General features: G+C 43.2%; 2 protein-coding genes and 3 long non-coding RNA genes across 6 annotated transcripts; 4 read left to right on the forward strand and 1 right to left on the reverse strand.

Annotated features, from left to right (window-relative positions):
• Positions 1-5,325: 5,325 nt before the first annotated feature.
• LOC146682236 (ADP-ribosylation factor-like protein 6-interacting protein 6) lies at positions 5,326-8,694 on the reverse strand. The gene is made up of 5 exons (XM_085449416.1): positions 8,539-8,694; positions 8,278-8,425; positions 7,591-7,644; positions 6,945-7,077; positions 5,326-5,851 (listed from the first exon to the last, which is right to left on the reverse strand). The coding sequence occupies exons 1-5, from the start codon at positions 8,545-8,547 to the stop codon at positions 5,758-5,760; spliced, it is 438 nt and encodes a 145-aa protein (XP_085305542.1). The 5' UTR covers positions 8,548-8,694; the 3' UTR covers positions 5,326-5,757.
• A 1,451-nt stretch (positions 8,695-10,145) lies between these two features.
• Positions 10,146-25,339, forward strand: arhgap1 (Rho GTPase activating protein 1). 2 transcript variants are annotated; one of them, XM_085448084.1, is made up of 13 exons: positions 10,146-10,261; positions 16,821-17,024; positions 17,212-17,304; positions 17,406-17,493; positions 18,370-18,501; positions 19,447-19,533; positions 21,280-21,378; positions 22,151-22,258; positions 22,367-22,443; positions 22,673-22,750; positions 22,997-23,125; positions 23,251-23,354; positions 23,439-25,339. In XM_085448084.1, exons 2-13 carry the CDS (start codon positions 16,901-16,903, stop codon positions 23,604-23,606), a joined length of 1,287 nt encoding a protein of 428 aa, XP_085304210.1. In that variant the 5' UTR covers positions 10,146-10,261; positions 16,821-16,900; the 3' UTR covers positions 23,607-25,339. The 2 variants fall into 2 exon arrangements, with proteins under 2 accessions (XP_085304210.1, XP_085304209.1); XM_085448083.1 differs by having other exon boundaries at positions 10,147-10,261; positions 17,206-17,304.
• Positions 25,340-29,364: 4,025 nt separating this feature from the next.
• On the forward strand, positions 29,365-30,733 carry LOC146682238 (uncharacterized). Its single transcript, XR_014918203.1, has 4 exons — positions 29,365-29,478; positions 29,822-29,900; positions 30,219-30,335; positions 30,494-30,733. It is a non-coding gene; the product is annotated as an uncharacterized LOC146682238 (long non-coding RNA).
• A 3,801-nt stretch (positions 30,734-34,534) lies between these two features.
• Positions 34,535-36,282, forward strand: LOC146682239 (uncharacterized). Its single transcript, XR_014918028.1, has 4 exons — positions 34,535-34,783; positions 35,130-35,181; positions 35,524-35,640; positions 35,691-36,282. It is a non-coding gene; the product is annotated as an uncharacterized LOC146682239 (long non-coding RNA).
• Positions 36,283-49,064: 12,782 nt separating this feature from the next.
• Positions 49,065-57,732, forward strand: LOC146682240 (uncharacterized). Its single transcript, XR_014918222.1, has 4 exons — positions 49,065-49,164; positions 53,917-53,973; positions 54,119-54,238; positions 57,321-57,732. It is a non-coding gene; the product is annotated as an uncharacterized LOC146682240 (long non-coding RNA).
• Positions 57,733-71,882: the final 14,150 nt, after the last annotated feature.

A 71,882-nucleotide genomic window follows, 5' to 3' on the forward strand; every position in this document is an offset into this window, starting at 1 on the left:
GACCAGCTCGACGGCAGAGAGACAAGCTAGCTGCCATCAGGACAGTGTGGGATAAGTGTGTGCACCACCTCCCCCTGTTTTTTACCCTGGGCCTAATGTTACCATTGATGAGCAGCTGATCCCATTTAGTTGTGAAACATATTGCTTCACGCGTAAATGTGTTGTGTCTTTCCACTCACTCCACTTGATTATAACTGATTCATTTTTTTATAACATTTTATAAAAAATAAAAAAAAAACGAGAAGCACATTAATTCATAAATATGATCTAACAAAGGTAAAGGGAAAAAATTAACCATGTTTGCTGTTCATATGGTTTGTAACTGGGATGAAGTAAACATCTGTTGAGTAATTTAACATAATGTTGTTTGATAGTGTTAATTTGGAAAGCCAAAACTCTAGCGGGTCCACCAGACCCATGAACACTGGCTGAGTAACAAAAATATGAACACCACACAAGGGTTAAAGTCGCTACACTGGCTACCAATCAGATCTAGGTAACATTTTAACATTGAGGATATACATGTATATACATACACACATATATATATATATATATATATATATATATACGTGTATATATATATATATATACGTGTATATATATATATATATACACGTATATATATATATATATACATATACACGTATATATATATATATATATATATACACGTATATATATATATATATATATATATATATATATATATATATATATATATATATATATATATATATATATATATATATATATATATATATATATATATACGTGTATATATATATATATATATATATATATATATATATATACACGTATATATATATATATATATATATATATACGTGTATATATATATATATATACACGTATATATATATATATATATATATATACGTGTATATGTATATATATATATATATACGTGTATATATATATATATATATATATATATATATATATATATATATATATATATATATATATATATATATACGTGTATATGTATATATATATATATATACGTGTATATATATATATATATACACGTATATATATATATATATATACGTATATATATATGTATATATACGTGTGTATATATATGTTATTAAATCTCAGTTCTTTGTATTCCCTACGGCAAAGAAAGACACGGCTCAACGTGGTCTAACTTAAAAAATGATCTTTCATGTTACATATTGTGGGATTATTATATTATAATTAAATTATATCTTATGCTATGTTAGACCCCTAATTAAAGCTTGTGAATTATTATGTAGTTTTAGTTTGTATTATTCTCCTGAATTAGAAGAAGGTGGTAACTATTACATTTGTTAAATTGATTTGTATTAGATCAGACTGCTGATTCATTGTGAATGAATGATATTGTTTTATGATGCATTATACTGCTGAGTCATAAGAAATACTGTTTTCAGAGAGTCAGGACCTTGCTTGTCTGATTAGAAGAGAACAGAACAGACTGCACAGGAAGCCAAGGTCATGACTCAGGCTCACTGAGAGAGAGAAAGAATGTGGATGTTTGGGTTTTTACGATAGCCTCTGTTGGCCCCCACCAGAGGTTGAGTCTCAAGATGGTGCAGGGTTGAGTCAGCCTGCACCATCTTGAGATTTGCTGTGACCCTCTGCATGCATGTCTCCCCATCCGGATGGTTTATGCTCAAAAGTGTTGAATTGTATGGAATAAAGCACTGTTGAAGGAGCATTTATACACCGAGTAGTGTCCTTCCTTCAGCCCAAAGATCGAAAGAATTGGGAGGATTTAACAATATTCCGGAATATGGAGACCCGAACACAAGCTCAGGTCTGACGCGTTATTCATATAGACGTCACACACACTTTAAGTTTCGATCAAACACTCTGCTTAGTTTCCCTTTCTGCCTGCAGTTACCATGCTCTGCAAAAACATGCCGTTTCCTGGCCCTCTCTTATACATAATACAATGTAATCAGCAAAATAAGCATTAATATATATATTTAAATCCCAACAATGTATGCGCCCTTCTCTTAGCCTGAGGTCATCAAATCTAAACCTAGTGGTCTGCCATCACTGCTGGTGGCATCAGCGTCCTTTAAAGTTTTAAACTCAAGTACAGACTTCTCGTCTTCACATACCAGGATCATCCTCTGCCACATCCAAGGTTTTATCTGTTTAGACATCATAAGACGAATCATCTGGTTATTACCAGGTTCTAATATGAAGTAAATACAACCTCAGGTGAACAGCATGACCTCTCAGACTCTGCTATTGTTTAGTTCACAGTAACTCGTCCAAAATGCAGAAGCAGTGTGTCAAAATGTAACCCCTCCCCACCCCCACTATGCAACAGTGTGTAGAACCACCTTTGGCAACAGTAACTTATCAGCTTCAACTCACAGAAATTCAGACTCACTTTTCTGTACAAAGTTGAATGTCACCAAACGTGGTGCACACAGTTTTTGTTAAATAATTACACAATGTGAGGATTGTGCCTTCAAGCAGCTTCTTTTGTGTGTATTGTTGTACTTTATAATATAAAGCACCCTGAGGCGACTGTTGTGATTTGGCGCTGTGCAAATCAAATTGAATCTTGATGAGATGCAGTGGGAATAGGAAGAAAAGCGTGAAAGGTGCATGAAAACGTTTCACAAGAACACCAGCTGTGGCACGAGTCTGTAATGCAGCGGATGTTTGGACTTGTAAAGAGCAGCTGAGAACGTCTGTTTTCAGCCACCTTTCCTGCATTATTTCCACACTGTCTTGCAGCACATTTAGGACCTTCTAGCTGATATCCCAGCATTACTGAACTTTTAGTGGATTTCCAGTGACACAAGCAGCAGACTCACTGAGAGAACGACACCTGTGCTTTCTGGTTTCTGTGATTAATAATCTGGGAGACTAAGACTGAGGTTTGTGCTGGAAAGGAGATGGACATCCTAAAAAGATTAGGCCCTGCAGTGTTCCCACTGTTATTCTGGTTTTAAACACATAAAAACTGATTTTTGTTCTATATGAATAATTTTCAAAATAAAAGTCTTTATACTGGCAGGAAGCATATGGCAGAGGTGAGGACTAGACTTGTGATTGAAAACATGACTGGGTGGAACTGGGGATGTTTTTCACATAGTGTCCACTTCACTGTTCCTGCTTATTGCACAAGTGTTAAAGAAAGCTTCTGTTTCTTTACTGTACAGAAAAACGTGCTGAATTGAATTTGGTTCAGCAAGGCCACGCACAGCCAACAGGAACCTGATATCTGAGTCTCCTTTGGCACAAACCAGTCAGCAGGTGTCGCAATTTTATAAGGAATGTTCTGTGGTCAGCCGTCAATTCAGATTGATGGGTACTCTTAATATCAATATAAATCCCATACAGTTTATTCTGGTTCATGACTGACCTCTAACAACGTAGCAGTGACAGAGAGGATAAGGCCGGGTGGCGTTTTTCAGATCCAGAGGGAAACGGCTCGCAGAAGGAGACATTTGTTCTGCAATATTTCAAAGGATTTCCTTGAAACGATAATTAATAAGACTCCCATTAATAGTTCATCACAGTTCTTTTCCTATTTGGCCTGTTTTTTTTTTTCAAAAACCGTATTCCTCATCTAACATTTCTTTGAGAAATTCCAAGACAATATCAGGAATTCAAAGCCTGCCTGAGGGAACTCGGGTAAAAGATGACAAATGACCAGGCAATGATGAATTAGAAGGAGAGTGTGGATGTAGAGAGACTTGTCATTTTACAGCTCTGCTTCTGCCTGCTGTGTTTCAGGGATTACACGATAATGGGGAACAAGGATCAATTATATCTGGATCACTGGAGGCCAATTCATTTATTAAACAATGATGCAAAAAGTTTTTTCTCTCATCTTTGCAAAGACAATAAAAACTGGTGCGTGTTCCAAAACAACAACAACACACTGCATCAGAAGCACCGTGTGGAGGCGTGATAGCCTCACAATGAAGCAGTGCACGTTGTAGAGCTGCTCTTCATACTGTTGGCCACCAGATGTCTCCAGATGTCTTTAAGGTTTTAAATATGACTTTAGTGACTGGAAAGTGAAAGCGCCAAAAGTATTCACTCACCCGTCCAAATCAGCGAGTTCAGGTGTCACTTCTATGGCCACAGGTGTGCAAACTCAAGCACCTGTGCAGCCTGCTTCTGCAAACATTTGTGGAAGAGAGCGTTGCTCTCAGGAGCTCCGTGAATTCCAGCGTTTTACGGCGATGGGATGCACCTTCTGCAATAAGGTGAGTTTTGACATTCCCTCGTTACTAAAGACTCCACAGAGAGCTGTGAGTGGAAGCGAACAACAAAGTGGGAGCGATGGGGAAGGACAGCAACTCAGCCACCAAGCGGTAAGCAACGTAAAACACAGATGCTGAAGTACCTAGTGGCCAACTTTCAGTACAGACCTCCAAACTTCATGTGGCCTTCAGATGAAACTGGTGCTTCATCCCAGCCTTACATCACCAAGCCCAATGCAAAGCATCAGATGTAGCGGTGTAAAGCACGCCGCCACTAGACTCCAGAGCAGTGAAGGCGTGTTCTCCCTCTGGGAATCTGATGGATGAATCATCTGTTGTGACTACATCAACCTCACACACTCACTCAGGCTCTTTCAAACATCTGAGTTTCTGCGCCCCAGTGGCCGGCCTCAGCACCAGTGCATCGGACTGCTTCTGCCCTCGACATCCCATCTGACGCTTGGAGAGCCCACAGGAAGCTGGGCCCATGTTGTTTGTTCAGGCTGCACCAGGTCATCAGGCACCCTCCCTAGACTCAGTGCTGGAGCTCTGAGTGACAAATCTGTCACAGGGGCCATCTAAATGGCTCTTTGGATCAGGTGGTGGTCAGATGATCAGATCATCGTCCCATACCATGAAAATGTAAATAATATGAAAGCATTCATAAGCTCCCTTTATTAACACACTTCAGCTAGAACATAAAAACCACATATAAAGTTCTATAGGTCCCTGTCATGAAGCGGCTCTGACCCACTGGAGGGAAAACGTGAAAACTTACACTTTCTTCACAAGCTGATCATTATTAACATGTCCCAAAACCTTTAATCTAGCAAAGCATTTACAAGTGGAAAGGCCACTGAGTTTAATCTGATAAAATGAGAGTTTGGCATTTAAACCACAAATCTTATTACATATTAAAACTGCAGAATGCACGTTGCTATAAATTGTTAATGCAATTAAAACTCTTTAAAGCTTTTTAAAGACATTGAAGAATTGTTCTGTCTTTTTAACAACTTTCAAAGCTTTGTTCAGCCTTCAGGTGAAGCGAGCCGACCCGGAGAAATAAAGACGAAAACAATTCATCAGCACTAAGAAGTTTAATTCTTTTGTTTTTTCAAATTTGACCAAAGCTGCCATGTTAGACCTGAGCATGTAACATTCCTGTTTGGGTGGTTAATCAACTGTTCACAGTCTCATCTGAAGACATGCAGTGTGTCAGAGTTTGAACTGCTTACAGCCCCACATACAGAGCTTTAATCCAAGGCTGCAGCCTGGAAGCTGCTGTGTCCATCCACCTGCAGGTAAACACAGGCTGTGTGTGAAAGCTGCAGCTTCATCACCAGTGTTACAGAAGGTGTCTTCAGTTAGTGCACAGCTGTGTGATCACGCTTTAGCAGCAATAACAGCACATTAAAACTACTGTGGTTATTTCCCTGGGCTTGGATGAGTGTGTGTGTGTGTGTGTGTGTGTGTGTGTGTGTGTGTGTGTGTGTGTGTGTGTGTGTGTGTGTCAGCAGAGACTCCAGATGATGGTGAGCATGGCCATGATACCATTAAGAACAGCAACTCCATATCCCACGTGGAAGCCACGGTCAGAAGCGTCTCTAGAAGAAGAGAGATATTATTGATTAGTGTTATTTTAATATCAAGAAATTAAATGTACAGTACTGTAAAACTGTCTTACAGTACTGTACATTTAACTCATTCACTGCCATTGACGTCTATAGACGTCAATTACGTTTCCAATGGGAGGGGCTAGAATACAACCTCGGGCAGCTTGTCAGTGAACATCAGACTGCTTGAAATGTATTTTTCACAAAAAGCTCGTTTTCTCCCTTTTTGTGGTCAAAACAGGCATTTTTGGTGGAACCCACCTCTCTTCTACAGCTGATTACTAAAGAATGGAAAATGGTAGAAACAAGCTTTTTTTTTTGGATGGAAGAAGAGAGTCTGTTCTTCATTTTGGTAGGTTCAGCGTTTATATGATCATAACACACAGTTTTCTGTGGCTCTTCAAAAATGAGTAAAAATGCTCAAAAACCCTGGCAGTGAATGAGTTAAGTATAATATAGGGTATAAAAGTATTTCCCTTTTTTTCACATTTGTTAGACTTAAATGTTTCTTAAATAACCAATCGAATAAATACAAATGCAGGTTTTAAATCATTATTTCATTCATTAAGGGGACGAAAGAACACAAAGGCTCGCTGCTTCGGGAACAGCGGATGTCTGTAACTCAGGAGGTTGGTGGTTTGATTCCTCACTGTTTAGATCTACGTGTGAAATATCTCGGGCGAAATACTGAACCCCAGGTTCCTCTCTAATGCATCTGTTGGAGTGTGAAGTCTCCAAAAACAGCAGCAAGTCCACCTCTGAATGGCTCAATAACTAAATGAAGGTTTGGCAGTGACCCAGTCAAAGTCCAGACTGAAACCAGATTGAGACTGTTTGGCCTTAAACAGGCTGTTCATGCTGGAACAAGGGCCAGTTACTTTAGAAGAGTTCAGGGACCAGGTAGATTAGGATAGATTGTCTTAATAAATGAAAACTACACTTGGTATTCACTCAGGTTTTCTTTGTGTAATATTCAAATTTGTTTGATGTGAAGAACAGAAGAGAAAAAACGTGTAAGAAATCAGCATTATAAGGGAGAATTCCTGATTCTTCTGCTCATACAAAGCGTATCCCAGCGTGTTACCTGACGTGGGCCACTGTCCGCAGTGTCGGGAAATCCATACCAGGCTGGAACGAGTCAAGGTAGGTGAGCATCCACGAGAAGACGCAGCAGATGCATCCTACTAATACTGACAGGACCAGGAGACTCCAGAAGCCTGATTACACACAGTGCAGGATCAGGGTTTACAGTTTCTACAGCCTGGATCTCTTCCCTTGTTTTACACAATAAGGGAGAAACCACTGTTGGAGCAACAGCATCGTCCTTGTCACACTGAGTTTGACTGCTTCCACTCCGTACTGATAAAACATGTTTTTGTTTTGGTGTTACAATAAAAACAATATATACAGAAACACAGAACTTTTGGACAGCAGGTGACCCACAGTCTAAATAAACATGTCTATGGCAAAGTTGTTGTTATGTGCATCTCTTTTGTTACTTTAGTAAAGATTAGCTGCTAAGATTTTGCAGAATAATAAGTAATGAAAGCTGCAGCCCTCAGATATTTACACCAGTTACTTTGTACAGTACTTTTCAGAAATGTTGAAACATGGTATTAGAGCTTTCTCTAAGTATATGTGCTGCACATGGAACCAAAGACAGTGTAAACCGAGCATGATGGTGAACACAAGTATCTGGACGGAGCAGTAAATACAGAGCTTATACTTACCGAGCATCTTCTCCTCAGTGCCATCCTCTCCTGTCACCCTCTCTGCCCGCAGCTCTGAAACAATCACAACTTATGCTGACCAACACTTGTTAAAAAGCCAGATCCCATCTGGTCCTGTGCCAGACGAGCACTTTAACAGAGCTCGGAAATAAAGTTATATATACAAGTTATACATACATACATACATATATATATATATATATATATATATATATATATACATACATACATACATACATACATACATACATACATACATACATACATACATACATACATACATATATATATATATATATATATATATATATATATATATATATATATATATATATTATAATGATATAATAAATATTTGACATGTCAGCAGTTTTCTAAGTAAATATATTTCTTAACATGTTATAGGGTGTTACTGACATGAGATTCTCACCAGCTGTCGGCAACAACCCATCCAGTGCACACATGCAAAGAAATCATCCACAGATGTGCATTTATTCATTATTATGTGCAATAATGAAACATCATTGAACAAATGTATTTAATACTTAAAGCATTTGCTGGTGATGACTGTATTATAAACATGCCTTTGGACTGACCGATCATCCTACAGTAAAAACTGTTTTTTCCTTTTCTGATCCCACTGATCTGATCCTGATTTGCGCGTGCGGTACAGGGCCGCGCGCTTACCTTTGAGTATGGGGTAGATGAGGGCGCAGAGAAACCCGACCGCGGCCACTGCTCCGGCCGAGCCCAGCACCGACAGCGCGACCACGGGCCATGGTTTGGGGCCGTTCCGCCTCGCGCTCCTGGCGGGCTCCTGTCCGAACATGTAACGCTGCTCACGCAAACGAACAAATGAAAACGTCTGCAAATCAAACCTTTTCACAGCCGCGCTCAGCAGAACGAAGCGTTCTTATACACACAGGGACAGTTTGTGAATATACAGACCGATGACATGCTCACAGTGACGACCCGACTGCTTTTAACTTGTACCAGGAACTGCTGATTACATGTTTGAACTTTTCGCTTCCGCACACAAAACTGTCCCCGCGGGGGTTCCGTTGGTGTAGTTTAAACTGCCACAGTTAAATATGTGGAAACAAGCTTAGCTAGGCCACTTACAGTCCTTTAAATATTTTTTTTATATATGTTTCTTTTAAATTCAGTTATGGTAAAGTATCAGGCAGAAAGAGCAGTTTACCGTGTTTCACTCTTCACAAAGATTTTGAGTGAGCCTCTCCTAAGACAGCTGGGATAGGCCCCAGCCCACCGGCGAACCTGAACTGGATAAGCGGAAGAGAATGGATGGAAATTTGTATGATTGATTGGCTGATATTAATCTGCACCAGTGACTGTAGAAAGCTCCGACAGTCATTGATCTGCACTGATTGTATGTTGATACGTGTTGGCCTGTTTTATCTGCTGAATTGCTCCAACAATCAACATTTTAATATTTTTATTCTAAACCGAATGCTTTCTCTTTTATTTAATAGAGTTTCCTCAAACAAATGTCCCAAAGATTATAAAGCTCCTCATACATCATAAGCAGTATATTTTGAAGTAGCCGCACAGTTGTATCCGTGAGTCCACAGTAACACCGTTAATCATTTTCATAATGGTCTGAAAGGTACTCTATTATAATATTAATAACAGTAATGATTGGATGCTCTTGTTTCAAGTTGCTTTCAAAAATAAAAAAGAACTGTTGAATTAGTTGTCTTTAAATAAGTACTTAATTAAAACAGTAATATTTTTTAAATTAATTTAAAAAAAATCATAAAAAGGTGTACTCTAACCCTCTTCTGTCTCCTCCCACAATTATGTTTTCTCACGCGCTCTGAATAAATGATTTAATTGGCTGAGCGGCATCGCAGGGATTAGTTACAGTTCACGCCATTGGTCGGTGTGGAAAATAGAATATCAGAATCAGAATCAGAATACTTTATTGATCCCTGGGGGAAATTATTTTTTGTTACAGTGCTCCATTTTAAACCAACATTAAGACAAGACAGACAATACGCTAACTAAGAATAGTACAATATATACATATATATACATACATACATACATAAGTCACTTATAAATAAATATTTGGAAAAGAAACATGTGTAGCTGTAGCAGCAAACAGTGTGTTAAGTGGATGCGTTGTACAGGGAGATGGCCACAGGCAGGAATGATTTCCTGTGTCGTTCAGTGGTGCTTTTCGGTAATCTCAGTCTCTCACTGAACGAGCTCCTGTGACTGACCAACATGTCATGTCTCCTCCCACAATTATGTTTTCTCACGCGCTCTGAATAAATGATTTAATTGGCTGAGCGGCATCGCAGGGATTAGTTACAGTTCACGCCATTGGTCGGTGTGGAAAATAGAATATTATCATTAGAATAATAGATATAGATAGACACAATAGAATCAGCTTGTCATACTTTAGTAAAAGGCCTGAGTCCGCCTGTGGAGACTCAGGCCTTTTACTAAAACACCACGGGGACGCTTTCTTTTTTTAGCACTTTTATTTTGACAGGTATAGTAAACAAACACTGAATTGATAGCTTTATTTTGAAAACAACAAACCGGAAGAGGTGCTGACGCAGGGTTGTTGCTGACAACGGTCTACGTTGACTTCAGACGCCACAAAGTGAATCGGTTGTAAGAGAGCGGCTGGATTATTACGGTAAAACAAATTTCATGATGCCGTGTTTGGTAGAAACTGAACATGTTAGAAGCACGCGGGGCTCACGCGCTGTGATGCTCGTGCGTTGTTAGTCGGGTGTTGTGGGGCTAATTTGTTGTGATGAGGTCATTTGTTAACACTGCGGTGTTCTGGTTTAGCCCAGCTAAGCGTCGTTTCAGTTACTGAAGCCTCACAGCGTATGAAACGCCATAAAATGTGCATCCGTGTGCCGAATATGGTGAATGCAGCCGAGCCAGCTTGCTAGGCGGTTTGCTAATGCGTTTCGCTGTGTGATAATGACCAGCGAGTGTGGCTGCGTTAGCCTGTTCAGCTTTTCTGAATCCGCAGCTACTGACACTGAAATGTTTCTCCCGCTGAGCCGTTTGGTAAAAGTAAAAGAGGTCAGCTGCTCACTTGTTGCTTTTATCGCTGGACTGCCAGCAGTGAAGGTGTCTGCTCAGCCCGCCAAACTCCGTTCGGGTTTAATGCTCTTCTCTCCTTCCCCCAAAATCATTCGTAGCATTTCCCCAAAGATGACGTCTCACTTCAAAAATGTGCATATATCACACATTATCATGTTATGGTAGTGCATCAGTGTGTTCATAGCTTGCAGTGATGTCCCTTCCACTTACACACTACACTGTATTTTGTAGTTGATCGGTTATGATTGGATTTTACTGGAAAACTTTACATTAGACATTGAAAAATGAGACAGCCTCTGGGTGTAGTTTCATACTGACGCAGAGGTTACAGAATCAGGCTGATGGTGTCTGTGAGCTACACCCTCTGCATAAACTGCCCTGGTGGCAGGCGGAGGTTCTGAATGGCAAACAAAATGCGAAACTATTCTGTTTAAAATAGAGGTGATCAAAAAATGACGCGTTCTGCTGTCTTGTGACAGGATAAGCCAACAGTCCTTTTATGGTTGTGCCTTTCTTTCCTCCGGTTGAGCTAATTATTAGGATTGGATCATCTCTGGGCTTTAGAAAGGATTTTAGAAATATTAAAAGTAACCTCAGTACAACCCGGGACACCAGTCACTGACTGCGTGCTTCATATCTGAAAAGCATCGAGGTGATTTTCCTTAAAACTCTGGAGTGCACTGCTCCTATGCTGGACCTGATCACACTGATTGGTCTGGTACTTGTGTGCAGTCACATTAACAGACAGACACATACAGTTTTACAACGTTCAGCCACAGAATGTTTTTAAGTATAGTTGTGGCCTCAGTTATGTTATTATTACTAGCTGCAAAGTTCAGCCTCCTGTGATATTTACCAAACCTGGATGTAAAAGTGACCCTTGCCTGAATTGCCCAGTGTCATCATTTTGACTTCAAGCAGCCAGCAGTGTTAGGTGATCATGCCTGAAAAGGCCTCTAGAGTATAAACATCTTAAAATACATTTTATAAATAAATGTAACCCACCAAGAAGACTGGGGCGAAAGCTGCGTTGACATGAAAGCTGTAGCAGTGATTTCAAACATCAGTGAGTTGCATGCAGGAGATGAAATGAGCTGTTCCTTACACATATGTCATGTCAGAAACAGTGGTTGCTTTTTTGTGGGATTTTTGGTTCCCATTGTTCAGGTTCTTCTTCTTTTTGTGGCGTCCCTCAGGTAAAAAAACGTAAAATGAACTTCCCCAGCTAGAGGTGATTGGAGTTTAAGCTCAGTGTCAGTCTCTGGTCGGCATTAGAAACTGTGGAGTGTGTTGTGGTGCAGAAATGTTACTGCAGGTGTGTGTGTGTGTGTGTGTGTGTGTGTGTGTGTGTGTGTGTGTGTGTGTGTGAGCGAGAGAAATGGAGAGAGGGAATGTTGCTGCTGCTTGCATGTACATGCCAGTATTGTCTTTTTTTTTCTTTTGCATATTTGATGGTGCATGCTGCTGTTAGGGATGAACCCTTTGGTAGTATTTAGACTACTGAAGCTGAAATGCCATAAAAGCATAAAATAAGTAGAGCAGTGTTTCACATGCAGAAATGCTCAGTAATAATACTGTGTCACTCCATGGCTTTTTTCTGCACTAGAGCTTTGCTAGGAATCATTTCCTGAGCCCCTGGAGCAGGCTTTGACTAAACTGCCCTCCTCAGCTGCTCTGCAGTGCTGAGAGAGAAGAGGAATAGAGGGGGCAGGGTGCTGTGCTCGCTGGATGCTTCTGTTAGATGCTCATATGTACACAAAGTGGCTTTTTCTGTGTGTGTGTGTATATATATGTGTGTGTGTGTGTGCGCGCATGCACACATGTGGGTAGTGCAGCACGATCCACAAACAATGCCTCATGCATACATGGTGTTGTGGCTGGATGCACTGCATGGGCAAAGATACACAAGATTCAGCATTGTCATCATTTGTAACATGTGTAACAGAGATCCAAGGTTACAGAGTCACCGTACGTTCTATAGCTAGTAGTTCTTGCTAATGACCTACTAATTCTTTCTCAGTTGTGGTGCAGCAGTGGCATATTAAAACGTTTCAGGGAACCAGCCCTCTAGGACTTGAGTTTGACACCCATGCCCTATCAGATCCAATCCTGAACTAACCTTGTCGACACTAAGGATGCAACTATCTGGTTAAAAAAACCAAGCAAACACAAAGAAAGCTACTTTAAACTGAGCAGAGAGGTGGAAATCAGCTTTCAAGGCTAACCCTTATACCCTGCTCACAAACCGTAGTCCTTGCAGTCCTCCCGGTTGTCTCCCAGTGAAACTCTGCATGCTTTGCGTTCTGGTTCCTCTTCTCCTGACCTCTGACTATTTACACTTGGGCGTCTCCTCCACCATCAGGGTGATGATCCTGAAACTTTAGCATTACATCTTTTCAGTGCTTCTCAGCTTAAAAAGCCAAATAGGCTCAATAAATTAGGCAAATAGCAACAGATCATCCAGTGCAGACAATAGGACTGAATGCCACGAAAGTAAACATTTTGAATCCAGAGCTGTCAGACCTGAAGTGCCTGGAGCGAGCTTACCTGTTTCAGTATGAATGTAACGTGTGAAACTTTGTCATAGAAATAAACTCACAGTCAGGTTTTGTGCCCCTGACCCACTGCTGTGACCTCCACTGGTCTGTTCAGTTTAGGAACTGAATGAAGAGAAAGGAAATGAGGAACCTGTTACTGTTCACATCATCATAAATGTTAACCAACATCCTCCCCGACAGCTGCATGGTTACTGACTGACATGCAGATAGTGTGCAAACAGTTGCTTTTCACTCAGTTTGTCTGTGTGTGTGTTTGGCTGCAGCAATTGGCCGACTGTGTCTGCTGGTTAGTAGTGATATTTATTTAAAGCTACATGCTGTCAGCTAGCATAACATCACAGCTGTGTGTGTACGTGTGTGGGCATGAGAGTAAGAGTGGAGTAAATAGGTGGGGGATGGTAGATAAAAAGGAAGCATGTAGAAAATATGGGCAGTTAATAAGAGAGGAGAGGAGTGATGCAGTCATTAAACTGAGGAAGTGGCTCATGCTGTGTTTGAACCTTATTGTTGGAGCTCCATTTGAAAGTCATCAGACTGATGAATCCTTTCTTCAGATATATCAGATATAAAGCTTTTTTTCTGTTTGCTGAAGCTAAAAAAACAAAAAGCAGGACCAAACTGTGGTGGCACTCTGAGACTAACCAGTCTCTCTGCTGCTGCACGTCTCAGGCCACTGTTCAGCGTTTCTGGTTTGTCACCAGTGAAACTGCCTGCTGGGTTAACCCTAGCCACACTAAGAAACTCTCTCAGAAGTAGAGCTGGGCGATGTGAGATTTTTTCATATCACGATATGTTTTTTTCATTTCAGGCGATAACGATATCTATCACGATATAAGCCAAATAACTATATTTGTAAGATTTAAATGTGCCGTTGCTCACAAGTAAAATGTGAAATAATCAGCAGCTTGTTTTTAAATATTTATTTCCCATAATAAGTTCAACAGGGTAGATGTACTTAAGGAACATGAGACTTTTTCAGATAAATAAAGGCAAATATTGCAAACTACACAAAAGGCAGCCGCTAAAGCGTTTAAGTTTCAAAATAGAACAAACGAAACAGACTAAACTGTCAATTCCACTTAGAAACAAAATATTAATTCTAAAAATAAATCTTAGTTTGTTTTACAGAAGAACAGACAAAACTGACTAACTTTTGTCAGTATCAAATAAACTGAGAACTAAAAGGAAATTCTCAATCTCTCCTTGTTGTATAGCTTAGCTTTTCAAACAGTTTTAACAGTTACTTTAGTCTGACAAAAGCCGAATGACGAATTAGCGCTTCCAGTCAGAGACTGAGGCTACGTCCACACGTACACGGGTATTTTTGAAAACGGAGATTTTCCGTTTTCGTTTTAAAAAATAATCCCGTCCACACATAAAGGCAGAAATGAAGGAAAACGCTGCTATGAACATGCCAAAGCAGCAGGTGGCGCTAGATTCCTAACCGTGCGGAAATGTTGGCCAATCAGAAGTCTAGAAGCCTCGGTGGGAAAAAGTAAACAAAGCTGGGGCATAGAAGCAGAACCGAGTCGTATGTGTGGACGGACAGTAACTGTGTGTATATGTAAGCATTTAAACACTGCAGAGAGTAGAATTAACAGTATTGTAGAAATTCATTTCACCGAAACAATAACGTGGCGCAGTGTGACGCATGCACCAGTTTATTGTATTTCCAGACTTGCGTTCGGCACATTTACAGTGCACGCTACTCTGTTTTTTGTCAGACTTGAAATAGCCGAAATACCTTCACACTACGGAACTTCTATGGCTCTTCCGTTCGACAATCTCTCCGGCGTTGGAACCATCATCTGTTTTCTCTTCGGTCACGCTCGGTTGATTTTTCTAGTCGGCACACTCATTTCCTCCATTACCCGCTGGCTGCTTCCCAAACAAACACACGTGCGGCTTGGCACTTGTGCTGTACGTAACAAGCCACGCGACGTGACGCTGCGGCTGTGATTGGTTCGGCTCTGCGCTACTTAATTTGGATTGGCTGACCTTTTTTTTTTTTTCTTTGAGGACAAGAGCGGCGAGGTCTATCGCGATAGCTTAATTTCTCTATCGAGTAAAAGTTATATCGCGATACATATCGTTATCGTTCTATCGCCCAGCTCTACTCAGAAGAGAATCTCAGCTTCTAGAGTTTTACTTCCTGGTGAAATGAAGGTTAGAAAAAGAAATCAAACAGATTTTTAAAAATCTCAAAAAATGTGTCCCTGATACTGTTCTTGTACACAGATCCATAGCTCCAGAAACAGAAAGCATGCAGGAACTGATGGTAAGTCACCACCTGGAGCATGGCCAAAGCTCCTGAGGGGGAAAAGGTGGCTTCATTTTTCTTGAACTAAAACTACTCAGAGTAACAAAAATCCACTGAGGGTTGGCACACCAGTGACAATAAAATCCCACAGGCTCTTTGTATCACGTACCTGTGGTGAGTGGTCTATTTTTCTCATTAACATCTCCTTCAGCTGTGGGAGCTGTCACTGGGAGAGGTTTGTGCATCAGTCAATATGCCAGCGGATGTTTTATTTATATGAATAAAACATCTGGAGCCCACCTCAGTTACCATGGCGAGAGAATCGGGGTACACCCTGGACAGCTCGCCAGCTAAACTCAGTGCACCTCCTGGAAGTAAAAAAGTACCAAAGCTTTACACAAAATGAAATCACATCAGCGCTGCTTTCGTCTTTACACTCTGCCACAGCTACCTGTAACTTCATCTTTGCAGACAAACAAGTTGTTTTTTCACCTTGTATTTATTTATCAAGATGCAAAATCTAAAGTACTTCATTCATTGGTTACGTGAGGTGAAACTCACATAGTTGTGAGATCTCCTGATATAATGCAAGTGTTGGTGAGTTTAGTGTCTTCCTGCACAGGATGCTGTACATTCTTGTCCATCGTCAGCTCAGACGAGTTGATCAAGTTGATGTTGGGCGATTCATGTCAGCACACATTATGTCGTTTTTCTTGTCTTTCATGCATTCGTCATGCTGCAGTTTGTGGTATGTTTCTATAGGGCTGAAGAAGTTAGTTGTTACTCTGCAGTGCAGATCTATAGTAGTCTTTGCTTGTGGTTTGTCCTTGGTTAACGTCACTTGGCTGAAGCAGATCTAATAAGCCAAAGGAAACTGTACGACCACCTCAGCATCGCTAAGATGTTCTGTGTAACTGTGTACACTCTTTATTTCTGGAGGTGTGATCGGAATAATTAGAGGCTGTGAGAAAGGGATCGCGCAGCATTAGCCTGAAGATTACTGCTGTTGTCTGATGTTATTTAGATGGTGCTGATGCAGCATGTCACCCACTGCAGCAGCATCAATCACTAATGGATTTCATTCTTTCATCTTTTAAACTCAGTCGAGTTGGGTAACAGTGAGTGTGATAAAGGGACAGCGTATTCCGTGGAAGTTCAAATGTCTCGTGTTTCTTAGAAACTTCACGGATGTGACTTCATGTTGCTTCAGTTGTGCAGAAATGTTTGATTTGATCTGGGTCTGATATAATGTCACAGCATCAGGTTCAAACACAGTTTGGCTGAGATGTGCTGACCTGAAGCGTTTTTGTCTCTTGCAGCTTGTGCGTGTATGTTTGAGTGAGCTGAAGAAAGACATCGCTGTGCCGTCTGTGTCTATGTGAGAGCGCACGTGTGTGCGATGTCTTCAGAACTGCTGGTAGATGTGGGCGACGACTCTGCAACGGCGCAGCTAGGACAGCTGAAGCTGACTACCATAGAGGACCAGCAGTGGCCCGCTGACGAGTCTTACCTCAGCAAGTCAGGTGAGAGGGATGTCTGTCCACACCTGCTGATGATGCCATGTTTCAAACGAAGGATTGTAAGAGCTCTGAGCGGCTGGGGTTAATCTTAAAATGTTACATACAAACACATTTACATATGAAGGACTTCATGGTGATGTAATGCTGTGATTGTAGTCTTGTATTAACTGTGTGTGTGTTTCAGAGACAGATGTTTCCCAGCAGTTTGACGCCAGCTCTCCACACCTGCCCTGGGACCACCCTTTCTATGACATTGCCAGACATCAGATCATCGAAGTGGCCGGTCGGTTCTTCAGTCACAGCTGACCTTTCAGTCTGGAAATATGTTTTTGAAAAGTAAAATCTTGTAGTGGAAGTAACGCGAGTCCATGTCTGCGTCCGTAGGTGATGACAACTTTGGCAGGAAGGTGATCGTGTTTAATGCCTGCAGGATGCCGCCGCAGCACCAGCTGGACCATCATAAGCTGCTGATGTAAGTAGTGACCGCAAACCTTTAGGCTTTGCCAGCGTTTTTGTCATGTGACACGATGTAAGGAGAAGTGGTGGTCTTTGGTCATCACGCTGTATCTAAAGACAGGAAGTGTAGCTGCCTCCACCTGTGTGTGAATGTGAGAGTGAATGAATAGTGGCATTGTACAGCGCTTTGAGGTTCTTGAAAAGCGCTGTATAAATGCGATCCACTAATGTTAAGAACAAGATTTGCATCAGTGACACTGAGAGAAGATTAGTCCCAAAGACCGACAGCTGCTGCTGAAGGATCCGCAGAGCAAGCATTCGAGCCGTGGCTGAGCAGTCAGGTGTCAGTGGTGCTGGAAGTGTTGGTCGGTGGTCACCATTGTTCTACCTGTAGCTTCCACTGTGGGGCCTCTGAGGTGTACGAGTGTCTGACCTGGTCTGCCCCGCCCACTCTCGCCTTCCTGCTGACAGACTGGTTGCTTTTACAAAGAGCAGACTGTGATGGAGGTGATTGTGGTCTTGAAAAAATACGTTTTAAAGGTTATTTTAAAGACTGCCTGATGTTTCCACAGTCGGGGAGTAATCATGTTATGAAATGGTGTATTCACCACTGCCCCAGATAATCATGATTGGAATGAATGGAGAAGGCATGGCTGTGTCTATCTTTGCTGTGTTTGGGTGTAACGAGTGATGCGGTGAACGTAAGGCTGCAGTTTTTAGAAAATGTTCTGAAGGCTCCTTCCTGTAGGGACAGCGTGAAGAGATTCACTCTTTCATCTGGTATGGAAATAGTTGATGCGAAGCCCTCAGGTGCAGTAGTTACTAACCAACAAAGTTATTTGAGCAGGTAAAGATATTTCTGCGTTTACAAAGACTTGCTCATGTTTTTCAGGTATCTCAAAGGAACCCTGGATCAGTATGTGGAGAGTGACTACACTCTGATCTACTTTCACCACGGGCTGACCAGTGAAAACAAACCTTCCCTCAGCTGGGTGCGGGATGCATACAGGGAGTTTGACAGAAAGTAATCTCCAACACATCACTGCACATCTCACTTATCATATTATACCTGTTTACAGCTGGTCCTACTGCTGCTCTTTGCATTTATTAACCGGATCAATGGCTTCTGCAGACTAACCTCTGCCTGTACCGGATGCATCAAAATTCCACACCAGGGTAAACTTATCCCAAAGCCTTCAGGCTGGCACCGTCCACTTCCAACACTGGATGTTTTAAACATCATGACTTTGCATAAATACCTTTATTTTCTTTTTAAATGTTACTAAGGTTAGACTTGTGCCAGCGTTCTCCTCTTTGAACAGAACAAATGAAGAAAAACAGGGAGTCGTTTTTTGTAAGAAAGTAATTTCTCTGTACTTCCTGTGAGCACCATAGTCCACAGAGGAAGTACAGACAGGACGAGTCGAGGAGAAAGGAGCCGTGCTGCACACGTGAGAAGCTCTGACTGTTTGTTTTCCCCTCACTTCTGTATTTAAGCAGAGGTGCACAGTGTGCATCCACTGATATGGTACTGGTTTTTCTCTTGAATGCAGTGGAAACAAATACTGTGTGCAGTGTTTCATAAACTGCACAGTTACAGTAACATGTGCGGATGGCTTCAGCCATGTTCCCACTATTCAAAATAGCGAAGGAGCTGAGCCCTGCTTTTGTCTTTAATCACTTTCACCCAGTTAATTTGCACTTTGCACAGCAGCGGGCGAGCACACCCACACAGCCATTCAGTTTGGCTGATAAAGATAAAAGCAGGTCTCCAGTTACATGTCCTCGCATTATTTTCACCAGCTCATCGCTGACAGCACAGGATTCAGCCCCTCAGCAGTGCTGGTTGCCTGTGTAACCTGTGGACAGCAGATTCCACAGATGCTGTCACGTTTCTGTGTATGCTCTTGTAATCGTTGTATCAAACGTGTGTTAGCACACCTTGTGAGAACATGTGATGTGTTTGCAGGTACAAGAAGAACATCAAGGCCCTGTACATCGTCCATCCCACCATGTTCATCAAGACTCTGCTGATCCTCTTCAAACCAATTATAAGGTTAGTTTCTGGTTTCAGGGATTTTTAAAGGACCATTATGCGCAGCCCCCGTGCACATACACACAGTTTTGTGCTGATTTTGTTACAAAGCGAGGCGACTGTTGGGATTTGGTGCTGTATAAATAAAACTGAATAAGGGGGTGGGTGGGGCCTGCATCACTCTGTGATCCACTTCCTGTTGATATAGGGAGAAATCTGACGACTGATCGTTGCAGCTGTGGCGTCCTGTTACAGTACGGCCCACTCTTTGACGGATGCACGGTTATAACACGTGGTTACGGCTCGATTTTATGCAAAGGTTCAGAGAGGGTGACCCAGTACGTGAACTTATTATCCTTGCTATGATGGAAAAGCCGTCTGTACTTGGAGCAACCAGTTTTAAAGTGCAACTTGATGTCAGTCAGATTTTTAATCCCTCATTGATTTTATGACATTTTCTAGGATTTTTTTATATGCTTGATGTCGGGTCAGGTGCTGCTAATATAATCTGCCTAACGGGCAGCCATGGGTACCACACGGCATTATGTACTCCAGCATTACTCCTGTGGATTGTGGGTAAACACAGACTCCACTAATGCTAAATGCTGATGAGCATGTTCCCTCAGTAAGCACAGTACAGTACAGTACAGTAGTGTCACATCAGTGTGCTTATGTGAGCTGATATCATTACACGAGTCCTTCCTGCGGTTTTCAAGAGACGTGTTCATTTAAAAAGGAAGCACATGATTAATGAATGTGAATTTTGGGCCATTGTAACTAACATTGACAGAGCTTGAGCAGCATCTAGTGGCAGCAGTAGAAAACTGCAGCCATAAATGTGTCTGAAGTTCCTGCTTCAGGTTTGGTTCTTACTGGATACCAGTTTTATTTAAATGGCAACAAATCCCAACAACAGTCGAGGTGCTTTATACTGTACACATCATCTTGTAGCTATGCCAACAGAGAGTGTCACAGTGCTGCAGCTGGAAGCAAGAACCACTCGCTTAACTTTGTAAGCTTTGTTCTCTCCATCCAACAGGAACATTTTTATGTAAGTCGCTGATGAAACAGTGTGACACTGAGCCTACCGCTAACCTTTAGACCGCCTCTGTTCAAGAAACAGAAAAAATAGCCGGTCATTTTGGGGGAATTATGATTACATAATTCCCCGTAGACGGACTCGTCGGTGAGTCGCTTGTTGCTGTTTTCCTTGGCGTATGAAGCGTTCCAGGAAGTGCACAAACGTCTTTAAATACTCTGACCAAACCAGAGGTTTTCTGTTGTATTAATCACATATTTAATCATTTCACATTAGTAATAGTAATGTCACTGTCTCACTGCATGTTCACTGCAGAGTATGCTCTACACACACAGTGAGGCCATTGTAACGGGAGACGCTAAGCAGATAGTGGGACTCCTTCCCCTTATCAGGGATGTAAATATTCAGGTGACGGGAGGAGCCCCTGTGAGAGGGGCCAGCATGTGAGAGTTGTGGCTTGTTCTTTGTTTGTATAAGAGTTCAGGGAGGTGTCCGTCCTCAGAACACTGTTGTTTGATCTGAACGTTTTCTCCACATTGCAACGTGTTAACTAAACCACTTCAAAACGAGCTCGCTGGGTTGTTGTTAAAATGTCCATAACAAGGTGCGCACATCATGTGCTACTTGCTACTTTCACTTTGTTACATTTCTGTTTTCATGGTTATAAAAAGTCTGAACCATCATCATTGCTGCTCACAGATCAACCACTCGAGTTTTCTCTCTCTCAGCTTTAAGTTTGGCAGGAAGATCAACTATGTGAGCTATCTGAGTGAGCTGGAGGATGTGGTCAAGTGTGATCAGCTGGTCATTCCTTCCCGCGTCAGAGAGTAAGTGTTCCTGCCAAACTTCAGATGTGTGCCTTTCATTCAGTCTTCTCATTGCGTGATGCCAGCAGCACGTTTCACTGAGGGTTAAATGCCGCCTCCGTCTTATTATCCGTGTGCATGAGAAGTGAGTGTTGAAAGTGTTTGACCTCCTTGAGAGTGGCGTGTTGGAGCAAACACAGGAAGTGGGATGGTATTATCTTACTGAAAGTGGCTTCATCACAATCCAAATAACCGTGCAGTGCACCCTGATGTAGCCACACTGGCACAGCTGCTGGTTTCCCAGCTGTGTGCCGACTCCTTGTGCTCCACGCTAAACGAGCTGGAGGTGAGAGAGTGCAATTTGTGAGTCGTGTGCTGGTTTACAGCCCGCTCTCTTGGGTTTTTCTTACCAGCAGAGTTTTTACATTCAAACATTTTCCCTCTCCATCTTGGCTTTCTGAATCTAAAGTCAGCATGCATTTGTTTTTTTCAGGAAACAATGACAAATCTCAGTTTCCACATATTATTGTCACTTTAAGCATCATCATTGCATCCTGTTCCATGTGCGTCTTCTTTGGAAATGCCCTCTGCACTGAGTACTGTCAATCTTTTCATTTGATTTGGGAATGCTTCCTGTGGTTGTTCTGCTCATGCACAATGCATCTTAAAAGGTGCCACTGATGGAGTTTATTCACTGCTGTGCTGCTTCCATTCTGTGGTTTAGGCAAACATTCAGGCACAAATAGTGAAGCCCTGTGTTACTTTTTAAAATCTCCCGTTGTCTCTGTGCCAGGTATGACAACAAATTAAGAGCATCTCTGAAACCCACCACACAGCCCCCCATGTCTCCTCCTCACAGCCCTCCTCTCCCGAGCCAGGTGTTTGGTGTGCCACTAACGCTGTAAGTGCTGATTCTGTAGTTGGAGAGAGACACGGCCCTGTGAGAGAAGCTTCCAGATAAAGGAAAAAACCTTTGAATCTGCTTGTTGTTTTAATGTGTGCGTGTCAGGCTCAGACAGAGGGATCCAGATGGCGATCCAGTTCCTGTGGTGATGAGAGACACCGTTGGCTTCCTGTCAGAGCAAGGTAACAAACAGAACACCTGAGCGAACTCCTCCCTGAGCTGTGCCTGCATGGAGCACACACGGCTGCCTCACCTGTGCTTTTACTGGCTCACATCACTGTAATTAAAGCCTGCTGCACACACACAGGTGACTTTATACCTGTGCTGTGCTCTGATGCAGACTCAGGCTGTGCCTCGTTATGTCTGAAAGAAACACTTTTCTTTCTTTTTCACTGTGTGTGTGTGCGTCAGGCTTGGAGATTGAGGGCATCTTCAGACGATCTGCCAACGTGACTCTGGTGAAGGAGGTCCAGCTCAGGTACAACTCAGGTATGAGCTCTGACCGCCCTGTGATGCTGAAATTCCCTGCTGTAGACTCATGATGGAGGAGTCCCCTCCACCTGCTGTGTGACGTCAGTTATGATCCTCTGTGTTATGGATGGTTCTGTAAACACCAGTTAGGCTGCAGGTGTTTATGTGCAGAGGGCCTGGTTTCTTCCACGTTAGAGCAGGGTTGGGACGCTCGTCTCTTCTCTCGGGTTTTCTTCTGTTCTCATTGAACTCGTGTGTTTGCAGGTGCGACAGTGAACCTCAGAGAGATGGAAGATGTGCACCTGGCTGCTGTCATCCTGAAAACATTCCTGAGGGAACTCCCCGAGCCTCTGCTCACCTATCAGCTCTACAATGACATTGTCAACTTTGCCTGTAAGTACGGTTAGAGGAGTCTCAGCTTGTACCTGTGTGACTGTGTGAAGCCCACACCCCCACCTGCCCTACACCAGATGAACAGTCTGCCTCAGCAGTTCACCTGATGACTGTGTTTGTTCCAGCTGTGTCCAGTGAGATTCAGGTGACAGTAATGAAGACGCTGGTAGAGTCACTGCCGGAGGAAAACTACGCATCGCTGCGATACCTCATCACATTTCTGGCACAGGTACAGCTGATGGTCTGCACATCCCGCTGATCACAAAATATCATCTCTGTCTGTTACAACAGCATCCTGTGTGTGTGTGTTTAGGTATCGGCCAACAGTGAGGTGAATAAGATGACCAACAGTAACCTGGCTGTGGTCTTTGGTCCCAATCTGCTCTGGGGGCGGGACAACGCCATGTCGCTCAGCGCCATTGGACCAATCAATAACTTCACGAGAACCCTGCTGGACCAGCAGCATCTGGTGTTTGCCTAATGTCCAGCCCTCTGCTCTGAGCTCTTTCTGCCAATGTGAAACGCCGCCGAGACCCTCCTTCCCTGCAGCATTTAGCCTTTAGCTTACCTTAGGAGCATCATCAAAGTACTCAGACAGGCCTGACTGTCTCTTACATGCCGCGCACATTTAAAAAGATTCAGTGGACCAAGTTATTTGTGTGTCTCCGGTCGTTCTGAGCGTCCTGTTATTATGTCTGGCAACTTCTGGCATTTCTATTTGACTCCAAGCATGAAAACAAGTGGAAACAGCACACGTGTTAGAGCTCAGGCAAGTAAAAATAATGTGAGCAAAAAATAACAGAAAACACTACAAAATGCAACCGATGGTAAACAAGAAAGATCCAGATCCCCAGTTTTGTTACAGCGTTAAATTAGAGGCTGTTCACGTATCACAGCATGAAACGCTGCGGCCCTGATACCACCTGCGTGAGTGGTGCTCCACTGTGAGCCGTGATAACTCTCGACATCACTTTGCATCATGAAATCCCACAAACACGTCACGAGTACAGATACAGACGTGCACGTTTCCCTTCCTTTAAGTCAGTGTAGTGCTTCCAGCAGTCTCCACGAGCACAACAAGAATCTGAACGATGACGTGAAGTCGTTTCATGCGGGTCTCAGGCCGGCACACTATAAAGAGCTGCAACACTGTGGGAGGGGGACATAAAAGCTCTCATAAATCTGAAATCACTACATGTGTGTGAATGCAGGGCTAGTCATTTGCTGCCATGTGCTTCTCTACCACCCCGAACTGCTCCGTCCACGCCTCCGTCACTCCTACCTGCACGTGTTCATATCTATATTCAGCCCTGTATCGCTGCCCTGCTTCAACAGCGGCTGGTTTGCATCTTTTATCTCTGTCAGTAGCAGCTGGTCGTGTTGTTTTCTATGTAGTGCCAAAAAGGTGTTTCACCTGTGTTACCAAATGTTCTTTAGATTCTGATTCTGCGCTAAAGAGAGGGCTGATGAGGAGAGTGGAGGCGTGACTCGGGTTTACGTCAGAATGGTGAACTCGGTACCGAACTTTGTGGACAATCTATGAAATGCTGTACTTGGAGTGGCAGAAACCAGCCACAGCTGTGCACGTGGAGTCTTTCTCTTCCTTTATATGAACTTTACTAATAGCAGTGTCATTTGGACCTGTAGCTGGTGTCCCGGGTAAACGGCACACTACAAAAGTGTGCTGAGTGACGGCTTCACACTCGGCACTCTGCGGGTTTGGTGACAAAGTGTAGATGTGACTGCGCTCCCTGGAGTGACGCCGTTGTTGTTTAAATTACAGGGAGACGGTCGGTACGTCGGGCATGTGGTGGACTCCCACGGGCCAGCGTCTCTGCTGCCCTCTGTGTGACTGATTGTGCGAGCAGACGTGATGTGTGCTCATACAATCAGTAATAATATAAGTTGTAATGGATTCATGTTTTCATTTGTAGCAGCATCACTTCAGTGTACATAATGAATGATTTTGGGTGTCTGATTTCCTGTGATTGTCCCAAATTTAATTAAGTAGAAGTACCTGATACTGAGTCTTACTCTGTGTACCGTTTCAGGCTTTGAACTACAGGAGTCTGTCCAAGTTATGTGCTGGTTTTTGGCTCGGTGTTTGTGGCGCAGTGCCGTGGTGTGCTGCACATAATCCACACTGAGCAGTGCAGTTAACAGACCCCACACGCCTCAGAGGGCACCGGGGCTCCAGGCCAGCTGTTCATCCATTTGTTGAGTATTAATGTAGGATATAGACGCATTAGATCAGAGCTGTCTAGGATGAAACACACCCTTTGGCCAATCACAAGCCAGTATTCCTTTTAGCTCTTGTGTTTTCTTTTAGTCACCACAGGTCTTTAGGAGCAGGCGTATGAGGAGCATGCAGCAGGAGTGTAACCCGTCAGAATCGGCTTGTACTCTCTTCTCTGTAGTGAGAGAGGAAAGTGTGAACCCTTTGAAATGATTTAGTTCTTCCTAAACCCAAAGATGAATCAGTCCCTTATAGAGTGCAGCCAACACGAGCGGTGGTTGCTCGGTGTGATTGTTTGAGCAGCTCACAGCCTCCTGTTAGGTGAGCAGCAGCCCCCGTCCTCGGCTTTTTGAGCGCAGGCACTGGATGCACACAGGTGACTGTGGGCTCTCGCAGAGGTTCCCGGGTGCAACTGTATGGCCTCCCAAAAGCTGCATTGTGTTCTCATTTATCTCACGGTTCAGCAGTGATGCACAGACGCTGTGGGGAGTTGGTTGGGATGTCTTTGCTGTTGAGGGTTTCACTGTTATCGCTGCTTTCACAGCCTCCAGCACAGCTACGACTTTCCTTAATGAGGGTTTTAATTTCTGTGGCTAAATGAGAACTGTGTGGCCGTAACCGAGGCCTTAAGCTTCCTGCTGCATTTATCATTGCTCATGTTCTTTCCTGTAATAATCACCTGTGATTCCTGAGAAGAACATTATTTCTGCAAGTCTCAGTTTCTGTCCTCAGTCTGTTTCCAGAGTCTTCGTGTAAAGGACAGCCTCACAGTGATTACAGCAGTCAGCACCTGCAGTAGTTACCTTTGACACGTTGTCTCTTTCCTTTAGTCAGCCAGTTTCTAAAGACTCAAAACAAGCTGTTCAACTAGATGTCTTTCATTGCAACAAACTATCAGTGGGTAAATATTGGTGTTGTGGTGTTCCTGTAACGATGTGACTGAAAAGCACCAAAACAGTCAGAATTTCAGTTTGACTGAAGCTGAGAGCAAAAACGACAGTGTTTACCTGTTTTAATGCCACAGTGACGTGGGTGTGTGTTTGTGTGTACCAGTGCAGATGGGTTTCACTGCAGACGAGGGCTGCGTGCGTGAATGTTGTCAGGTGGTGGCATCTCCGTTTTTTAATGGTGTGACGTAGTGAGACAGACCTTCCTGTTTGATTGTGAGTCATCTTTGATCTGTGAAACACAAAAAGAGCGAGCCAAGCAGTTTCTCTGAATCACAAAAGCTAGTGGAGATGCACTTTTTAAATAGTCTGTGTGTGTTTGTGCGTGCTCGTGCCTTATTTGTTTCCCCCGCGTGGTCATGTGATTAGCCATCTAAGTGCCAGTGTGATCATTCTGCCATAGATTAAATAAGACGGGGTGCGTTCAACAAAGCTCTGGTGTTTGCTGGTGTTCAGAGCAGCCTGTGACGCGTGCGGCGTGGCCCCCACCCAAACGCTGACTTTGTTGAGAGCAGCTCAGCTGTAATGGGCGACGGCAGACTTGAGGATTTGTCTTCGTTACAAAATCGAGCTCGAGTCTGAGCTTCGAGTGTAAACCCACTCGTCTGATCTTCTTCTCACAAAACTCGGTTTAGTTTCGTTTTCAGGTTTTAAGACGGCGTAGCTGAAAGTCACCAGGTGAGCGAGACGGGTAAAAACGCTTCCTTTTCTAACCCCACTGTAAAGCTGTCAGCTGTGTCCCGTGTTCCTTTCCCGAAACGCTGATTCTTCTCAACTCTGCTGATCCGTTACAGCCTCTCTAATCTATGGGTCTTTGTACTGTAACTGTTGTCATGGTGACAGTGAACTTCTCTAAGGGAGAAATTCATTGGTTCCCAGGCTGATTTATTGTTACTTAGTGACCTTATTTTCTTAACTCCTTTTTTTCATCCTCTTTTGATATGTTGTGGATCTCAGTCTTGTACATGTGTGATATAAATGGTGATATCCTGTAATGTTAATGTGTGCAAACAATAAAGAAATGATGAATGAAAGCTGGGGCTCTGCTCTTTGATCATTTTCATACTCAGCCAAGCTCAGTATAATACCCGAACTACAGTCTGCATTAGTATTTATTCATACAGATGATACATATTAATGTATCATAAATGCATTAATGAGACTGCCTGTTTGAGGCAGCGCTCCATATCGATGTGCCTTCAACTGTAAGCGGCAGGTTTCCCCAGTCTTATAAACTGCACATTTGCATAAGGCTGGAAACCTGCAGTCAGCTGAGACTGAGGACGTCACCTGGATGAGTGACGATATGAACAGAATCAACCTCTGCAGATTTACTATAAATGCACATTTAGACACTTTGTCTTGCACTAAGATTTGCACGTGTTCATTTTAAAGGCTTCGGTTCATTGGTTCCTGTATCTTACCCTAATTAAAAATCTAATTCGACTAAATCCACTGAGCTAGAGCAATGAAAAAAATGCCGTTTTGGAACATAGAAGACATTTACACTTGGACCAACACAAGAAAGAAAACCTGCTCGGCCTCTGTGCTGTCAGACTGATCGGGTTAAAGCTGTTGATATTATTATAACTACATGCAACATTAATATTAATGTCATTGCAACAGTCAGGTCATCAGAGCTCAAATACAGGCATGCAGCCTGGTGCCAGATGTTTTTTACAGACGTCATTTAGTGTACGGATTTAGATTTTGGTACATGGTCATTTGGAGCTTTTTACGTCCAATCAGATGTCCCCATCTGATGATTTGAGCTCTCTGCTGAAGACTGAATTTAAAGACACTTCTGACTCACTAAAGCCAACCAGTCCATGTGTCACGGACACGCAGGACACTCCCACAGAAACTGTGAGCGTTCCTCAGCAGAGTTCCTGACCTGCTGCCCCCTGCTGTGACCCTGTGAGTCATGCTTGGTTTATTCCAGCGGCTTTACTCACTAACATGACTCGTTTACTGGATTTCTCAATGGCACCACACTCAAACTGTTTCTGTTTTAATAGCAAATTTTAAAGATGATTTCATGCCACTGATTATACTTTTCAACATTTTGGGTAATGTGGGACAATTATGAACAAATTATAAATTACATACATATACAGATGTACACATACGAGTCCTGCTAACAGATGCTGGAGCGTCTGAAGCTGGGAATCACTCAGGGTGTGAAGATCGATACTTCACCTGACAAGACGATTTGTGGAAACCATCTTTGTTTGGCTGTATTTTCCTAACTATACTCAAATAAAACTCAGAGTACCAGTAACCAGTGATGGTGTAAGAGGGACTGGTGTGTCTGATTTACTGTGTTGCATGTTAGATAAATAAGGACATTGTGTCCTACGCAGCTGTGTTATTTCTGCTGCTGAACAGCTTCAGTAATGGACACAACAGTGGATGTTCATGTGCAAACACCAGACAATTAAATGTAAGTGTAGAAGGCTGAGACATAGACGTATACTAACTAGGCTGCTTTAGGAACACATGTTAGGCAGGAATGACATTTGAGGACAGCTACAGTCCGGCAGGGATGAAAGGATAACAACAGTCAAATTACAGGTGAGCAGAAATGAACCTGTAGATTGACATTCTGTGTTCTGGGAAATAACAATTCAAGAATTAATAATAATAAATACATAAATAATAAAGATAAATCAACACGGTGTATTTTCACATGCTGCAAATTACAAACCACTTTAATGTAGAAGCCACTGTTTGGGTCGCTGTGCTGTACAAGCAAGGAAACACACAGACGTAACATGTGCTGCTTGCTACAGCGTCAGCTTGAACATTATTTATTTCCAGGGCAGCTGGCAGTGAAATCGTAGGTGACAGAAGAAGATGACAGAATTTAGAAGAATTCAGACAGTCCTGCTGCACTGTTCACCACATCTGGCTGCTGGTGAAGTAAAGTACAGTTTACATGGTGAATGGACTGATTCTTATACAGCGCTTTTCACTTGGAGTGAAATTGTGTGTTTGCGTTGTTTCTTTGCAGAGTGGTAGCTCATTAACATGATGTTGTAATCTTCTGTAGTCGGCTTTCATTAAAATGGAATATCCAGTGTTTGTGTAACATCTCAGCAGACTATAAATTCCTGAGTGAAGCGCTCAGTCTAGTGAAGCTGTACCTTTGCTAAAGGAAACATCATCAGGTAATTCTTCACTTTCTAAATCGAAATGTCCTTTTTAACTGTTCTTTGGTGCAAGCGTGTGATCACAGAGACATGTGGGCTGTTCGTGGTGAGGGTTTGGCAGCATCAGCAGCAGGAGGACTGGGAAAGGACTGGGAAAGGACTGGGAAAGGACTGGGAAAGGACGACACAGACAGAGACGCCTGGACATGGGAACAAAAATAAGACACAATAAGAAATGAAGGATTTCTGTGTTTGAAGAAAGGGAAAAAGCTGATGTTTTCTCAGAGCCTTGTTTTTGATTCACACTCAGCAGCATTTGGTCATATGAGTGAGTATATTGTAATCCAAGTAATCTTTGCAGAGACCAACTCTCCTGCAAGAGAAGAAAATGAAAGCCTTTGCACTTGCTGTCATCCTCCTCATGATCTTCATCAGCAGTGGTAAGTTAGATTTACAGATTGCTTTTGTTCTGTTCAGTTCAAAGTCGGAGGAGTTGTATATTTACTTTACTGTATAAAGCACATCGAGGCAACTGTTGCGCTATAAAAAAAGAAAATGAAATTTTAACTTAACTAAAACTGCAAAATGTGACTGAAAACGAGCCAGTGCCACCAATCTTCTGTTAGGGGCAGTAACACTGAAGAGCTGGACTTCAACATGTTTCTCTTCTGTTTTTAATTCAGTAGATTTGCCATCAGTGTTCACTAATATTAAACAGTCATATTCATGTGTATATCTCTGTCTTTGTCTTCTGTCAGAGGCTCTGCGGTGTAACCGCTGCGTTCCAATAACAGCTGGTGGCAGCTGCACCAACACAGTGGAGACCTGCCAGAGACCTGATGAGGTCTGTGCCTATGTCATCAGCACATTTCCCAGTAAGTATGGTTACACACACACACACACACACACACACACACACACACACACACACACACACACACACACACTATTGTTATTTCATGTTATTTTTGATGATGGTGTTTCTTTGAATTCAAATCTGTACAGTCTGAGTTTTCACTTTGCTCTTTTGCAGGATACTCGTACTTCAAAAGATGCATGAGGAGAGCTGATGCCTTTGCTTTGAAGTCCATTTCCAGCTATAACGTCTTCACATGTACTGATGATCGGTGCAACTGATGAGGGAAACTTCTGCATGAAGATGTCACAATGATATCAGAAGACATGGAGTCACTTTTAACCACTGTTTTATTTTCTTTTGACTGTCTGGCCTTTCATTTCAATAAAAAGGATTGAAAGGATAACAAAAGGATAATTGTGTGTGTAAGGACTGTTTTTTATTGTTGCCTGTCCTGTTTGGTTCTTTCGCCGTCAGAATTATTATCTGAAGGCCAAAAAAGATGCTCAACAGATTCACTTTACCAACTGGATCATCCCAGCCTTGCCATTCGGTCCATTTGACTGACCTTTGTTATTTTATTTTACTTTCACTTGTTACAGACGGGACAGACATGGCTGGGGATAGGAAAGGGAAAAAGAAAGAGAGGGAGGGAAAGAAAAACAGGGGGAAAGGGGACAGTGAGGAAGGGCACGAAAAAAAAAATCACCTGGATCACCTGCTGAGAGAGAACAAAAACCCCAAACAAACAAAAGGAGAGCAACACAATAAACACGACACCACAGCAATAACCTGGGTAACTGTAACTAACAGTAAATGCTAAATATTGAAAGTTATTGTGCAGCACGCAGGACCAACAGCGCACAATGTTGTTGGAGGTAGCAGCCGAGAAAGCTGTAGTTTGTGTCTGTGAGCACCTGTGTGGATCTTGTATTCAAAAGGTTTCTCCATGTAACGATCTGCTAGTGCAGGGGTCAGCGACCTTTAAGACCCAGAGAGCCATTTGGAGCCAGTTTCCACGTAAAGAAAGAAAACACTGGGAGCCGCGAATACTTTTTGACATCTAGAATGAAGATAACACTGTATATATTGTTTTGTACCTTTATGCTTTGTGTGAACAACTAAGGTGTGTTGCTTATGAAATCCATGAAGTGCTACAGAGAAAATTACATTTTATTTATGTAATTAACACATTTTGAACTCTTAAAGAAATATAACCAAAGGAAAGACACCCAGCTGAACTAAAATGATCCAGCAAACAAAAGCTGCTGTGAGCCCTCCTTATATCTCCTTTGGGCTTTTGGAGCCTTGACCCGACTTTTAAAAAATAATTGGAAAAAAGCTCGATGCTGCTGAAAGATGAAAAATAGATATTTGCAAAATTCTGCCTAAATATGTATTTTACCTGGTTAATGTGTGTGGCGGGGCGTGGTCTGTAGGGGAGGCGGACGCACCTGAGCGGCACCCGCAATCACGCCTCGCCGCCTTAACGTCTGTTCTGTTGTGTTGGTGTGTGTCGGGCTGTGAGCTGCAAAGCTACAGCCGGCTGTGTGCGTACAGCAACCGTGTGTGAAAAGTGGTCAATAAAGAGAAGCTGAAAAGCGTGTTCATGCAAACATCGTCGGGTCTGCCGTGACATGTTTACAACGGGACTTCTGCTCCTGAACCTCTGCGCACAGCGTCTGCAGGTCGGGGCTGTACGAAGTCACTTTCATCTTTACAGGACTGTAAGCTGTCGTCTGTGAGGCGCGAGCGTGTTTGGTTTAACATAGTTCACGGTGGAGCTGCTGACATAATGTGGATCCAAAGATCCATAACTGACCTACCTGGGGTTGAAAGTCTCGATAAATGCACGGCGTTTCGGCGGGTACACCGCTTCCACGAGTGTGACGCTTATTTTGAGCGATGAACAAATAATATAATATAATTTCATTTTTATATTTCAATATCACAATAATCTTCCAGTTTAGAATTACAAGTTAAAAAAGAACATAAATAAAATACACTTCAGCTAATAGCTTCTAATTTATTTTCCCAAACCACGCAGAGCCGCACTATAAGAACCAAAGAGCCGCAGGTTGCCGACCCCTGTGCTAGGGGGTGTGGGGAGCCATGGCCCCGCCCCCCAGGGCATGAAGCAGGCATGGAGGAGATCCAGGCCCCAGAAATCCATAGGCCCCCCAGAGCACAAGAGCCCAAGGAGGATCATCAGAGGGGCAACCGTGTCACCCACCTGGAAAGAGCAGAGGAAAACCCCCGTACGTGTCAGGAGTATCAGAACAGCTGAGACACATTTTCTCTAAACACCGGGTCTCTGTGGCTTTTAAACCCCAAAACACGCTGCGCCAAAAACTGGTCCAGCCCAAGGATCGGGTCCCCGACACAAACAGAGTAACATAGTGTACGCTGTTAAGTGCAGGAGGATTGCCAGGATTTATACATTGAGGAAACCAAACAAGCTCTGGCTGAGAGGATGGACCAACACAGCAGAGCCACCTCGTCAGGCCTGGACTCTGCAGTCTATCTACACCTACAGGCCAGTGGACACTCTTTCAATGATGAGGATGTAACATCCTGGACAGGGAGGAACGCTGGTTTGAGGGCGGAGTCAAGTCTGTCCTCTGAACTTTCTAACATGGCAATAATGTGATGAAAAAGTTGGGTAGAGTCCTTTCTTGCGTCAGTGCTGAAAAGTCTGTTATTTTGCAATCAGTCATAAACAAACTGGAGTGTCAGGGCTGCACCTGCCTTCAAAAGCAGCACAACAACAGCCACATGTGACTGTTTTATTTTGCTTTTAATGCAAAAAGCAAAGATGTGGGACAATAAACTTGTTAGTTTAAAGTTATTTTATTCCTATTTTCCTTGCAATAAAAGACAGAACAGCAGCAAACCAAGTTCTGTCTGATGGTTTGTTAGGAGGACCACAGTCTGACGTGTACTCGTGGACTGTCATAACGAGGTGATGGGGAGGATAAAATGAAGAGCGTCGTTTGTGTCGACAGGTAACAAACAAACAGAACTATTGAGTACGATAAATCGTTGCCACGGGTGTTTGCAGCACATTTTTAGGCCTATGATGATGTGACTAAAAATAAGAAATAAAATCATTGACATCAATGGCAGCACTGGACTTTATTCAGTTAAAGCTTCTCAAACTGTCGACAGTAGCTAGCCTGTTTAACACTTTACCTGTAAGACATGGCTGAGTTTAACTCCACCGGCTGGCCGGAGTGTTTCTGTGTGGAGTTTGCATATTGTCCCTGTGTGCAGGTTGTCTCAGGTACTCTGGCTTCCTTCCACAGTCCAGAAACATGCAGATAGTGGGGTTAGGTAACTGGCCTTTCTAAATGGCCCATATGTGTGAATGAGTCTCTCTGTGTTAGCCCTGCATCAGCTTGACAGTCTGTCCAGGGTGTACCCTTATGGCAGGGGTGTCCAGCTCCAGGCCTCGAGGGCTGCAGGTTTTAGATCTCACCCTGGGTCAGCACACCTGAATCGAATGATTACTTCATTCCCAGGCCTCTGGAGAACTTTATGACATGTTGAGGAGGTCATTTAGCCATTTGAATCAGCTGTGTTGGATCAAGGACACATCTAAACCTCCAGGACACCGGCCCTTGACGTTCCCCACCCCTGCCCTATGGTATCTGGGATAGTGCAAAATGCTAACTCTTGCCTCATTATTCTTCTCATTTCAGGATATTGACACCTGAAGGTCTGTACAACACGCCTGCAGGAAAGCTTTACATGTTGAATATCAGAAAAGCACAATGCATCAAGCATGACGACACATAGGTGACTTTAGTGGGATGTCCTGTAAAATGCTGAAGTGACCTAAATGGTGACTGCACGTAAATTTTTGAGCTTCAACATAATCAGGAACTTACTACTGGACATTATGTTGAAGCTCAAAAATTTACGTGCAGTCACCAAGTTCCTGATTTACACTTTACACTTCCAGTGTCTTACCCAGCTACACTATAGCATGTGCTGCTAGAGCGATCTATCCGTCATCCATCCCTCTGTGTACTCTTAAATCATTGCACACTCTTCAGCCTCTGCTGTTGCAACATGAACTCTCCACCAAAAGACAGAATTACTGCTGCAACTGTTGAAAGAAAGGGAAGCAGCATCTAAAAACAGGAAGATAATTAAAAGAACATTTAACAGATGAAAGCTGTTCTTTGTTTTTCCTCTTTTTAAGACTCAGTTTAACTCAGCAATGAAATCAGGTCTGCACTTCTGAGAAAAAGCTTCTGGTGCGTGATCCATCAGTGGGATGTAGTTTCCTTGTAAATTTCTTTCTTGCAACACAACTAGAAAGTGTGTTTTGTTGAACCCTGTACTGACCCACCGTTACACAACAGACAGGCTCTTCTGCTTTGTGCTATGGTTGTTAAAGACAGCACACACTTCCTTCCAACATACGGGACACACATTTGGAGCTGAGGGTCTGAGCACGAGGTAACAACTCACACGTAGATTAGTTCTTACCTGCAAACTGTGAAGCAGACTCTGTTTTGTTTATACGATAGTTCACTTGCACATTTCAAGCATCTGACATGCTGATATGAAGATGACTTTAAAGAGCTGCAAAGAACTCTGACACTTACAGGCTTAAATAATGTTGATGCTTTAAAGAGAACAGAGACAGTGAGTATTTGTGTTGGTGTGTCTCTGACAACAAAAGCTGTTTCAAAACGACTGATCAACAAACAGATTTTCTTTTTCATCTGAAAAGTCATATCACTGATGAAGAGTCGTTTCCTCGGGCACAGGAGGTTATAAATACTTTTCTGTTTTCTTGCAGATCATGAGAGCTGCGGTGGGTGCCATTCTTCTGTTGCTGACTCTGTGTCAGGGTATGTTTCTTTATTCTTGGCATACATGCAACTTATGCATTTTATTAATTCCACTTAAAGACTGAAGCACAACAGTAATCAGGTTATTTATTACAAAACAGAGAAATAATCATTTAAAGAAATACAAACAAGTACCAACTTTTTATTGTGACTTTTTAACGGGAGTAAAAAATGTCTCTTTTCCATTTTCACCTTTTTAGTTAACATTTTATTTTTATTATTGAAGAGTCCACATTAGTTATTTAAATCCTGTATAATGTGTTAGATATACTGTAAAAATGTTTTGTATCTCAAGCCAGAATGATCTCTTACATTATTTTCACGTGTGTGTGTCGTTTCCAGGAGAGGCGCTGCGATGCAACTTTTGTTTCTCAGACGACAGTGTCCTCTGCACTCCTAAATCCTAAATGGAGTTTGACATCCCTGATCTAAACTAATGTATCATTATATGCCTGCTCAGTAAGTATGTTCACACGCTCACTTTAAGCGTCTGTGTTTCATTATTGTAGGGTCTTCGTTCCGTCAGTGCATGAACATGGCGGTGTGTCAGGGCTACGTCACAACACCTGGTGTGATCGCCCGATGCTGCAGCACCGACCTTTGCAACTGATCCTCTTCCTTTAAGTCCACAACCACATGATCGCTGATTCCTGAATCAAGACTGGAGGTTGTTAGCTTCACATCCTTCTTACACTGCTTCCAATCAAGTGCACTTCTGTTTGCTTTCTCTGTGATGGTATTTGGTGTCTTCTGTGAGGTCCAAAATAAACCAGTGAGCTTTGACTCTGAATGACACTAGATGGCAGTGGTACACTATAAACACCGCGAGCAGCCACTCATCAGTCTGGAAATCTGATACAGGGACAACCACATTTAATAAAGAGGAAAAAACAAAAAGCCCACACTCGCTCTTTCTTGTTACATAAACTGAATCACATAGAATGACATATTTGAAGCCTGTATCTCTATACACTGATCTCAATTAGTACCTATTGAACAGGAAATAATCCAGCCATTCCCAATCACAGTGCAGTGGATTCTCCTGTGGGAATAGTTCCTCCCTTCTGAGACTGTAAAATAAATCTGTATGAGCTTTGTGCAGTTGGACTTTTGTCCTTTTTTTTAACTCGCTCAGCCTGTGTCAGGTGGCTATGAGTCCAGTCATCAACTCTGGAAAAACCCCTCAGATCTTGACACAGATAATGTGTCAGGGCTCTGTGTGCGGGCAGGCGGGGATGAGGATCCAAATGCAGGACTCTGAGACAGAATTGTAACTGGAAACCTCAGCTTTATTGCGGCACGAAACAAAAACAGAAACCAAACCGTGAACACACAAACTGGACCACACAGGCCATTCTGAGGGTTCGACACGACACTGACACAAAGAAACACTGAGCTTAAATACACTGAGCAAGCAATGAGACCTAACGAGACAGCAAAGCCAGAAACACTGACATCAGACATGAACCTTCAAAGTAAAACAGGAAACACTTAAATAAGACACGGATTAGAGAGAGAGAGAAAGACTAGACACTGAACTAAAGCTGCAATAATAACAAAATACAACCAGAACATTAATCATAATACAGAAATATACCAGAATAACTGAAACAGATTTATCATAATAATCAACAAAGCACCAGAGAACAGAAAACAATCCATCATTCAAAAATAAACCAAAACATAAGAAACTCAAAATGAACCGTGACACAATGATTTATCACACTGAGGTAATTCTGTGTCCCTGCTGTTTGCAACAGGGATTTGCAGCTGTGTGACCGAAGACATTCAAATTATTCCTAAAATGAAGAAACGTTTTTCTTTAGGCCAGAAAGACAACTTATAAGCACTGTGAGTGCATGTAATGGTGAGAAACGCATTGTCAGTGAATAAGTTCATGAAGAAAGCTGCAATTATAAAAGATGACACAGACAAAGATATCTTTGCATGAATACTGTAAAATTCAGTATGCCTGTTGTTTGATCTTCTTTTTAGATGATAGTCTGTGGTCCCAGGACGCCTGTAAACCTGCATCTCTACCAACTTGCATTGCAGTTTCTGTGCGCTCCAGCCTCTTCTGTTCCATGTGAGGATTTTCTCTAAGGCAGGAGAAATGACCTCCTAGAAAAGAAACAGACTCGGCCATCGCACAGAGGAACACATTTCCTTCTTAAATAAAAACCAAACAGGGTAACCTTTAATGCATCATGTTTTTACTTTACAAGCTCATTAGCATTTTCCCTTTCCAGTTCCCAATCAATTCTACCCCCACGTCATTATCCCATAATTTTGTCACCTGCTAAAAATACATGTTCAAAGCAACACAAGGGTGGCCCAATATGAGACAGAATTATCAACTCCACTCTGTAGAGTGGGCAGTAATCACGAAGCACTTTAATTTGTAGATTCAAGCTGTTCTTTATATTTGTCACCAACAGATGTCACTATTTTAACATATTAATCCTGAGGAGTCGTCTGGTACAACTCACTCTCCTGCTCCACAACAATAACAGACTCCTGCTCCCCTTCCCGCACACACTCAAGGACTTTTCCTGCAGCACAACCAGAACATGTCTTGAATTTAATGCATATATATATATATATATATATATATATATATATATATATATATATATATATATATATATATACATACCTCCCCGGCTTGGACAGTCTTGGTCGTTGTGTCCTTGGGTAAGACACTTCACCCGTTGCCTACTGGTGGTGGTCAGAGGTTCCCGGTGGCGCCAGTGTCCGGCAGCCTCACCTCTGTCAGTGCGCCCCAGGGCAGCTGTGGCTTCAATGTAGCTGCCATCACCAGTGCGCTATACAAATACAAGCCATTTACCATTTAAGTTGTTACTGAATAGCTGGAAGAACGTTTGGAAAGAGGAGCTTTGCTTCATCTGTTGCAGTTGGATTTAGAGTAAACCATTTAACCAAAACTGGCTGCAGTATCTTTGGACTTGCACAAAGCATTTGACACATTCACTGCTTATTAAAAAGCTTCTACACCATCAGTTAATCATAAGTGTCTTAAACTGGATAAAATTGTATTTAGCCATTCACACTAAATATTCAGTCAATCAATACTTTAGTTAGATAGCCCTTTTAAAAGACCAGAGGTACTCCAAAGTGCTTCTGAAAAGTAAAATATGAAATAATAGAATGACATACAAACGCAATAAAAGTACAAAGTGTACATCCGATAAATCACTAACTAATCATTGCGCAAATATCAGCTGGAAGACTGTTCCAGATGTTCGGTGCAGCAATGACAAAAGCACGATCACGTCTGGTTTTCAGCCGGGACCGAGGTTGCACCAAGAGCATTTGACTCGATGACTGAAGTGCTCAACTAGGAGTATACAGGCTGAGTGGCTTTTGAATGTAAACAATAAAATCTTAAAATCAATCCGATATTTGATTGGCAGCCAGGATCGGGGTAATAGAATCAAACCTTGTAGTACCAGTTAAAAGGTGTGCCGCTGCATTTTGGGCAAGTTGTAGTTTATGAAGAAGGGCAGATTGGAGGCCCAGGTAAAAGGAGTTGCAGTAGTCTAATCTTGAGGTAACAAATGCATGTATAAGTTTTTCAAGATCCGTTCGCGGTATGTAATGCTTAGCTTTAGAGATTTGTCGTAGTTGGTAAAAGCTAGACTATACTACAGAGGACACTTGTTTATCAAGTTTGAAGGAACTGTCCAAAAGGACACCCAAGTTACGTACTGTATCAGAGAGGGAGGTAGCAAAGGGCCCAAATATATCGGTTAATTGTCCCCGAGGGATGTGGCTATGAAAGATAATAATTTCTGTTTTCTTTTCATTTAACAAAAGGGAGTTACTGGATAGCCAGCCTTTAACCTTCCTCATACAATCAAGAAAGCAGCATAGTGAAGATGGGGTATCGTCCGTCAGACGAAAATAGATTTGAATATCATCAGCATAAAGATGAAAAGAAATTTTATTTTTGTCAAATATAGAGCCCAAGGGTAACATGTACAATGAGAACAACATAGGGCCAAGAACAGAGCCCTGGGGCACACCACAATGAAAAGGGGTAACAGAGGAAGAGTAGCTCCCCATCGTAACAGAAAGGGAACTTTTGATACGATTTAAACCATTCAAGGGCGTTCCCTTTAATGCCTACTAAATATTCCAGTCTTGTTAGCAGAATGCTGTGGTCCACTACATCAAAGGCAGAAGACAAATCCAGTAAAACCAAGACCACAGGGCGCCCTGAATCCACAATTAAAAGAAGGTCATTAAAATCTCTCAGCAGAGCAGTTTCTGTACTATGACATGATGATGTGGTTTAGACCCAGACTGAAATCTGTCGCTAATGTGATTAGCATCTAGAGAGGCCTCTAATTGCTGAAGAACGACTTGTTTGCCATAAAAGGTCATTTAGAGATCGGCCTATAATTTGCAAAGTCTTTGTGGTCAAGGCCACTTTTCTTAATGACAGGTTCCACAACCGCATGTTTAAAAGCAGTCCGAACGTGACACGATAGCAATGATGAGTTTATTAGAGATAGAATGCAAGGCCCGATTACATCAATGCCATCCTTAATAATACGAGATGGAAGAATGTCATGTAAAGAGTTTGAGCTTCTCAACTGATCTATTATTTCCTTTAGTGTTAAGAGTAGATAGGTTCAAACTGGTAAAAGGCCGAAGAGCATCTTAAAGTTGGAACTTGGCTAACCGCCGGTAAATGCAGGGCCTTTAATGATGCAATTTTATCTGTGAAATAATTCAAAAATCGCTCACAGAGAGCTGTGGAGGCCTCCCTCAGCACATCTGACCGAGGGTTGACCACTGAATTAAAGATTTTAAATAAAACTCGAGGATTGTGACCATTGGCCACAATGATGTCCGATAAGAAGGCCGCTTTAGCCATCTGAACAGATTTTTGATATGCTGTGCGACTTCGACATAGAATGTCAAAGGAAACATGGAGCCTATCTTTTTTCCATCCCCTCTCTGCTCGACGACAGTCACGTCGCCATCGTCGTCGACGATCCCACACTCTGCTTCAAGAAGTGCATGTGATGGGCAATACACTTAAATATACCTTGTGAAAAATTCATGATTCACTTATGAGAGAGACCACAAGTGTATACTTGAATGCTATTATATTTTCTCATATACTGCAACTTATTACACCTCATGTTGGTCTCAACACTGAAATCTATCAAATCTCTTTACAAACAAGCTTTAAGAGATCATTTTAAGCTCTGCTTCCTCTCGATCTGCATTTTCACTTAAAGCTACCAGTTAATGGAATACACTTCCCGAGTACTTGAAATCTAGGAAACACTTTTGTTCTTTGTTGTTTTTGAAAAACCAGATTTGCCAACACGAATTATTTCAGCATCTCATTTTTGTTTGTTCTGGGGTCTCTTTTAAGATGTAAAGCTTTGACACATTATTTAATCATATTTATGTATGTCCTATTGTCTTCTTCTTATTGAATAGTTAACTGCATGTGGATTAGTATAAAGTGGTGCAATAAGCCTCAAGGGTGGGCCGTGACCACCTCCAAGGAAAGTGGGTTGCAGTGTTACATACTTAGTAGCTTCTTGCCTCCTGTCATCCTATCTATTATTGTACGATCGACTGTGCAATATAAAGCGCTTTGAGGCGACTGCTGTTGTGATTTGGCGCTATATAAATAAAATGGAATTGAATCGCCCTAAAATCTCATCCCCAACCCCATTAATCAACTGAAAACGCAGACATTTTTCATTCATTAGAAAGCCTGACTCTTAGCCTTGTACACTGGAAACTGGAAAACTCAAAAAACAGTTTAATTTGCTGATATCTCAATTGTCCGCTTGACTCTAACGTGCTAGTTTTAATTTGCTCTCACAAACTTTTTAATTTCATGCTAAATTAATAAAATAATTATAGTGGATGATTTAAACATTTTGTAGATGCTTAAATCAACAACTTCTGCACTGCATTTCATTCATTATTTACCTCAACTCACTCCTCTCAAAATGTAAATGATCCAACCCATCGCTTGACACATGGCATAGAAATGGAAAATTTAAGCCTATTTCCCTGAAAACACTAGTTTGTTCAATTTTTTCTTAATAGCATAATTTACAAAAATGAATTAAACAGCATTGAGGAACAAATTTCATTAAAATAGACGTCTTTCTGAAGGTGCTGTACAACAGTTTAAGGAAGTTACAGATTCACTGTTCTTGCACTTCATTAGCACGTGCCAACACAGTGCAGAGCAGTTAGCTGAACTCTTCTCCCACACACATTGTTGAGGCCAGCCTCCCTTGTGTGTACTTGACTGTGCCCTTTTGTCAGATGAGATGCAGCACGATCAGAGATGGACAGTAACACGTTAGTGTAATCTGACTACTACTTTCCAGATTACTGATACTTTCCCATAAGCATGCTGCATTACTGCGTTACTAAAACGTGATTTTGTTTTATTTATTTTTTACTGTGTTTTACTTGCTTTTATTTGAAAGAGTGAGTGTAAACAGAAAAAAATGTTTTATTTTATATGCTGGTTAGAAAATAGATTTAAATGTTAAACAGATTTCTTTAAGTCAAAGACTGTTGCATATAATTTAATTTTTGCCTGATGCAATAAAGTTAAAAGATTAAAAGTAATAAAACAATTTTTAATAAGAGACGTTTTCATTTGATTCAATTTTATATGATAGATAATGCAGAATTGGGCTGAAAGCTCTATTCCTTTATAACGTATTGAGGTTGTGCATCATGTTTTTAAAAAGTACTGTTTTATTATATAGCCAATGTTGGTAGCTTAACTTGCTGCCTTCTACTGGTCTGATGATCCCCCTGCGCTGAAGATCCTGAAGCTCCCTCTTTAACGGGTTCATCATTGTAGTAGGCACACGTCGTTTTGGGAACTACACTAGTTTCACAGTTTCATCCGAGCCTGAACTCTCCCTCCAAACAGCCATTTCCTGTGAAGACTTCAGCATATTCTGCTTTTATCTGATCCACGTTCCACTCCTTGGCTGTTGGGTGCTCTGAAGTAACGATGCTGTCCAGTTTCAAGACTCAGTGCTGAGTGAGATGGAGGGGGAGACTTGTTTTCCTGTTCCTGTTCCTGATGCCGGCTCTTTTACCTCGAGGCCGTCGCTTAGGGTCGCATCCTTTGTTCTCTCGTAGGATCTCCTTTGGCCAGGTTGGGTCCGGAGTTAAACATGGTGAAATGTTCGTGTATTGTAGACCAATAGAAACCAAAGTGTCTCTACTGTAGCGGATTTGTGTGTTTTGCATGATGCCCATGTAAGATTATCGCAGATATAAGTGACGAAAAACTGCAAAAAGTGGAGAAGTTGGGGCAGAGCATCCAGCACGGCAGCCGACCTCACCGGCGCCATTTTAAGACATCTGTGGGAGGTTCAATCCGTCCGTGCAGCTTACTCCACTGCCACCATGTTATATTCTGGTCCCATTCAGACTACAGAATATCTATTTCCTACCCAACGGGGTAGTAAGATTTATTAACATGTCATGTGACTCAGATTGAGTCTCCTGCCATGCACAACATACAGCCTAACGTTTCGGCCCACACAGTCATTCCTTGTGTCACACTAAAACACTCGTGTAGTAACACAGCACTGTGGAACACAACTCATACTGTAAACAATAATTCACATTATTACAGTAAGTAATAAAGTAACTAATTACTTTTCAAACCAAATAATCAGTAAAGTAATGGGATTACTTTCTTGAAGAAGTAATCAGTAATTAGTAACTAATTACTATTTTCAAGTAACTTGACCAATACTGAACACGATCTCTTTGGCTGTATAGCTGTTTGGACAAAGATGGGTGTAAGAGGTGTAAGAAACAAAAAATGCCACCCCACAGTACAACACAATGATATTAAGCTGTGTAAATGTTTTTTTTAATGTTCTGGAACTGCGACTCTCATCAAGGTGGAAGGAGTCATGAAGAAAAAAGGATTTTAAAAGAAAATATCTAGTAATCAGAAATAAATCTAGGTCTGGGTCATTGCTCTGTCTTCAAGCACAACAACAACCAGATCAAACCAAACCAACATGAAGCTTTCTGTCAAGGAGAGGTAGGAAGAAAGCGAACCCAAGTGCAGTGCTCTTCAGGGCAAACTACAGTGGTTTTATTTACAGTGAAACAATACAAGCAATAATACTAATACTATAATACTTCTGCACCGTATATATATATATATATATATATATATATATATATTAGGGGTGCAACGATACACAAAAGCTGCACTTTCTTGTTGCCTTATAGTCTGATTTGTCATAACTTCTCCGTTTTGTGGTAAGCTTTTCTTTGGCTGTCACTTCTTCACCCTGACCTGTCTTTTTTGGCTCAGCAGAACTGAAATGCTTTTACACACTCACTCACATAAGCTCAGCGATTCTCTGCGCGATCAACCTCTCACATGTTTAAGCTGCGGGAGATTTCACTTGTCATGTTTCCATAATAAGCTAACGATTAATAAGACGATGTCAGAGGAATTGGTGCACAAATTATCATCACTCACAGATCAGTGCTGTCGCTCTCTATACACAGTTCGCAGGATTGCAAAGTGAAAGCAAAAAAACAAGCGCAAATTCAAACGCGACTTCAATATGTCACATATTGACAGTGGCTCACCGATGCCAATGACATAATTACCCAGCTACTTTTCTGAAAGAATGCAAAAGCATTGACATATATTTTTCCTACAATAGCCCGACGGGCAGGGAAGAGATAGATTTTGGTAGCCCGACTGAAAAAATCGCTAGCTCCGGGACGTCGGGCTAGCGATATTGCAAGCCCTGTATCTGATTGAGGAATCACTCATCTTTGGAAAAGAGAGTTTATTACAGAGAAATGTCTCTTTCCAAAATAAAAGCTATACTATCCGCTTCTTCTGGGCTATAATAAGATAAGATAGAACTTTATCTCAGCAGCATAAGGAGAATCCTGTGCTAACAGCTGTCTAAATGACTCGGCTAAAGTTAGTAGCATGCTTGCTTTTTTTTGTCTGCTTCCACTTGTCTTTGCACTAGGATGATGTCGGCGTAAATGTGCAGTCATATTCGTTGTGTTCCCACTAGTGCTTTCATGACCTTAACGCCACAACACGGCAAATCTCCGTTAACGAGCTACCGCCGATCGCCCCGTGCGTGGGGCTAGACGGCCAACACGTTAACGAGCTAACTGCGCTAACACACTAGTTCACACCAATGTAATTGAGCATTGCATGGCACATCCAACATACTGTTTTACTTTAGTCCATGACTCGCTTACCTTCAGGGTCATACGTCACATGAAAACCAAAATAATTCCAAACGCCAGATCTGAATGAGGTTCAATTTGCCATGTTGCAAGGAGAGCTTAACTTCTGTCTCGCTAGCTTGCCCTGCGCTCTTCCTTCTGACTATGCTGTCTGTGTTGAGCGCTCAGTGGATCTGCGCTCGACAGTGCAGCCTAGGCGGAGTAGTCGAACACAGATTCACTGAGCGCTCAACACAGACAGCATCGTCAGAAGGAAAATTTATAAAATAAATTACAAATGTTGTATTGTTCGATACATATGCGTACCGAACCGAAAGCACTGTATCGAATGGTTCAATATCGATACGAATATCGTTGCACCCCTAATATATATATATATATATATATATATATATGTACACAGTGTTACTTACTTTTGGTGGGGATTTCATGTTTCATGTGAAGCGAAAATTTTCAACAAGCACATGAAATTCCCACCAAAAGTAAGTAACACTGTATATATGTATATATACATATATAAAAAAAAAGAACACCCAGCACGCCCCTGAGGGCGGTTTATCCTTCAAGCTCGGGTCCTCTACCAGAGGCCTGGGAGCTTGAGGGTCCTGCACAGTATCTTAGCTGTTCCCAGGACTGCGCTCTTCTGGACAGAGATCTCCGATGTTGTTCCCGGGATCTGCTGGAGCCACTCGCCTAGCTTGGGAGTCACCGCACCTAGTGCTCCGATTACCACGGGGACCACCGTTACCTTCACCCTCCACATCCTCTCGAGCTCTTCTCTGAGCCCTTGGTATTTCTCCAGCTTCTCGTGTTCCTTCTTCCTGATATTGCTGTCATTCGGAACCGCTACATCGATCACTACGGCAGTCTTCTTCTGTTTGTCTACCACCACTATGTCCGGTTGGTTAGCCACCACCATTTTGTCCGTCTGTATCTGGAAGTCCCACAGGATCTTAGCTCGGTCATTCTCCACCACCCTTGGGGGCATCTCCCATTTTGACCTCGGGACTTCCAGGTTATACTCGGCACAGATGTTCCTGTACACTATGCCGGCCACTTGGTTATGGCGTTCCATGTATGCCTTGCCTGCTAGCATCTTGCACCCTGCTGTTATGTGCTGGATTGTCTCTGGGGCATCTTTACACAGCCTGCACCTGGGGTCTTGCCTGGTGTGATAAACCCCAGCCTCTATGGATCTTGTGCTCAGAGCTTGTTCTTGTGCTGCCATGATTAGTGCCTCTGTGCTGTCTTTCAGTCCAGCTTTGTCCAGCCACTGGTAGGATTTCTGGATATCAGCCACCTCCTCTATCTGCCGGTGGTACATACCGTGCAGGGGCCTGTCCTTCCATGATGGTTCCTCGTCTCCCTCCTCTTTCTTGGGTTTCTGCTGCCTGAGGTATTCACTGAGCACTCGGTCAGTTGGGGCCATCTTCCCAATGTATTCTTGGATGTACGTTGTCTCATCCTGGACTGTGGTGCTGACACTCACCAGTCCCCGGCCCCCTTCCTTCCGCTTAGCGTACAGCCTCAGGGTGCTGGACTTGGAGTGAAACCCTCCATGCATGGTAAGGAGCTTTCTTGTCTTGATGTCAGTGGCTTCTATCTCCTCCTTTGGCCAGCCTATTACCCCAGCAGGGTACCTGATCACGGGCAGGGCACAGGTGTTGATGGCCAGGATCTTGTTCTTACCATTCAGCTGACTCCTCAGGACTTGCCTGACCCTCTGCAGGTACTTGGTGGTTGCAGCTTTTCTAGCGGCCTCTTCATGGTTCCCATTCGCCTGCAGGATCCCCAGGTACTTGTAACTGTCCTCTATGTCTGCAATGTTGCCTTCTGGTAGTTCAATCCCCTCTGTTCTGACTACCTTCCCTCTCTTTGTCACCATCCGACTACACTTCTCCAGTCCGAACGACATTCCAATGTCATTGCTGTATAGCCTGGTAGTGTGGATCAGTGAATCGATGTCTCGTTCACTCTTGGCATACAGCTTGATGTCGTCCATGTACAGGAGGTGGCTGACAACTGCTCCGTTCCGTAGTCGGTATCCGTAGCCAGTCTTGTTAATGATCTCACTGAGGGGGTTCAGGCCTATGCAGAACAGCAGTGGGGACAGAGCATCTCCTTGGTAGATCCCGCACTTGATGGTGACTTGTGCTATGGGCTTGGAGTTGGCCTCTAGTGTTGTACGCCACATCCCCATTGAGTTCCTGATGAAGGCTCTTAGGGTCCCATTGATCTATACAATTCTATACAATACAATTGTATAGAATTGTTGCATACAATTCTAAGCATTCCAGTATCCAGCTGTGGGGCATTGAGTCATAGGCCTTCTTGTAATCAATCCAGGCAGTGCACAGGTTGGTCAGTCTGGTCTTGCAGTCTCGGCTGATTGTTCTGTCTACCAGTAGCTGGTGTTTTGTGCCTCTGGTATTCTTGCCAATCCCTTTCTGTGCCCCACTCATGTATTGACCCATTTGCCTGTTCATCTTAGCCGATATGATGCCTGACAGGAGCTTCCATGTAGTACTGAGGCAGGTTATTGGTCGGTACTTGGAGGGGACCGGTCCCTTCTTGGGGTCCTTGGGGATCAGGACCGTCCGGCCTTCGGTTAGCCATTCCGGGTGTCTCTCGTTAACTAGCAGCTGGTTCATTTGTGCTGCCAGACGCTCGTGGAGTGCAGTCAGCTTCTTCAGCCAGTAGGCGTGAACCATGTCGGGCCCTGGTGCTGTCCAACTCTTCATACTGGAGACCCTTTCTTGGATATCTGCCACTGTGATGGTTACTGGACCCTGTTCAGGGAGGTCGCTGTGGTCTGCCCTCAGATCCTCTAGCCACTGAGCATTGCCGTTATGGGTTGCGTCCTTCTCCCATATGCTCTTCCAGTATTGCTCCGTCTCCAGCCTTGGTGGTGCTGTTCTCTTATTGTTCCCTTGCCACTGAGAGTACACCTTTGCTGGTTCTGTGGAGAACAGCTGGTTTATTCTCCTGCCTTCTATCTCTCTGGTGTACCTCCTCAAGCGGCTGGCCAAGGCTGTGAGTCTTTGCTTGGCAGTCTCCAAGGCCTCAGGTATGGACAGCTTGCTGTATTTCTTAGGCACCTTCTTTGTCGCACCTTGCTGCAACTCCGTTAGTTGGCTAACCTCCCTCCGTGCTACTTTGATCTTGCCCTCTAGCCTCCTTCTCCATGGAGGGTACTGCCCCTTGTGGCTGTTCAACTTGTAGCCAAGCTGCTGCCGTATTGTAGATCAGCTTGTTAGTGTCGGTAATCGTGGTTGTAGGTATTGCCCGTAGTGCTGCATTAACATCATCTAGCAGACCTTCTGAGGGTACTTCACGTAATATATATATATATATTAGGGGTGCAACGATACACAAAATTCACGGTTCGGTTCGATACTTTGGTGTCACGGTTCGATATTTTTTCAATACAAAAAAAATGTTCGTGCCTTTTTTAATTTGTCATTTATTAAAATTATAAATATATATTTTAACTCAAAAGTACAGTTTTTTAATTTAATGTTGCAAAAACAAAAAAGTAATAAAATAATAAATCTATCTGCTGGAGGAATCACTCATCTTTGGAAAAGAGAGTTTATTACAGAGAAATGGCTCTTTCAAAATAAAAGCTATACTATACGCTTCTCCTGGGCTATATTCTCAGCAGCATATTAAACATATCAGGTCCCCATAAGGAGAATCCTGTGCTAACGGCTGTCTAAATGACTCGGCTAAAGTTAGTAGCATGCTTGCTTGTTTTTGTCTGCTTCCACTTGTCTTTGCACTAGGATGATGTCGGTGTAAATGTGCAGTCATATTCGTTGTGTTCCCACTAGTGCTGTCAGCGTTAATCTGAAATGACGTTAACACCACAACATGGCAAATCTCCGTTAACGAGCTACCGCCGATCGCCCTGTGCGTGGGGCTGGACGGCATCAACACGTTAACGAGCTAACTGCACTAACACACTAGTTCCCACCCATGTAATTGAGCATTGCGTGGCACATCCAACATACTGTTTTACTTTAGTCCATGACTCGCTTACCTTCAGGGTCATACGTCACATGAAGACCAAAATAGTTCCAAACGCCAGATCTGAATGAGGGTGGGGGAGGTTCAATTTGCCATGTTGGAAGGAGAGCTTAACTTCTGTCTGGCTAGCTTGCCCTGCGCTCAGTGAATCTGCGTTCGACTACTCCGCCTAGGCTGCACTGTCGAGCGCAGATCCACTGAGCGCTCAACACAGACAGCATCGTCAGAAGGAAAGTTGATAACATAAATTAAAAAATTTGTATTGTTCGATACATATGCGTACTGAACCGAAAGCACTGTATCGAACAGTTCAATATCGATACGAGTATCGTTGCACCCCTAATATATATATATATATATATACAGTGTTACTTACTTTTGGTGGGGATTTCATGTGAAACAACAATTTTCAACAAGCCTCAGTCACATGAAATCCCCACCAAAATAAGGAAGTAACACACTGTTACTTCCTTATTTTGGTGGGGATTTCATGTGAAACAACAATTTTCAACAAGCCTCAGTCACATGATATCCCCACCAAAACCTATTCCACAATACATCGTCTCCTTTGGCTGATTGTGCAATGGTTATAAAAGACAGCACCCACTGTAAAGCCAACACCTCCTTCCAAGATACAGGACACAGATTGGGAGCTGACGATCTAAGCACAAGGTAACAACTCACAAGTAAATTAAATCTGCAAACTTTGTAAATAGGGATGGGTATCGTTTAGGTTTTATCTGATACCGGTGCCAAATCGGTACTTTTGAAACGGTGCCGGTGCTCAAACGGTGCTCAAACCGGTGCTTAAAGAATGGAGAACACAAAATTGGTCCAAAAACCTCTCATGTTCAGCTGGTTTTTGTGAAAAGATAACAATGTTAGCCTTTTCTGCAGCTATGGGGCATATATGGCATCACTCTTGGCTGGAAGCAGTGCTTAAACAATGGGAAAAACACAAACTTTGTCCAAAAACCTCTCATGTTTAGCTGTTTTCCTCTTTTTCTTTTAAAAAAAACGCTATGCGTCGCCGGGTGTTTCATCGGATTCGAGGTGTTACCTCCTTTGCACAGTATCACAGTATCAGCTTAAAGCACTTGTTGCTGCTGAGTTTGCATATTTTGCTGTGAAGTACAGCCAGACTTTTGACCGCTTCGCCTTGGACATTTTTAATCTGTAGCTCTGCTCTAAAAGAACGTACGTACCTGGCCCCGCCTACTATCCTCGGAAACGTAAAATGATTGGCTAGAAGTGTATCACAGCTCAGGAAAAAAAAGCACCGAAATAAAGCACCGAAATGTGCGCTGCTTTTCGGTCTGGTTACTACCGTTTATGTCATGATGGCACCGGACACCGGTACCCATCCCTATTTGTAAAGTAGATTCCATTTTGTTCATAACTAGGGAGGTTTGCTCATATCTGACATGCTGATATGGAAAGGTCTTCAAAGTGCTGCAAACAACACTGACACATAAAGGCTTAAATAATGCGGATGCTTTAAAGTGAACAAAGGGATTTTGCAGAGTGCAGTTAGTGGCATATTTGGTTTGTGTTTGTATGTCACTGACAAACGATCAGTCATTTCAAAATGACTGCTCATTGGGCAACAAATTAATCAAAATAAAAACAGCCGTTTTTAGTGGGACATATATATCTATATCTATATATATATAAATATATATATATAGATATATATAGTACTGAATTTGAAATCATTACTTATCCTTATAATTGTTTATAAATAAAAACTTAATTAACTTCGCTGGACTGGACAGTGTGCAAAAAGTTACCTTGAGAAACTGCTAATTACTCTTGATACATCCTCAATCATCCAGTTTAGGAAATCCCAGGAAGCTGATTCTGTTCATCTGCACGTTGCTTTTTCTGTAGGAGAAACATTTTGTTACTCATCCAACTGACTTCTTTAGTTTTGCCTGCCAGCAGGTTACCCCAGCTTACTTTACTTTATTTATTTATATAGCACTCTTCACTGGATAAAAACCAGAAAGTGCTTTACAATAATATAAAACAGATATACATAAAACAGCACAATCGAACATACAGCACAAATCTAGGTAAAAGCCAACCTAAATAAATGAGTCTTAAGCTGCTGTTTTAAAGAATAAATACAATCAAGGCAATGTAATGATCGAGGCAGAGCATTCCACAACCCGGGGCCTCCTCTGGTCTTAAAACATGTTTGTGGGACTACCAACAGCCTTTGATTAGATGATCTTCCTCGTCTTGATCTAAGGATGTCTGATCATCCTTAGATCTGATAATTACAAAATTGATCATTGATCTGTGACCTAGGATGACCTGGTGCCAAGTGCACTTTGACATCCTTATGCTCCACAGTCCAATAACAGAACCCTATTTGGGTTCATATTAGACCACTCCAGGTCACACTGTCATTGACCCATTGAGAGTTAAAGTCCTTCAGCAAAACAATGGAGTCCCCAGACGGAGCACACTTTAGCACCCCGTCCAGTGACTCAAAGAAGGCTGAATACTGTCACTTGGCACACAAGCAACACAACAGTCAGGACCTGTTCTGTGACCAGAAGGTACATGGATGCATCCACTGGGGAAAACCCAAACACAGCGAACCGGGGAATGCAAGTGTAATTCAATTCAATTCAGTTCATGTAAAACCAAATCACAGCAGCAGTTGCTTCAAGGCACTACTACATTGTGAGGTAAAGACCCTAAAGAAGCTGCAAAGAAAACCCCAACTGTCAAACGAATCCTTTGAAGTCACCCTTGGTGGCTGTCCACTGAGGTGAGCCCGACTACATCTACCGTACATGTAGGGATGGGTACCGGTGTCCGGTGCCATGATGGCACCGGTTCTGACATAAACGGTAGTAACCAGACCAAAAAGCAGCGCACATTTCGGTGCTTTATTTCGGTGCTTTTTTTTCCTGAGCTGTGATACACTTCTAGCCAATCATTTTACGTTTCCGAGGATAGTAGGCGGGGCCAGGTACGTACGTTCTTTTATGCAGAGCTACAGATTAAAAATGTCCAAGGCGAAGCGGTCAAAAGTCTGGCTGTACTTCACAGCAAAATATGCAAACTCAGCAGCAACAAGTGCTTTAAGCTGATACTGTGATACTGTCAAAGGAGGTAACACCAAGAATCCGATGAAACACCTGGTGACGCATAGCGTTTTTTTAAAAGCCGAGAAATGCGCCGTATTTGATGGCAGCAGCAGCCGTTCTTCTCTGCGTGAGGAGCTTAATGTTGTTTGTGTGTAATTTACGTTGAGTAGGCTAACCACGTTATTACATTAATGCATGTAAGGTGAACTAGCAAACACCATCATAGCTACATGCAGCTGTCTTCTTGTTTGATGGCAGATGCTCCCTTCACCCTGGCCAAAAAGGCTAAAATGACCAAAGAAAAAGAGGGAAACAGCTAAACATGAGAGGTTTTTGGACAAAGTTTGTATTTTTTCCATTGTTTAAGCACTGCTTCCAGCCAAGAGTGATACCATATATGCCCCATAGCTGCAGAAAAGGCTAACATTGTTATCTTTTTACAAAAAACCAGCTGAACATGAGAGGTTTTTGGACCAATTTTGTGTTCTCCATTCTTTAAGCACCGGTTTGAGCACCGTTTGAGCACCGGCACCGTTTCAAAAGTACCGATTTGGCACCGGTATCAGATAAAACCTAAACGATACCCATCCCTATCTACATGTCTTTCAGTCTCACTCAGACTCCTTTTCCACAAAGAACTGACATTCCATGAACCACAAGCCAGTTTTGGAAGCTAACGATTGGATTGCCACGAGCTCCGCCCCTGATTGCCTCCTTATTTACAAAGCACCAAACCCCTACAAGCTCTTCCTGTGGGTAGTGGGGCAATCAATCCTGTCGAGTACTTTTCTTGGGCACAGGAGCTTACACCGCGTTCCAAATGATTATGATATTTTTCTCTGTTTTTCCTACATAGTCGATTTAAATGACAGTCGGCATAATTTTCGAGTCGTCAGCCATTAGAGTATAATTCAAATGTTACTGAACTAAACTCCCGATGAAAACAGTTTTTCAAAAATACAAAACTTGAAACGCACGCTTCCAAATTATTACGCACACACAGTTTCAAAAGATTTTACAGGTTGTAGAGAATTGAAAATGGTGATTTGTTGAATTTGCAGCATTAGTGGATCAATTTCACTGAAATCAGAAACATCTTAACAGGTCAAGTTACACATTAACACAGGACCCCTTATTTGATAGCAGTTCTACAATTCTTGGAAGTTTTTGGAAAGTTTCTGCTTGAATGTGTTTGCAGGATGTCAGAATAGCCTCCCGGAGCTGCTGTTTGGATGTGAACGGCCTCCCACCCTCATATTTGTTTGCTTGAGGATGTTCCAAAGGTTCCCAATAGGATTGAAGTCAGGGAGGAATGGGGACCACACCATGAGTTTCTCTCCCTTTATGCCGACAGCAGCCAATGATGCAGAGGTGTTCCTTGTAGCATGAGGTGGTGCATTGTGTTGCATGAAGATGGTTGTGTTGCAGAAGGCACAGTTCTTCTCTTTCTACCATGGAAGAAAGTGGTCAGTCAGAAACTCCACATCCTCTGCAGAGGTCATTTTCACTCCTTCAGGGACCCTAAAGGGGCCGACCAGCTCTCTCCCTGTGATTCCAGCTCAAACATGACTCCACCTCCTCGCTGACGATGCAGCCTTGTTGGGACACGGTGGCCGTCCACCTCTGCATCCATCTGGACCATCCAGAGCTGCGCTGCACTCATCAGTGACCAAGACCGTTTGAAAACGAGTCTTCTTGTAGTTCTGGGCCCACTGCAGCGTTTCTGCTTGTGAGCATTGGTTGGAGGTGGTTTATGCACAGCTGCAGGTCTCTGGAGGATCCTACAGCTTGATGTTCGCAGGGCTCCAGAGGCACCAGCAGCTTCAAACATGTGTTTGCTGCTTTGTGATGGCCTTTTAGCAGCTGCTCTCTTAATCTGATGCATTTGTCTGAAACCTTCATCATTGTGCCTTTACCTGCACGGACCCATGTGTGCTCTGACTCACAAATCTCTTAACATGATGGTGATCACGCTGAAATATTTGTGAAATATCTCGTTACGTGTCCAAGGCATTCAACTATTTCACACTTTTCAGCAGCAGAGATCCTTTTTCATTCCTCTGTTTCTTGAAAATGGAGGCCTGCTTAATAATGTGGAACATCCTCCTTTAGTAGTTTTTCCTTTAATTGGGCTCAGCTGGCAAACTAACGATCACAGGGGTCCGAGGTTGATTTCAGTGAAACACAGAGTCCTGAGACACACTCCCATCCATGGTTTTTATCGAAGAACAGCTTATTTAATCTTTATGACACTTAAACACAATTTGCATAATAACTTGAAACACGGTGTAAACATACTTTTGTTTTCTTTAACTTCCAGACCAAAACATGAGAGCTGCACTGGGTGTCATTCTTTTCTTCCTGACTTTTTATCAGGGTATGTTTCTTTATTCTTTTTCATACCATTTGTTTATCAATTCAAGAATTCAAGAAGAATGACAAAAAAGACGTCAATAAGTGCTCAGAATGATCTCTTATATCTGCATTATTTTAATATGTGTGTGTGTGTGTGTGGTTTCCAGGAGAGGCACTGAGGTGTAACTTTTGTTTCTCATGGCAGAGTGACCTCTGTACTCCTACAAGCATCCAGACCTGTCCGGCAGGACAAAATGCCTGTGCTGATGTTATATTTCAAAGTGTCAGTAAGTACCCTATGGTAGCATCACAATATTTTTGCCAGCTTGAAGAAGTTTCCTTTCCAATAGCGATGCCACGGATTTCCTTTCCATAGCTGTAAACTTCAGGCTGGTATCAGCGATACTGATCCGATATCGAGACTTTGTACAAAAACGAAATGTGTTTGAAATTTAAATACAAAGTAGTGTATTTCAAACTATACATACATAATAAATACAAGACATCAGACTTCTTGTTCTTATTGTTTAATTATGAAAAATGATCATACAAGGAATAAAAAAAGTCAATTAAAAAAAGATCCCTCCCAGAATAGAAGATTGTCACCATAATACTGATCACTCGGAGCAACTTAAAGTGACTGGGAACAACCTTTACTGTAAGGTGACAAACTAGACGTAGACTTAGATCTTTAATCTAGTCAAAGTCCAATTTATTTATATAGCACATTTAAAACAACAACCGTTGACCAAGGTGCTGTACAATCAAGATAATTTAAAGAAAAAAAAACATAGGGATATGATAAGAGCTTAGAAAAAGAATCAGAAAATTAGAAGATTTGAGTGAGAAATAAGATAAATAAAAGCAATAAACTCATTCTGATTTAAAAGCCAAGGAATAAAAGTAGGGTTTCAAACGGGTTTTAAAAGTGTCCAATGTTGGGGAGCTGAGACTAGAAACAGGGAAGCTGTGGAAGCCCGGCTGGGAGGCTGTAGGCTCAGATAGTTTATCTCCAGGCTGCCTAAAGACCAGACGGGGCAGGATCAGACTTGGGTGAAGGCGATGCGGGGACCCCCGGCTTGGGCGCACACACTGGCGCTGGGGAAGCCGGTCCAGGCTCTGTCCCAGATGCTGAAGGCAATATGGAAGCCGGTGGCAGCTGTGTGGAGTCCACAGGTGGCAGCGTGAGAACCTGCAGATTGGGAGGATGCTCAACGACTGGGGCTGAGCAGGGCTCATAGCTGACTCACGGCTGCCAGCTTTGGAAGACAAACATCAGTCAGAGGTGTTACACCCCAGCCCAGGGGAAACCGGCGTGCAACACAAGGACAATAAAAAGAGGAAAATGCCCCCACACTCCCTGCTGTCAAGGAAGACCAACCAAAACAGCTACCATCTATTTACAACAAACTACTTACAACACAGCAAAAGCTTCCAGAATACAGATCCACACGCAGCCACATGCACAGTTCGTTGGGAACAGGAAGTAGGCGGAGCGTGCCGGTTGAGAAGGGTCCTCATTTATAGCCGGCCTCTGCCAGTCCTCCACCAATGGTCAGCCTCCACCTGGGACTCACATAGCAGCAATAACACAGGACACAAACTATGGTGTGTCTGGTGTGACAAAGAAACACAAATATCCATAACACTGAATCATAACAGAGGAATAACCAAGTATAACCAAGCATCCCTGAATCATCGAGCTCAGAAATGCTGACAGTGTTAGAGAAAACCAGCTTGGTTTATCTGTGTTTAAGTTCAAAGTCCTCAGATAGTCGACTCAGACGCAAAGCAAACTGCACTTAGCAGTGCCGAGGATTCAGAAGCAGAAAACACACACTTATCAATACTGGCCGGCTGGGAAAAGCAATAAGAGGCTGGCATCTGTCATTATCGACCAGCTCAGGAGCAGTATGTTGTTTATAGTTGTCTCAGAAACACACAGTGCTTCGTTAATTGCACAGAAATCTGCTCCTTTATTTTCAGCTGGTTCTGGAACGCACTTTGTCCATGTCGACAGTCTCAGGAACAAAAACCTCAGTCTTACTTTTTGCTGGCTTTGAGGTTGAAAACACTTTTTCACTTCTTTGATTGTGCCATCTTAGCCACACTGAGGTCAGACCTCAAACTGTAAAAGCTTGGAACAAACAAGAAACTTCTGCTTTGGTCAACACTGAAAGCACAAAATACAGACTCAGCTCCTGCTCGCTGAACATCACATGATTCATTAAAAAAGACAAACCTACAGACTCAGGAACAAACAACTCAGTCAAATTTAAAGCCCCTGTTTTAATTTTCTCTGGCTCGGAGAAAGCACAAGAGAAAAGGTTCTTCTAATTCACCCGGAGGAGCGTTTGGCTGCTCTGAGGTCAAACCCAGGTGGAGCTGTAGGCTCTGACGGTGTTGGGAGTGCCGGTTCCTCCTTGATGAGGGAACCAAAGGAAACTGAGGGTGCAGCGGGGGCAGGTTCCTCTTTCTGCCAGCAAAGAGACAGGTGAGGTGTGGACTGGCCATGGTGGCAAAGACGAGCAGATCTGCAGCAACGTGGGAACACATGAGACAAGGAAAGCAAAACTGAACATCATACGCATGAGGCTGGTGTATCAAAATAAAACATTGAGACCTAGACTGAGATATGTGAACTAGACACAGGGAAACCAGACAGACAGGAATATGAGCAGGGAATCAAAGCATACTACAACAAGAGGCGGTGATGACAAGATACAGACCAGAAACTAAATGTAACACAACAAAAACCAGGAACTTGAAATAACAAATGATCTAATGACTCAGATGCATTAGGAAATTAGAATATGAAAACCTGCTAAATGCAAAACACAAAACCATAAAGAACTCAAATCTGCAGCACAGACCCAGGATCACCCAGCTGTATGTGTATTTGAGGGTTTTAAATACTACTAAAGGTAAGGAATGATACCAAAAAAAGAAATGTGTTGAGACAGATTGAATGAATCTCTAAAACGGGGCGATCGTGGCTCAAGAGTTGGGAGTTTGCCTTGTAATTGGAAGGTTGCCGGTTCGAGTCTCGGTCGTTGTGTCCTTGGGCAAGACACTTCACCCGTTGCCTACTGGTGGTGGTCAGAGGGCCCGGTGGCGCCAGTGTCCGGCAGCCTCGCCTCTGTCAGTGCGCCCCAGGGTGGCTGTGGCTACACTGTAGCTGCCATCACCAGTGTGTGAATGGGTGGATGACTGGATATGTAAAGCGCTTTGGGGTCCTTAGGGACTAGTAAAGCGTTATATAAATACAGGCCATTTACCAGGCCATTTAAATCATGTGTGAAGTTATGCCTGCTCAGTAAGTATGTTCACACGCTCACTTTAAGCGTACACTCTGTTTCATTATTCTAGGCGCTTCGTTCCGTCAGTGCATGAACATGGCGTTGTGTCAGAGCTACATCACAACACCTGGTGCGATCGCCCAATGCTGCAGCACCGACCTTTGCAACTGATCCTCTTCCTTTAAGTCCACAACCACATGATCGCTGATTCCTGAATCAAGACTGGAGGTTGTTAGCTTCACATCCTTCTTACACTGATTCCAATCAAGTGCACTTCTGTTTGCTTTCTCTGTGATGGTATGTGTGTGTAGCTCTGTACACGTGTCATTTAATTCAGACCTGACACAAAAACAAACCAGTGAGCTTTGACTCCGTCACTAGATGGCAGTGGCACACTATACAACACAACGAGCAGCTGCTGCATATATGTGTGTTTTCATATGTGTGTAAGAGCTTTATTAAAAGACAAACAGTGAAGCTGAGTGACATTTTGATATCTGAGTTTGACGTCTTTTTTCTTCACATGATGAATTTAAATGACAAGCATTGGGGTTTATCACTTATTAAAGCCAGGTCGTTTCACCTGAGGTTTAATAATGGATCATACTGAGCTGAACATATGCAAATGCGACACATTTTTCAGTCACAGGCAAAGATCAGCTGAGGGAGAGATAAATGTGCTCTCCTCCGTGTGGGTTGCATGCCTATGAGCTGATGGCTTGGCTTGTCACTTGTAAGAGTAATGTAGCATCAAAAGGCTATTGTATTAGTCAGTCTGTAAATCTGATACAGTGCCAACCAAATGTAATATAGAGGAAAAAACCTCACTGCTAAAAGCAGCTCTGCTAGATGTGAGACGGGCGTTCTGTGCAATATTGGAAATATTACAGTCTCAGCAAAGCATAAACGTCGACTGAATCACATGAATGACAAATATCTGAAGCCTGTCTCTCTCTATACAATGATCTCAGTTAATTCAATTAATAATTCAGCAAATCCCAATCATAGTGCAGTGGATCGTCCTTTGGGAATAGTTCCTCCCTTGAGACTCTGAGTACATCTGTGTATCTGTTTTTAACTCGTTCAGCCTGTGTCGGGTGGCTAAGGGTCCATCAACTCTGTAAACCCTTCAGATCTGGACATAGACACTGATTTATCACACTGAGGACAGTGAAGCAGCTGTCAGCTATATTCAGTGTTGGGTAAGTTACTTTAAAATAGTAACTTAGTTACATTACTAGTTACTTCTCTCAAAAGTAACTCAGTTACTTCAAGTTACTCGTTACTTTCAAAGTAACTAGTTACTAGGGAAAGTAACTTTGGTTTTACTCAGAATTCTCTTGTTAATGTGTTGCTTCCATAACTTTGCAGTCTTCTAGCTTGCTTACTTGCCACAGTGCACTGTGCCACCTACCAATAGAAAGGAAAAGATAATGTGCATATTTCCACGAGAGAAATCCCACGCCTGGACCGTCATTGACTGCTGCCATGATTCTAGCCTACGTCACAGCGTCATGTGCGCCTTTTACATCCAACACAAAAACTGCAGTCGTGGTGCTTTGATTGTACTCAGAACTCGGAAATTCTGCCTTCTGAATAGGAAGATGTAGGTAACACCAGACTGCAGATGAGCTGCATACAGGGCTGGACTGGGACAGAAAATCGTCCCGGGCATTTTGACTAGAGACCGGCGCATTATAGGAAAAATAAAGCCTTTGAATGAAAACAAACGCTGTTGTGACAGTGATGTACACTGTTCTGATGGTATATATGCATCAATCTATCAATCGTTTGTTGTAAAATTCAGATAATTATTTAATAACAGTGAGACATTTTAAATGAGAATAAGAAAGAAAAGTATTTCTTTGTGCCCCCCTCTCCCTGTTAATGCCCTACCTGGCCCCCCTGGCAACACTTTGCTAGACCCGCCCCTGCACAGTTACCAGCTGTCATCTGCTTAGAAAAGGATCCTGGTGTTATTTGTCTCTCAGAAACAGTTCATAACTTCAACTCATCCATGTCACCTAAAAGGTAAACCTGTTTCTCCATCACAGCTCTGATGATTCAGTAAGAACATCTCCTGGTTTCATCTTCATGTTTTCCTCTCACCACATATCCAAACCGACATCATGACCAGCAGGTTTACAGCTGTGGCTCCAGCAAACATCAGCAGATACTAGAAATTAATATTAAATAAATTCTAACAACAGCTGATCAAGCCTAAACGTGCTGCTGTTGTTTAACGTGAACTCCGCTGGTTTCCTCTTTCTGATGCAAAGTGGGCGATAAACAAACAAGAGAGACGATCAGCTGATCATTGATCAGTTTTCATGATTGAAGTAGAAACAGGAGAGGCAGGGGGGAGAATGAGAGAAGAAGAGGCAGCTGTGCAGCAAACACACAGAATAAATCCAGCTTTGTGTCTTTTCCATTGTAGCTGAATTACGGGACAAACTGTTCCTTTTCACCTCAATAAGAAACGCGTAATATTTTCTCTGAATACCAGACGGGACGGTTGGCAACTCTAATAACTTATGAACAAAATAAAGTTCAACATCATTAACTTCATAGCACCACCCAGCTGTATAGAAACTCCGTCATGCTAGCTAGCACGCAGTACGGAAAAAGTCCGAATAACGAAAATAAACTCCACCTAAACTTGGTTTATATCTGACCCAGAGAGACTGCAGGTCATAACTTCTTACCTGAAGTTCAGTTCACACTTGGACCGGCGGCCGCCTCGGGTCTCTCCTCCTCCTGCCTCCCTTTTCCTTCATCCACCTGCTGGCCTCCACCACTTGCTAATGTTATTGAATCTGTGGAAGCTCCGCGATAGCCACCACACGAAGTAACGAGTAACGAGTCTATCTGAATCCCAGTAACGAGTAACGCGTTCCTGATTTTGGCATAATAACTAGTTACCGTGCTCGTTACCACAATAATAACGTAGTTACTGTAACACGTTACTTAATAACGCGTTAGTCCCAACACTGGCTATATTAAAGTTCAGCAGCACCACAACATATTTTATACCAGCCAAATTAACATTGGAGTCAATGGTAACTGCACTTTACTAAGAATCTACTTTAACACTGTTGTGTTACAAAACATTGTTTTTTAGCTCAACATCCTCAAAATCTTGTGACCATATAGACAAACTGGCTCATGCTCGCCTCTGACATGACTGCAAGAGAAATGCATAAACAAACAACAAATAATTTTGCTCAATTATTCTTTTAAAAACAATCTAATTGTATTTATAAACCATCAGTTATGCAGATTCACTATGAACAAGCACTTAAGTCATATTTGGATGAAAGAACAAGAAGAAAGCTCTGAGAGCTGCAGGCTCAGCGACACAGTGAGTCAGAGGGTTGGAGAACTGAATGAAAGCAACCCCATAAAACCAAACCTTTTATGATCTGACGTCTCATTCTGTCTCAGATGCTGCTCACCTGACACAACGGGCCCACACATCACACTACGTCACATCATTCCTGTGAATACTTGTTCAGCGCTCTTGGAGTAATCCTTCAGTGGACTCACCTCTGTGTAGCATTTTCTAGTCTTATTGACCACCATGACCTAACCGATTGGGTAGCCATGATTTTTAAAAGCTGGTGAGGGAAGGTGAAGAGTGCAGCAGGGTGGTTTAGTTTTCAAGTTGTTGTGTAGACTTTAAAGGTGGCAGCACAACTCTGTCCTCTCTCCCTTTTCTTCTTTTTGTAATAAAATAGTGACATATTTAGTAAGCTAAGACTGTCCCATCAAAGCCCCCAGCCAGTTCATCCTCCCCCTCGTCCGGCTCTCAGCCATTAGCTCAGCCACAACCCGGGCTTTTCCTTGGCTTTTACCCATTCTGGTCAATAATACGTAATAAATAACTTTGTATGCAACTGCTTTATCTGTTTGTTGTTCCCCGTAACAAGATTTACATAATAAACATGTTTTATTTTATTCCTACTAAGACTTAATTTGTGTATCACAATATTTGTCTCACAGCTGCATTTGATTGACAGGTTACTGTTCCTGGTGGTGGCTTGCTTTTAGATCACAGTGGTATTGTATCACTGCCTGTTCCTGTTTCCATGCACAGATGTGTTTTCAGTGGTTCAATCTGTGTAGCTCATGCAATTGCAAACCTCGTGGTTTGGGAACAGCTGTGTGAAGGACCAAAAAGCTCTCCAGAGAGTGATCCGTACAGCAGAACGCTGCTGCAGGATTGCTCTCCCCCCGCTTCAGGACACCTACACCAGGAGATGCCGGACTAGAGCAGATACTGAAGGACCCGTCCCATCCTGGCAACAAACTGTTCCAACTTCTGCAATCTGGTAGAAGGTTCCGCATCTTCCGGGCAAGGACAGAGAGACTCAAGAGGAGCTTCTATCCCCAAGCCATCCGTGCCCTAAACACACACACCCGCCCTCTCACATCATCTATAATTGACTGAGACAGGACTCTTCCAGACACTAAACCAAGGCACAATGTACATTTCAATTCCTTTAATTTTAAATATGTTTATATTGTCTATCCTGTAAAATATGTCTATTCATAATAACGTACGGAATTCACCTGCTTGCTGCTACTACTGCACATTCACCCAGTGTATATACTATATATATATATATATATAATGTTCTTCCCCTACACCCCCCCCAATTTTTTTGCACATGTCGAGGAGCGTGTCAGGCTACATTTCACTGTGTGTTATACTTGTATAACTATGCATGTGACAAATAAAGAACCTTGAACCTTGAACCTTTATAAAACTTCTATATTCATAGTGTAACCTTCGTGTGTTCATCTGGATGTCAAAGAGACCCAATGCATGGCGTCATGTGAACGACAATGCGTTTATTCACAGTGAATCTTACACAACAGTTCAGAAAGCTCCAATCAGCAGCAACAGTCAAGTGTTCTTAAAGTTTTACTCTGATGAGAAAGGTGCGATTTCCTCTCATTACATCTGAGAGACGGTAAAACGTCTTAACGTCCAGCCTTTTATCTTTACAATGATACAGAGTGCTAGAACAGAGCTTCTCTGTATGTGCTTTTGCTAATAGTGAATATATATTTTTAATTAGAGATATAAATGAAGCTGCAGGTATGATTAACATGTTAAATGAGAAATGCAGTTTGAGTAATGAAAATGTTTTAATATGTAGATATTGTGTACATACACATGTTACAGCTTCGACAATAGTTAATTATGCTTAATTTCTTAATACTGATCAACGTATAATCACGTTTAATCAATATGATGAATGAGAGAGGTTTGGATTTCCAATCAGCTCAGCACACTTGATAAGTGCACCTTTGGATCCCGGTGTGCTCGTCCTCTTTCTGCTCACAAAGATCAGAACAAGGTCACTAGATACCGTATTTTTCGCACTATAAGGCAAATTACTGTCGATGTTGGTGATGTGTTCTGGCCACATATTCTTTTCAGTGATCTTATTCTTGCAGTAGGTGCAGAAAATGACCAGCCTTTCTTCGTAATCCTTTGGCAGTTGCTGCGAGAGTGTAGTTCTTGTTACGCCCAAGAAGGACCTCCTCGAAAGTGACTGATCTTCATGTCACATGCTACCGCTGTTGCCTTGAGTCAAATACAGACTGTAGAGACGCTTCTACCTGGTGTTCTCTGTTCAATAACCCACTGTTCAATGTTGTCCTCTAACTGTGGCCATCTCGCTTTGGTCCCTCCGAAACTGTTTGATCTTCTTTGCTTGGTGCAGGTCATCTTCTTGCTTCCTCCACTTCTGTACCACTGATTCATCAATGCTGAATTCTCTCGCAGCTGCTCTATTCCCATGTTCGACTGTGTGACTGATAGAGTTTGAAATCTGCTTTGTAAGCATCTCTTAACAGGTGCTGGTCCTGACTACAGTAGCCGTAATGCTCCGACAATCCATCATGCGGTGCAGCTTCATAGCTACCAAAGTGCTACTAAAACATTTTTGACAGATTTCTGGGCGCCGTGTTCCACATAAAATCAGTTCGAGGGCAGTGAGCACAACTAGAATTCATACATAAGGCGCAACTGGTGATGGCGCGATATGGCAGCCTCGCTTCTGTCAGTCTGCCCCAGGGCAGCTGTGGCTACACCTGTAGCTGCCTCCACCAGTGTGTGAATGTGAGAGTGACTGAATAGTGGCATTGTAAAGCGCTTTGAGGGTCTCAAAAAGCGCTATATAAATGCAATCCATTATTATTATTATTACTTTATTATTATTAAAGTAAAGGATTTTAAGTGTGCCTTATACTCCGAAAAACATGGTGAGTATAATTCAGATGATTTGACTCCGTTTTTATTCATATTTGATCCTGTTTTTACCTTGCTACCGCTAAATTACTTTTTAAAAATCTCCTGCATTAAAAAGTATATTGTGGACATTCCCTTTTTTAACTTACTGTGAAACAGCAAAGGTAAAACCTGAGTATTATCTACATTAGTATGAATAGCTCTTCCACTCCAGCCCTTTGAAGTAACAGACCCTTGGGGCTGAGGTTACTCAGGGACCTGTGGTGTCCAAAAACACAACGTGGGCTTTAAAGATAACTGGGAAACTTTCTGGGGGAAAAAATGGTCTTTAGGAGAGACAGCATCCATCCCACTGTGGATGGAGCAGCTCTTATTTCTAGAAATGAACTCAGACCAGCAAAAAACAAACATCAAAAAACAATTTAATCAAAATATATACATATATAACAATATAACCTGACTCACTGCACCAAAGAGTGAAACTGTTAAATTAAATGTTGATTATGTGATGTTATGTTATGTCTCTCCGTTCTAACTCCATGTTACTAAACCATTTACTAAGTGATCAATATATTGATTTACTGTCCCAGGAAGGAGAGTTGCAGCATTCTCTCTGAACATTTAGCAATATTCCCTGAAACCTTTTTCTCTCTGATCCATCCATTTCTTCTTCTTATCCGGGGCCGGGTCGCAGGGGCAGCAGCCTACGCAGAGAAGCCCAGACCTCCCTCCCCCCAGCCACCTCCTCTAGTTTATCTGGGGGAACACCGAGGCGTTCCTGGACCAGCGAGACACCACCCTTGTCCGGCTGAGGACCATGGCCTCAGACTTGGAGGTGCTGATTCTCCTTCTGCAAACCGCTCCAGTGCGAGCTGGAAGCAATCACCCAATGAAGGCAAAAGAACCACAGTTGAAGCCTTCTGCCACTTGGCTACGTCTAGAAATTCTGTTCATAAAAATTATGTACAAAATCAATGACAACATCCACCGGACACAAGTCCAACTTATTGCTAGCAATGCGAACCAGGCTCCTCCAACGGTTGTATAAGGACTAAATGGTTTTTAATCACAGGACACATAACTCATACTCCGGATCAGATGACCTCTCCTGCAACCTGAACACCACCACCATCATGAAGAAAGCCCAACAACGTCTTCACTTTCTTAGGAAACTGAAGAAGGCCAGTCTCCCTCCTCCCACATCGTTTTACCAGGGAACCACTGACAGCGTCCTCTGCTGCTACATCACACTCTGGCACGGGAACTGCACCCTCGCTGAAAAGACGTCTCTGCAGCAGATAGTGAGGACACCCGTCTCCCAACTCTATACACGTATGTAATAGTGTGGTAAGTCCCGTGACATATTGTGCTGCAATAACCCGAGCCACTGGAAAGAACAGTGACTGTCGCTGCCCGTCTCTTTTTCAGTACTCCGGAGCGGAGAGACTGACAGGGCGGCCGGGGACGCCACCGGGCTTTCCTTGCCCGCTCCGATTTTCCTGGACTTTATCGCCGTGGCTGACGCCACTGGACTTTTAGTGTGTTTATGTTTTATTGTTTTTTATTGTGTGTTCTCCTCGGCCAGGGCTGTTTAATAAAACACAGCAACTCATGCGAGATAAAAACGTGTCCATTTCCACCCCGTGACACATGCACCTTTACAAACACCAACATTACTCACCAAAAGACTCAAAGCAACACAATCTTCCACAAATGCACTACAAACTGGACCTGGGAACAATAGGCTTGTTTGCACACCTCAGTCACATCTGTATTATATTATATTTGCACATTTTGCACCTTGCACATGTCCGTGCACATATCCACTCCCCCCGTGGACACTGGCATGTTTTGGCTGCCGCTGCTCTCTCTCTATACTTTCCATACTTATTGCTTAGTATAGCTACACAAGTTTGTTTTATTCCCTGAACCTACATTGTCGTCCTAGGTAAAGTGCTTCTCTGCCTTACCTGTTTGACTGGCGTGTTTTTGGACATATTTACTGTCAGCTGTTAGCATCAGCTGGATTCTGGACATTGTAACATCATGACTGCTAAGGTCCTGTTCTTCCAGACTCTTCCCGCTGGGTTTGTTCTGCAGTGCGGCCTGTCTCCTCCACTCTGGGGTACACGGTACCAGAACGATTCTATCGACGCTTCCAGCACCTCCCGACCCTTCTGCTGGCTTTACTGCTGCACCCGATCCAGATGGAATTACAGGATCAACAGCTGGAACCCGATACCATCCCTGTGGTCATCTCATCGCTTCTCCGCTAAGAAGACTGGTTGATGGACTGCTGACCGCAGTGTGCTTGCTAGCCCTGCCAGGTCGGCTTGCAAAGCTAGCGGCGACTATCCCATCTCCGTCGGATTGCTTAATGTCCGATCCCTCTCCAGCAAGGGACCTCTTGTCTATGATCTTCTTAATGATCATAAACTTGACTTCATATATCTGTTGGAGACCTGGCAGCGTCCAAAGGATTTCGCCGATCTCAACCTGACCACTCCGCCTGCTTGCCTCCCCGGGGGAAAAGGTAACATCTCCTGGGTCTAGGTGCCGTTTCCCCCTCTGGGGGCGAGGGTACCTGGACCCGGGGTATAGAGTATGTTTGGGGAGTGTGATTGTGTGTACAGTGTCCATGTATGTCTATCCCTACGTTGGGTGAGTGCTGAGTATTTGTATATGTGTGCATGAGGGTGGGAATGCATGTTTGTGTCTGTGTGTGCCTGTTTGTCTGTGTCTATATGTCAGGTCGGGTCTTACACTCCATCTCTCTGGGAACTCCCAGGTGCGTTGGTGGTTCTTGGTGTCTGGGGCTGGGCGCTCAGGTATGTACCACCTCACTCCCGGTGACTACTTGGCGGGGCCTGGTGCCTGTTGCTCGGTCAGGCCTCTTCCGGGGCAAAGGGGGCCCTCGGGCCTCCTGCGGCTCGGTTCACTCTGGCACAGCTGGCTGCCGGCAGAGCCGGCGGGCACGCCACTGCAGCCCCCTCTGGCTGCTGCTCCGTGGCTACTGGGTGACCCCTCGTCTGGGGCTCTCCTCAGCTCTTCCCAGGAGGGTGGCACGGATGCCCCTCCGGTGGTCCTCCTTGGGCTCTCGCACTCTGGGGCTTCTGGATGTCTGGAGCCTGGATCTCCTCCATGCCTGCTTCATGCCCTGGGGGACGGGGCTATGGCTCTCTACATCCTCTAGCAGACCGTTACATGTGGAAACCATTTGAATACAAGCGCGCTGATCCACACAGGTGTTCACTGTTCACCTCTATTGGTGCTATTTCCAAGCACATTGTGCGCTGTCTGTCCTGCTTGCTGCACAACAACATTCAATATTTAGTATTTACTGCTGTTTACACTCAGCTAGATTAACGTGATGGTGTTGTGTTTAGTATGTTGCTCTGTTGTTTTTGCTTGTTTTCTCTTCTTTCTCTTTTTAAGTGCCCTTTCTCACTGTCCCTCTTCCCTTCTGTTTTTCTTTTCCTTCATATTTCTCTCTCCCTTTCCTATCCCTCAGTCATGTCTGTCCCGTCTGTAACAACTGAAAATAAAATAAAATAAATAATAACAACAAAGGTCGATCAAATGGACCAATAGGGCAAGGCCGTGATGCTCCATTTGGCAAAGTAAATCCATTGGGTCTCCTTGTTGGTCTTCAGACAACAATTCTGACGGCTAAAGAACCAAATGGGACAGGAAAAAAATAAAAATACAGCTGCTCGTACTGCGTCCAGAACTAGATCCACTGAACATATAACACCTGTTCTTAAACATTGGCTTCCAGTTCACTCTGTGTCAGATCCTGCTTCTCACTTTCAAAGCGCTTCATAACCTCGCTCCTCCATATTTATCCGATCTTCTCCACACATACTCACCCCCTCGTACACTTCGCTCTTCTTCAGCTTCCCTTCTGTCTGTTCCACCTGCTCACCTGACCACGGGACTCAGAGTCGTTCTGCCCCGAGACTTTGGATGCACTTCCACCAGATCTCCACAAAATCTAGCGAGTTATTATTTATTTGTAATTTCAAGTTTTACATCTCTTGGAGATATGTTTTTTATATTCTTTTAAATGCACCACGGGGGGCTTGGAGTGAAACGACATTTCGGTACACTGTATACTGTGTATATTGTTGTATTGACAATAAAGACTTTGAATCTTGAATCTCCCAAGGGACACAACACTTTCTCCAAGTCCACAGAACACATGTTGACTGGTTAGGTGAACTCCCATGCACCCTCAAACATCCTCAAGAGGATAAAGTTGGTCCTCCTGCTGTGTGCCCAGCCTGGAGGCTGCGGTCTGTGACCGGCTCTCGGTGCAGACGGCTCCCTGTTATAGTGTTTCCTCACTTGGCTCACTTGGCTCATGTGAACCCAGCCCAATTTTTACTCTTTAAGTGTGCGTGTATGTGTGTGTGTGTGTGTGCGCGTGTATGTGTGTGTATGTGTGTGTGTGTGTGTGTGTGTGGAGGGGGGGGGGGATATGTGTATGTGTGTATTCACATCATTTATGTTAATGAGAGTGCGGGGAGTGCGTTGGAGGGTGGGGTGGGCTGCTTTTAACTATGTAAAGCACTTTCTGCTACATTTTTTTGTATGAAAAGTGCTTTATAAATAAAGATTGATTGATTGATTGATCGTTGAGACTGAGGAGTGTGATTCCCCTATAGTTGGAGCACACCCTCTGGCTCTCCCTTCTTAAAGCTAAGAACCACCACTGCTTTGCCAATTCAGAGGTACAGCCCCAGATGTTCATGTAGCATTGTAGAAGCATCTCAGCCAAGACAGCCCTATACCATCCAGAGCCTTCAGGAACTCATCCACCCTAGGGGCCCTGTTGTCCCCCTTGTCCTGAAACGCTGCTTCTTCTATGGAAGACGTGTAAGTGGGATTAATGAGGTCCCCAATGTCCTTCAGAGACTAGGTCTCTGCTAGGCATTCCCAGGGTACCCTCACTTGTTAAGATCTGCGGGTGCAGATCGTGTATGGCGAGGTGTGGACCCACATGCAGACAACACAGGGAAGCAGAAGCTTGGAAACAAAAGACGAGGTAATACAGTCTGAACACGAGGATACAAAAAACAAAATGCAACAACAACCTAAACTGGGAAAATACTAAGAAACCTGAAAATACTAGGCCCCTTTCTCAATTCTCAAGTACGCGACTCCTTACACGCATTCTGGGCAAGTCTGGACTTGCCGAGTCCGGACTCGTGATTTGTACAGTTGGAACATCAGCGTACTTGATGATGTCACAGGTCCGGAGTTTTTACTGCAATCCCCTCTTAACTGTGATTTATATGTTATGAAGCTTAACTTTAATCTCAGCCAAACCGTTTTACTCAGGAACAAAGAAACATTGAAACAAACCAAACACGATTTAGAAGTTATCTAAGTGACTTATACATCACTCTCTCTATTAATAAAAACAGTGTACATGTAGGTCTTAATAGAAACAAACAGGTGAGATGTTAGAACACTTTTATTTTTATTTTAGTGGACACCAGAGGCGGAGCCAGACATTGTGTACACCCGGGGCTTAGCCCTAAAGGGTAATACGCGCGCGCGCGGGGGGGTTGGAAATGACAAAAAAACCTGCTGTGAAGTTGAAGATTTATTAGGCTGTGTTGTAAGCTTTAAAAAAGAAAAGAAAAATTAATATGTGAAAAAAAATATCACATATGCAGCTTAAAAACAGTTTTTTACTTAAACAGCAAGGCAGAACGAAGTTAGGGCTGTTTCAAGATACGGGGACTAAACCCCATTTCAACCACACCCAGAACTGATCCGGAATGAAAACAGCAGAATAACAGTTCAAAATCAGGACTACTTTAGGACTTAACCAACAAAGAACCAAAATCAAAACTAGATGACAGTAGCACTGAAAATCATCACAGATCTGCACTACACTGACAACACCTCTTTATTGTGGTAACATGAGATGGTATCTTCGAGGCTTGAGTTTTGCAAACCTATCAATGACATTTTCGGGGTCAACATTATCCAAGTACTTTTCAATAGATAATATGGCCAAATCATTCAGCCTCTCTTGTCCCATGGTTCTCCTTAGCCACATGTGGAGACGACGCAAGGCACTAAAAGAGCGCTCACAGCTGCAGCTACTGACAGGAATGGTTAGTGCAATTCTAAAGATGACCTTCAGAGTTGGGAACATGTCCTCGTCAAGCAAGTGGAAGGCAGTTGTGATGTCGCAAATGTTCTCTTTTTCCATTTTTCTTTTCATGAAGTTTTTTGCCACAACAAGTTCTTCAGGCTTTATCGTCACATGGTAGTGTGCCGCAATGGGTTTTAAGGCATCTTTGGAAAGGAATGTTGGGGAGGATGGATTGCATGCCTGAATGCCCTCCATTATTTTCTGTCCTGCCCCAGAAAATCTGTCTGCTAGCTCCTGCAACATTCGGTCCAAACAAGGAAAGAATATCTCGTACCTAAACTCTGCTGAGCTTCTGAGATTTGGTGTTGCAGCACAGCTGGACTCAAGTACAAATCCTTCAAGTCTTTTCTGTTTGTGTCGTGCCCCCTGAGGAATCTGGATGTTGTAGCTTCCACAAATGTCCATGGTCTTCTCAAATATTTCCTCAGCAGCAGCCTCTGTGCGCAGTTTACTTAGTGTATCAACTACCGACATCTTGTACTCCACAGCTTTGCCCATGTCTAGCCTTTCTCCCTGCAGGTAGCGGTGCAGGCCTTCAGTGATGCCAAGCAGCAGAGAACATGATTAACATGTACACAGTCTTGGGTTTTGACAGCTTGGACAAGATCCCTTTAGCAATAGGAGTGTTTTTGGCTTCAAGAGTTGCTAAAACTGCAGAAATGTTGTTGAGAAGGGCTTTGATGGAATTTACTTGGCAGGGCCATCTTGTGTTAGAGAGCTGAACAAGCTCAGATGCAAACAGTCCAAGGTCCTTTTGCAGTTCCTTAAACTTTGTGTGGTTTACCAGGGAGGTGTTAAAAAACGAGTAGACATTTTCCAAAAGTCCAAAGAAGTCAGAAGCAGCTGGAATAGCCTTGCATGTATGGCAAAGGACAAGGTTGAGCAGTGCACATATACTGCTTCACGGTGTCTCTGTCTGAAACGGGACTGCACACCACCCACAGCACCACTCATGACAGATGCCCCATCATAGGATTGAGCAACACAAAGTAAGTCACTGAGCGTGTGATACTGCAACAGCTCCTCAATAGTGTCTGTAATGCACTGTGCATCAAACCTTTCTAGTTTCCGTAGACCAAGAAAACATTCTTTGATATGGCCTTTACATGACACAAAACGTACACACACTGCAAGCTGCTCCGTGTGCCCATCTCTAGCCTCATCAGCCATAACAGAGTACATCTCAGCTTCCTTCATCTCTTTAACTATATTTCCAGTTATTTCATGTGAAATGCTGGTTATCATCTCATTGTGTGAAAAATGAGACAGATAGGTAGCATGTGAGACAGGACTGTAAGCCTGTAGGGACAGGCTTAGGGCGTCGGGGGGTTCCCTGGAGGCATATTCCTTGGGGGGCTCAACCCGGGGTAGCGGTCATGTCCGGTTGGGGGCTCTTTTGGCTCTCGGGTGACTGTTTCCTCGTGGCTGCGTGCAGCGGGGCTAGGGGAGGGTCTTTGCTGACGGACGTGGGTTACTGACCTGGTAGCCTGGCTGCCCCTGGGTGGGTCCGGGATGGGCGTGAGGTTCTGGGGGCGCTCCGTCTCTGGGCTGGGGCCCTGGCCGGGCCTCGGGTCCTGGTTTGTGTGTTGCTGGGGTTGTGGGCAGGTGGGTGCATGGGGGCCCATCCCTGGCGCAGGGTGCCGCCGGTGCGTCGAGCCACCTGGGGGGGCTCTTCAACTGGTGGGGGAGATTGTCACACCTAGCAGGAGCTTTCCTCTCCCCAGGAACTCTCTGCAGGAGGGGGAGATACAGGAGAGGTGGAGGAAGATCTCAGCCTGGGCGTCTATTGTCTCATGTAGTCTGGAAGATGAGTGGATGGTGGGGTGGGTGCAGTTTTTTCTGTGGTGGGGTTGGGTGGACTGTCCTGGGCTCTGTGGGGCCGGGGGGCGCTGCTGCACTGGGCCCCGGTCTGGATGGGCCTGGGCCTGGGGGGGTAGCCCCCCAGAGGAGGCTACCCCCCCCTCTGTCCCCTTCTGGCTGCCTCTGCCTCAATTTTATCCCACAACTTAGACATTCACATTACTCACACTCTCATTACACATACATATAGGATCTTGGGGGTGGGCACGATACACGGAGTCCAAATTACCATCAGGGTGTACACCTCACCCCTGGCGTCGTTTCCCACCTCTCAATGTTAAATACACGTAGACATTGAGGGCTAGCAGGAGGGACCATGCGCTTACCTGCTGCTCTCT

Source organism: Copadichromis virginalis, linkage group LG23 (genome assembly GCF_057382275.1).
Source record: "Copadichromis virginalis isolate Kocher_CV1m ecotype Utaka linkage group LG23, C_Virginalis_male_GT1.1, whole genome shotgun sequence".
NCBI classification, from domain to species: Eukaryota; Metazoa; Chordata; class Actinopteri; order Cichliformes; family Cichlidae; genus Copadichromis; species Copadichromis virginalis.

What these genes read in the sequence shown, in the direction of transcription:
- arhgap1 (XM_085448083.1), top strand. Translation starts at nt 16,901, where the DNA reads ATGTCTTCAGAACTGCTGGTAGATGTGGGCGACGACTCTGCAACGGCG. An exon ending in CTCTTCAAACCAATTATAAG is followed by an intron (nt 19,534 to 21,279) that starts GTTAGTTTCTGG and finishes TCTCTCTCTCAG; the next exon opens with CTTTAAGTTTGGCAGGAAGA. An exon ending in TGACATTGTCAACTTTGCCT is followed by an intron (nt 23,126 to 23,250) that starts GTAAGTACGGTT and finishes TGTTTGTTCCAG; the next exon opens with CTGTGTCCAGTGAGATTCAG.
- LOC146682236 (XM_085449416.1), bottom strand. An exon ending in CACTGAGGAGAAGATGCTCG is followed by an intron (nt 7,078 to 7,590) that starts GTAAGTATAAGC and finishes GTGTGTAATCAG; the next exon opens with GCTTCTGGAGTCTCCTGGTC. An exon ending in CGGACAGTGGCCCACGTCAG is followed by an intron (nt 5,852 to 6,944) that starts GTAACACGCTGG and finishes CTCTTCTTCTAG; the next exon opens with AGACGCTTCTGACCGTGGCT.